This window comes from Podarcis raffonei, chromosome 3, assembly GCF_027172205.1.
Source record: "Podarcis raffonei isolate rPodRaf1 chromosome 3, rPodRaf1.pri, whole genome shotgun sequence".
NCBI lineage: Eukaryota > Metazoa > Chordata > Lepidosauria > Squamata > Lacertidae > Podarcis > Podarcis raffonei.
Genome location: NC_070604.1, coordinates 116224371 through 116291903, shown reverse-complemented (window position 1 = coordinate 116291903; position 67533 = coordinate 116224371). Strand labels below are relative to the sequence as shown.

The 67533-nt window shown below is 47.2% G+C and overlaps 1 protein-coding gene across 1 annotated transcript; it reads right to left on the bottom strand.

The window, feature by feature from the left end:
* Positions 1 to 15013: 15013 nt before the first annotated feature.
* On the bottom strand, positions 15014 to 66289 carry REL (REL proto-oncogene, NF-kB subunit). Its single transcript, XM_053383700.1, has 10 exons — positions 66054 to 66289; positions 53698 to 53840; positions 49763 to 49911; positions 38975 to 39066; positions 26025 to 26165; positions 22905 to 23009; positions 20738 to 20950; positions 19484 to 19552; positions 18079 to 18147; positions 15014 to 16456 (listed from the first exon to the last, which is right to left on the bottom strand). The coding sequence occupies exons 1-10, from the start codon at positions 66058 to 66060 to the stop codon at positions 15654 to 15656; spliced, it is 1791 nt and encodes a 596-aa protein (XP_053239675.1). The 5' UTR covers positions 66061 to 66289; the 3' UTR covers positions 15014 to 15653.
* Between the last annotated feature and the right edge of the window lie 1244 nt (positions 66290 to 67533).

Below are 67533 nucleotides of genomic sequence, written 5' to 3'. Positions count from 1 at the left end.
TTGATCCCTACTTACGACCGTTTGGGATTTTTAAGCCTTTCAAACTGATTTCAAAAAAATTCTAAGGGCGAACAGAATCACATTAATTCTTTTTCGGAACATCTCATTATTAAACAACACCAGTTCTAGCGTACAAAGGGTAGAACTGTATCTTGCAATAGCTCATTATATAATTTTATTATTCTGCAGTATCAAAAGGCTGTTACCTAAAAATGCTTACTGTCCCCTTCAGTCTCTTTATATAATGCCTTATTGGATTGCAAGCTGTTGACTTGAGTGCTTTGCTAAGAAGGGGGCATTACATGTAATAGAAGCCCAGAGTTCTGTGGCTTTGTTGAAATTTGCAGCTGTTTCCAAAACTGGTGGTAAATTTTGCCTCTCTATTCTGGTATGTGAGCAAGGATCACTTTGCCTCTCAGATGGACGCCTCTGGCAGAACTCATCATTTCTGCCTCACACTTGGTGTTTCACAAACACCAATGAAGTATCAGTTTCGCTCAAATTTTGGGCAATGTGGCAGTAAGCCGGATGCGGACTTTCGGTTGACATCTGAAATGGTTTCTCCTCTGACGAAGAGCCATTTTGTCTTCTGAAAGTACCCCAAGAATAAATCTTTCCAGTGTTGGAGAAGCCACTCTCTTAGACCTTAGATAAAGTGGTACCTCAGGTTAAGAACTTAATTCGTTCTGGAGGTCCGTTCTTAACCTGAAACTGTTCTTAACCTGAGGTACCACTTTAGCTAATGGGGCCTGCCGCTGTGCCGCCACACAATTTCTGTTCTCATCCTGAAGCAAAGTTCTTAACCCAAGGTACTATTTCTGAGTTAGCGGAGTCTGTAACCTGAAGCGTCTGTAACGCGAGGTACCACTGTATTTCCTCACACCAAAGCAAAATGGTAGCATGGCTAGCTTCAAAATGGCCGAAATATGTGTGTTGGGCAACAGTCTCACATGATGAAAGGTTCCTCTTCCACATAGAAAAAAGGAACATTGGGATCTGCCTTATCTGTCTACTTAGTATTGCCTACATTGACTGGCAGCGCACTCTCGGGTTGCCGAGAGGGAAGATGGAGCAAGCTTGTTTTCTCTTGCTCCAGAGGTTAGGGCCTAAACCAATGGCTTCAACTTACAAGGAAGAAGATTCTGACTAAACATCAGGAAGAACTTTCTAACAGTAAGAGCTGTTCAACAGTGGAATGGACTCCCTCAGGAGGTGGTGGACTCTCCTTCCTTGGAGGTTTATAAGCAGAAGTTGGATGGTCATCTGTCCAGGATGCTTTAGTTGAGATTCCTACATTGCAGGGGTTGGACCAGAGCACCCTTGGGTTCTTTCCAGCTCTACAGTGCTATGATGTAGAGATGTAGAGAGCTGAATTTAAGACAGGGGTAAAAATCAGGAACACAGAAACCAAAACTGACAGTTTCACCCATCCATAGCTCTGGCGCACAAAGATGATCAAGGGGCTGAGGAGGAACTGCCCCTGCTGCCCCTTGCTTTGCCGAATGGTAGGGTCAACTCTGAACAACACCTCATCTTTGCCAGTAAATCACATTCACCCAGTGCTATACCAGCTGCACTGGTTCCCAGTGGAGTACAGGATCAGGTTTAAGGTGCTGGTTTTAACCTTTAAAGCCCTATATGGCCTAGGACCTACGGGACCGCCTCTCCTGGTATGTCCCACGGAGGACCTTACGGTCTTCAAAGAAAAACATCTTGGAGATCCTGGGCCACAGGGAGGTTAGGCTGGCCTCAACCAGAGCCAGGGCTTATTTGGCTGTGGCTCCAATCTAGTGGAACGTTCTGTCACAAGAGACTAGGGCCCTGCGGGACTTGACATCTTTCTGCAGCGCCTACAAGACAGAGCTGTTCCACCAGGCCTTTGGCCAAGACACAGACTGACCCCCTCCTTTGGTAATCCTCACAGAACTCTAGCCCAATGGTTGCCATGAATTTGATTTGAACTGATTTTATAATGGATTGATTGTAGAATGCTGTATTATTTTACTGTTGTTAGCTGCTCTGAGCCCGGCTTCGGCTGGGGAGGGCGGGATATAAATAAAATTTTATTATTTTTTATTATTAAAGCAATGCCAGAGTTAGACTGCAAGTCATGTCGTTGCATGGTTGGCTGTAGATTGCGTCAGATCAGGAGGCCTGCAGATGTCACTGCTGAGCTGTTATCTGATGCAAGTGCCTAGCTTTGGACATCAGTTTTGCTGCAGCTTCTCCGTGTGTGGTGCTCAAGCAGATTGTGAATTGGCGCACATCAGATCAGCACTGCTGAGCATCTGCTGAAGTCCAATTCCCAGTAGTGGATCCTCTTGGAAACCCCCTGGCCCTGTACCTTGTGATAGGAATTTTATGGTCTTAGATCTATGGTAATGTTCATAAGTGTACCAACCAAGCACATACATAGATCAGCACAGGAAGGCCAAGCTGGAACCATTTTGATTCCTAAACTGACCAAACGTTTTCTCTGCAAGGTCAAAGTGGGAAACCTCCCCATTGTCTCTTTCCTCACAAATCGTTTCTTAAGGACACATTTAAGATATGAATAGGGTGTGAGCCTGTGACCTGGCCCAGGAACTAAGTATTTATCACTACAATAGAATGGCCAGGCTCCCCAGGCAATCCAATCAAGTAACCTGCCAGACAGGAGATAAACAACAACAGGAGAAAAACAATATTCAAATTTCTGTTTTAGACTGCCTTTTCTGTGATGTAAGTGTGATGTATCTGAGGGGTGGTCTTAGGTTACACCCCTTCTGTGATGTATGTATGATCTTTCTGGGGGTGGTCTTGATCTACAGGGTGGCAATTTCAAAAGTCTTTATAAGGCCTTGCATGCCATTTTTCTGGGTCCCTCCTCTCTCCTGCGGGTGAGGGGAGCACCCTGTTGCAACAGATCAATAAAGATCAAGCTTACTAGCTGCTTTGCTTCTCAATATTCTCTGGTTGGCCTCTGTTATTCTCTCCTACCAATAGGGAACCTATGTAAGGACTCTATATGGGCTCTTGGATACACAATAAGGGAAAAGGGCAATTTTTGTTTACAACAACCTCACCTCCTCTCACCCAAGCAAGTGAGCAATAATTCGACCAAGAAGAAAGAATAGCAGCCCCTACTTGCCTTGCCTTCTCCAGCTGGCCAGCAGCGTGGGTTGGGCTCACCATTGTTACCGGAAAAATCCGAGGGCTCCCTTGGACAAAAAGTAAAGACACCAACCAGGATAACTTGGAGCAAAACAGCAGCCTGTAGGCTTGGCCTTTATTGAACTGTTGCAACAGGGTGTTCCCCTCACTTGCAAGAGAGAGGAAAGACCCAGAAAAATAGTGTGCAAGGTCTTATAAAAACTTTTTGAAATTTCCCTCCTCTAGGTCAAGCCCACCCCCAGAAACATCATGCATACATTACAGAAAGGAGGGGTTGAGGGAGGAGTTGGTGGTAACCTGAGTGTCTTGTCACCTGGCTGGTTCCTCCTTTCCCCCCTCCCCATGAGTCACTTCCAGGAGACAAAGGGGAGTTTGCAGTTTCCTGCCCCCAGAGGGAAGATCTGATCATTGTCCTTTGTTCCAGTCCATGCTGAATCCACTCCCATATGCAAGTTCTTTGTGATCTTGATTGTCTTCTGTCTGGGATCATCAGGGTTGGCATAGCAACTGGGCAGGGCTCCTGTGGATGTGCTGAGACGGTGAAGGGATTATGGCTGACCAGGACCAAGCCACCCCCCTTTGATAGTTCTTGTCATATGGAGTAAAATAAAATGGAACAGTGCAAATCCGATGTATGGTTGATTTTCTATGAATTTATAACAGAAATGTGGCGTATGTAGTGTGTGTGTGTGTGTGTGTGTGTGTGAAGTTTGTACAAACAGAATGATTGGGGTGGGGGTGGGGGTCCTACTACACCATCTCACTGCAAGGCTTTTGGCCAGGACCAAGAAGAGCCCCAATGTAAGGTAATTAATAAATTTTGGGAAATGATATACAACGAATTGAAGAAAATGTCCCATTTAACATTTGTTTAAAAAACCTGAAGCATTTTTATTAGGGATTGTAGGGAAAGATCTGCCAAAAAAGCTGAAAAACATCTTCATGTATGCGACAATGGCCGCGAGAGTTTTAATAGCACAAGGATGGAAGACTGAAGAAACCCCAACTAAAGAATCATGGCAAGAAAAATTGATGGACTATGCAGAACTGGCAAAACTGACATACAAGCTACCGGACAAGGATAACTGTGACTTTAAAGATGAATGGGAACCCTTTACAAAGTATTTGAAGACACAGGAAAGTGAACTGGACTCCTTGGCTGGTTTTGAATAAACATCCACAAACTTTTTATTGATAATAATCAGCTAAATAGTTTGAGGATCTATACAACTGTGTAACATGCAGAAAACAGCATTTTTAGAGAAATCAAAGACTGGAACTGAGGGAAGTCGGGGGGTGGGGTGGGTGGGTTCTGTGGGGGGAGGGAGGAAAAATGGGGGGGAATAAGGATGATATATTTCTGGGATATATGTTTTGTTTTAATTTTGAACAAAAATTTTTGGTTTTTTTTTAAAAAGAAGAGGAGCCCTACTGGATCAAGCCAGAACCCCATCTAGCCCAACTTCCTGTTCTCACAGTGGCCAACCAGAACCCGAGAACAACAGGGCATCTCGCCCCATTGGTGGCTCCTGCCAGCCCACCATTGTTTTAAATATTTGTGACTGTCAGCGCTGCCCGAGGTCCCAGCTCACAGAAGACCAACGCTGCTTCGTTCTTTAGTATAAAAGTCTTTATTGAAGTTCAGTTTCACTTCCACACGCGCAGCGTGCAACGCTACGTCTCTAACCTTAGACCGCCGAAGCTCCGTCTGAATCTCCTCCCCCCTGACACCAGTTTAAGACTCTAGCCTTACTCCACCTCTTCCTCTGTTCCTTCCTCCTCTGGGTCCGCCTGCTCGTCGGGGTCTCACCCTTCCTAGACTCTTCTGACGCTGAGTCCCCTGACTCTTCCCCCTCCCTCCTTCGGGCTTTAGGACCTGGCTCCCAATCTGGGTTTTCTGCTGTCCCGCGCTCCTGCACATTTGAACTTGGCGCGCGCGCGCAGCCTCCCACTTTCCTTCTGACCGTTACACTTGTGTCACTGCTCCCTCCTTCGGGGAGGCTAGCTGGACCTGACCTCCCCTCCGTTTCCCCACTTTCCGATGGGGGCGTGGTCAGCCCTGACTCATCTTCTCTCCCCGCTGGAGGAGAGGCTGGTCCTGACTCATGTGACTCTTCCCCCCCACTGCGCTCTGGTGGGGGAGCTGGTCCTGATCCCCCGCTGCTGCCTTGGGAGTCCCCGCTGGCCCCTTGCTTCTGGTGCGTCCCCCCTGGGACCCCCCTTGCCCTTACCATAGGCGCCCCCTTCTGGGAATCTTCTGATTCGCTGGAGAAGCTCATGGAATCTCTCGGGTCACTGTCATACTCCCCTACGCTCCCCTCGGATTCCTCTCCTTCGCTCTCTATTTGCTCTCTCCCCTGTGCTTCTGCTCCTGAGCCTCTGACATCCATCCCCCCCTCGAAGCCCCCCCTTCCCCCCTCCCCCTCTTCGGGTGTGGGTTTCGGGTGCTCCCGTGCTGTGGGTGTGAGTGCGGGATGCCGTTCTCTCCTCCTGGTGTGCAACCGTCCAGCGGGATCAGGCCCACCCGCAATGGGCTCGTCGATGTCGATTTCCTCTGCTTCCATTTCTCTGCTGTCGTGCTCAAATCCAGGATCCTCCCCCAACACGTCCATGTCCTCCCCTCCTCCTGGACCCTTGGGTGAGGCTGTGTGTAGGGGCCCCCTCAGCAGTTCCCTGCTCCACCCCACCTCTGGTTGAGTGTCCCACCAATAGGAGCGGTCTGTGACAAACCCCGAGAGTGACCCCTCCGGGGAGCTTGTTTCTGGCGTCGGCTCCTCTGCTGATGAGAAACCCTGGAACGTGCTGGCTGACAGTGTGGGTGTGAGAAGCCAGTCGTCAAAATACTCCGCCGGCATGGGCCTGTGTGGGAAGATCGAATGGAACTCGTCTTTGAGGTAATGCTCCTCCACGGTATAGCACGGTACCCACTCGTTGGCGCTGGCCGGGGTACCTTCCCTGGCGAGGAGATATTCAACTCCCTCTTCCCCCCATCTCGAGTCCAAAATCTCCGTGACCTCGTTGAGTGGCGTCGCCCTCTGTGATCCCTCCCCTGTTGGCGATTTGCTACGTGGGGCTGGTGTGTCCCCCGGCGCCTGAAACCTGTGAGGTGCCTTGTAGGGTGTGAGCACTGACCTATGAAAGACTGGGTGCATTCTGGAACCCTCCGGGAGTGTCAACCGGAAGGCCACTGGATTGATTTGTGCCGCGACCTGATAAGGTCCCAGCTGCTTGTGCCCGAGCTTCTTCTTAGCTAACGTTCTGGCCGGCACTGCCTGGGCTGCTAACCAGACCCAGTCCCCCACCTGGATGTCTTCCCCGACCCTCCTGTGCCTGTCTGCCTGCATCTTGTAGGCGTGTTTCGCGAGTTCCAAGTGCCTTCGGAGTTGCTCGTGGACCTCCTGTAACTCTGCTGCTAAGTGCTCTGCCCCCCGTGGCTCCCCCTCCCCCTTGGTCTCTAACCCCGGGAAGGTTCTGGGATGCCGCCCATTGTTGGCGAAGAACGGTGTCACCCCTGTAGACCCGTGCTTCGTGTTGTTGTAGGCAAACTCGGCCAGCGGTAGGTAGTCCACCCAGGTCGAGGGCTGTTGATTAGCGTAGCATCGCAGGTACTGCTGCATGATGGCGTTGACTCTCTCCGCTTGTCCGTTGCTCTGCGGGTGTCGTGCCGACGCTAAGGTGATCTTGACGTTCAGGATGCCCAGCAGCTTCTGCCAGAAGCTCGAGATGAATTGGCGGCCCCGGTCGGACAGGATGGACCGCGGCAAGCCGTGAGCTTTGAACACGTGGTCTATGAACAGCTTGGCGGTCTGTTCCGCTGTGGCCACCTTCGCGCACGGAATGAAGTGCGCCATCTTGGTGAACAGGTCTACGACCACGAGTACCGCTGTTTTGCCTCGCGAGCTGGGCAGATCTGTAACAAAGTCCAGGGCCACTTTCTCCCACGGTTCCAGCGGCGTCTGCAGCGGTTCCAGCAGACCCGCCGGCTTCCTGTGTACTGGTTTGGCCCTTTGGCAGGTGTCACACCTGGAAACGTAATCCGCGACTTCTCCCCTCACCTTGGGCCACCAAAAGTCCCTGGTGACTAATTCCGCCGTCTTGTCCTTGCCGAAGTGCCCAGCGCTGGGCGCGTCGTGTAGCTGCTGCAGGACTTTCGCGCGGAGGTCGTCTCCCGGTACGTAGAGAGCCCCTTTGCGGAGGAGTAGTCCGTCGCGTATCTGGAACTCGTCGTCCTTCGCTGTGCCGTTTCGCACCTCCTCCATCTTGGATTGTGCAAACGAATCCGCCTGCAGCGCGCGACGCACTGCGTCCAGGTCCACGGCGGCTGAAGCGCACGCCCACGCTTTTGGTGCGAAAATGTGTTTGGCCGCTGCCGGTGCCGCTTCCTCGAGATACTGCGGCTTCCTGGATAGCGCATCCGCCATGACGTTGTTGTCTCCCGGGATGTATTCTATCCGGAAATCGAAATCCGCAAAGAACTCCGCCCAGCGGATGTGTCTCTGGTTCAGGAACCTCGCCGTGCGCCAGTACTCCAGGTTCTTATGGTCCGTGCGGACCTGCACTGTGTGCCTGGCTCTGACAAGGAAGTGCCGCCACGCCTTGAAGGCTGCATGAATGGCCAGCAACTCCCTGTCCCAGATGGTGTAGTTCTGCTCCGACTTGCTGAGCTTCCTGGAGTAGAATGCGCACGGTCTCCAGTCCCCTTGCGGATCTTGCTGCAACAGGACCGCCCCCACCGCTCTGTCCGAGGCGTCCGTTTCAACCCTTATTGGTTTGCTGGGGTTTACGTGTAGCAGCTGTTCTTCGGACGCGAAGAGACGCTTGAGCCTCCGAAAGGACTGCTCCGCCTGGTCCGTCCAGGTGAACTTCTTCTTCTTGGAGCTGAGGGTGTCCGTGATGGCCGCCGTCTCCTTCGCGAACCCCTTGATGAACTTGCGATAAAAGTTGGCGAAACCGACGAACTTCTGGACCTCCTTCCGATTGCGCGGGCTCTTCCAGTCCAACACCGAGCGGACCTTGGCGCTGTCCATGGCGAGTCCCTTGTCGGACAGCTTGTAGCCCAGGAAATCCACCTCCGTCATGTCGAACTGGCACTTCTCCAGCTTGGCGTAAAGTCTGTGCTCCCGTAGTCTCTGCAGGACCTCCTTGACGTCCTCCTCGTGAGTCTCCTGCGATTCCGAGAAGATCAGGATGTCATCTAAGAAGCAGACGCACTTCTTGTAGTGGAGTCCCGCTAACACGTGGTGCATGAAGGCTTGGAAACAATGGGAGCCATTTTGCAGACCAAACGGCATGACTCGGTATTCATAGGTGCCTAAAGGCGTAAACATGGCTGTCTTCCACTCATCGCCCTCCCGCATGCGTATAAGGTTGTACACCCCTCGTAGATCCAACTTGGTGAAGATCCGTCCCTTCCTCACCGTCGCGAGCAGGTCGTCAATCTTGGGCATGGGGAATGCCGTGGGCTTTGTCCTGGAATTGATGATCCGATAATCCACTATGAGCCTCCGTTCGGGCGTGTCCTTCTTCTTCACGAAAAACACGGGACTGCCCCCCACTGCTTTGGATTCCCGGATGAATCCCCGCTTCAAGTTGTGATCTATGAACTCCCTGAGTTCTTGCATTTCATCTTCAGACCTGGAATACAGTTTCCCAGTCGGCAGCGTCGCCCCCGGCAGGAGGTCAATCTTGCAGTCGTAGGGCCTGTGGGGAGGCAGCTTGTCCGCTTCCTTCTCGCAGAAGACCTCCAAAAAGGCCTTGTACTTGTTGGGTACCGCTTGTACCATGCCTAGGTGTAGCTGCGGTTCATCCCCTTGCCCCTCTTCTTCCTGGCAGGTTTGGACGCAGTGTTCTGCGCAGTAGGAAGAGCAGAAGGTCAATTGCCGCTGGTACCATGCTAATGCCGGGCTGTGCCTATCCAGCCAACTCATGCCCAACACTATGGGCGTGTCCGACAGGTGGGTGACGTTGAAGCTGATGACTTCGCGGTGGTTTCCAATTTGCATCACCAGAGGCTGTGTTTGCTGTACCACCTCTCCTCCCAGTATCTTCCTGCCATCTACCGTGACGACATTTAGGGGCATCGTGGCTGGCAGGAGTGCTATGCGATGCTGCTTGACGAAGTCCACTCCTACAAAGTCTGCATTGCTACCAGAGTCAATGGTAATAGGGACCTCCAGGGTGAGCCCATCGGGCAGCTGGAGCGATGCGGTGAGTTGCACCACTGGTTTGGGTGGGAGGGGGTCTGTGGGCTGCAAAATCTCTGGGGACTGCTTCACTGACTTGCCTGGTTGAGCCCCAGTGCTTCTGTTTCCAACCAGGCTCCTTCGTTTCCCTGCAGCTGTTCCCCTTGCTGAATTGCTCCTTTTACAGTTGCTGAGGCTGCAGTGTGCTTCTGGATCCTCTGGGGACACTCTTTGGCCATGTGCAGTGCACTGTCGCAGATGTAACACTTCCTGCTCCCTCTAGGAGCCTTCGCCTTGACTGCTCCTGGTGTTTGGGCTCTGCTTGCTGTCTGAGCCCTGGCACCACCTATCTCCATTGGCTCTTCTCCCCTCCCCAGCGGGGGTGTGGAGTGCGCGCGCTCTGTCTCTCTGGGTAGGAAGGGAGTTGTTCTGGCTGGTGTGTTTGCCCTACGTCCCTCCTCCCTGCTCCAAGGGTGGTCTTCTAGGCGCACTCCTATTGCGAGCGCTCTTTGGACTACTTCTGTAGTGCTTTTGGGTCTCTCTCCCCTTGCCAGCTCATCTTTCACGGCCCCATTCAGCCCCTCCCAGAACAGATCCCTGACGGCAGCGGAGTCCTTCTGCCAGCCCAGCACATTTACTAACGCAAAAAAGCGGGAGTGATATTGTCGCACCGTTGCTTTCCCTTGCCTCAGCCCATGCATTTCCCTTCTGGCCACATCCACATCTACCGTTGATTTAAAACAAGCGTCCATAGCTTCAATAAAAGCGCTTGAATCTTTGAGGGCGGGATCATTCTCACGCAATAAGGTCCGCAGCCACGATTTAGCTTCCCCATGCAGATGAGTTATTATGAATCCCACTTTCTCCTCCTCATCTCTAAAGTCTTTCCGAAGCAAATTGAGCGCGAAAACTATGTCTGCTCTGAAGTTAGGATACTGCTGCAGGTTCCCATCGAAGTGGGCTACTATGCTGCCCCCCCGTTTCCCGAGGCCAACTCCCTCCGGCTTGGCTCCTGGCAGCCCCTCCTTGTCCCAACGCTCCCACCTGGCTTGCAGATCCCGGTAGAGCGCTGCTGTTTCTTCTTCTCTTTTCTTTGATGCTGCTAATTCTGCGTAAAGCGTTGAGACTGCATCCTGCAGTTGTGCCACCTTCTCCTCTGTAGTCATCTTTGCCTATCTTCGTGAGCTTGCAAAACACCAAGTTTTGCCCCTCGCTGCGCCAACTCACGCTGCGAGGGTTGAATACTTTTTTGAGACGGAGCTTACTGTCAGCGCTGCCCGAGGTCCCAGCTCACAGAAGACCAACGCTGCTTCGTTCTTTAGTATAAAAGTCTTTATTGAAGTTCAGTTTCACTTCCACACGCGCAGCGTGCAACGCTACGTCTCTAACCTTAGACCGCCGAAGCTCCGTCTGAATCTCCTCCCCCCTGACACCAGTTTAAGACTCTAGCCTTACTCCACCTCTTCCTCTGTTCCTTCCTCCTCTGGGTCCGCCTGCTCGTCGGGGTCTCACCCTTCCTAGACTCTTCTGACGCTGAGTCTCCTGACTCTTCCCCCTCCCTCCTTCGGGCTTTAGGACCTGGCTCCCAATCTGGGTTTTCTGCTGTCCCGCGCTCCTGCACATTTGAACTTGGCGCGCGCGCGCAGCCTCCCACTTTCCTTCTGACCGTTACACTTGTGTCACTGCTCCCTCCTTCGGGGAGGCTAGCTGGACCTGACCTCCCCTCCGTTTCCCCACTTTCCGATGGGGGCGTGGTCAGCCCTGACTCATCTTCTCTCCCCGCTGGAGGAGAGGCTGGTCCTGACTCATGTGACTCTTCCCCCCCACTGCGCTCTGGTGGGGGAGCTGGTCCTGATCCCCCGCTGCTGCCTTGGGAGTCCCCGCTGGCCCCTTGCTTCTGGTGCGTCCCCCCTGGGACCCCCCTTGCCCTTACCATAGGCGCCCCCTTCTGGGAATCTTCTGATTCGCTGGAGAAGCTCATGGAATCTCTCGGGTCACTGTCATACTCCCCTACGCTCCCCTCGGATTCCTCTCCTTCGCTCTCTATTTGCTCTCTCCCCTGTGCTTCTGCTCCTGAGCCTCTGACAGTGACATTATTTGATTTTTATCTTACGCTTTTAATGGGAATTTTATTATACGATTTTCTAGCTTACACTCACTGTGTATTTAGAAAGAACAATGTGGGAGGGTTAATGATGACGCCGACAATGTACACTTGAACACGTTTTGCCAAAAAAAGGTTTATTTACGCACACACAACCAGTTAAGAAAATGCAAAATAAAAATGTCATACCACAGTCACAGCAAGTTAGAACCTGAGAACTTTTACGTTTCGAACTACATAAAGCTTTTTCATGTTGACGTGCTCATTGAGCTGCCAGAAATTCTTGCGCCAAATATTGCTACTGGCTAGAAGGAATACTCTTTCCCCCTCCCATTTCATACTTTTGAGTATTACAAAAATAGAATTTATTATATTGACATCATAAAATTTATAAACCACTTGTTCATAAAAAACACCCCAACCTTCAGAGGTTTTACTAACACTTTAGCTGCTTTGGAAGCACCACTAAAAATGGAGGGGGGGTATAGTAGCCTAAGAAGTTGAGGATCAGACTAACATCCCTCCACCCTTATAATCTATTCACAAGGACACAAAAAACAAAACCTTTTCACAGTGCAAGGAAAACCCAAAGGGAGTGTTAAAACATTTTCGTCACCGTATTTTTTGAATACTGACTGCACTCATTTAGAAACCAAGCAGAAACGAAAAAGGAAAAGCAACAACAACAGCATCCTCATGTCTGTGCAAGAGTGGTCTCCTCAATGTGAGAATTCTGGAAGTTTCAGTTAAAGATATATATATCTATACGCCAACACGTTTCAAAGGCATCTTTTGATTTTTTTTTCCCAAAAAAGAATTCACAATGACACAGTCATTACTATCATCTAAATGTAGATTTGCCTAAATGCAAACAAACAAAAATATCAGTGCTCAATGTCAATCTCAAGAACAGCAGGGAGCTGAAAAGGAACAGGAAGAGCTAATATTGAGTAAATTAAGGGTAGCTATTTTGAGTCAGAGACAGTTCACAAAAAGAGTGACCAATTTCTTTCAATAGTCACGTGGTTACATGTAGGGTTGTCAGCTAATTAAGTAAATCCTGGCCAATTAATTAACCAAGTTAACTCCGAAATCTTATTCATGCCTACAGTGGTACCTCGGGTTAAGAACTTAATTCGTTCTGGAGGTCCCTTCTTAACCTGAAACTGTTCTTAACCTGAGGTACCACTTTAGCTAATGGGGCCTCCCGCTGCCGCCATGCCGCCAGCATGCAATTTATGTTCTCATCCTTAGGTAAAGTTCTTAACCTGAGGTACCACTTCCGGGTTAGCGGAGTCTGTAACCTGAAGTGTCTGTAACCCGAGGTACCACTGTATTTTTAAGGACGTCCCAGTGAATTAAAAGTGCCTTGCTCCAAACTAAGTGTGCAGAGGAGCGAGCGCAGCCTAAATGTCCAACCCCATAAGATTGCAATATCAGTTAACAGCCCTTACATGGTAAAAGCACATTACCCTGCCTTGGAATTGAGCTAGGAATTGAGAGTATTTGAAAGTTCAGTTGCCTGCAATTCTTATCAAATGGGAGTCCTTCCTTTCGTAAAACCTGCCTATCCGGTGATTTGACGATGGAAGAAATACCAGTGCAGATGGGATAAAGTGGCTGGACCCATAAGGCAGAAGTACCCGTAGCACAAGTAGCGTATCTGCATTGCAGATGGGTTGCTGGGGTTTCAATACACAGTCTAGCTTGGCACCTATTCATGACCCGTGGTAAATGGCATGCTGGGGCTGCACCGCTTACCTGGCTGCCCTCTGGCAGAGTTGGGCTACATATCGTGATGGAGAGGGGGAGTGGCAAGGTGTTGTAAGGTCAGTACAGTGCAAACCTGCCATTGAGCCAATTCAGTGCTCCCGCGGCCGCATTTGCAGAATGCTTACCTCCAGGACTTGGAAATAACTGATTTTCAACATCACGATAAATCACCAGCTAAACATTGTGATATATCGATATAGCACTCTGTCTGAAATAAGGCTGGAAGTATGTAGAGGTGAACAGTAGAGCTGGGCGATATCTGGTTTTCAACATCGCAGTATATCACCAGCTAAACATTGCGATATACCAATATATCACCATGTCTGAAATAAGGATTGAGGCCATTGGCTGGCTTCATGGTATTCCCCATACAGTGGTACCTCAGGTTAAGAACTTAATTCTTAACCTGAAACTGTTCTTAACTTGAGGTACCACTTTAGCTAATGAGGCCTCCCGCTGCCGCCGCACCGCCGGAGCACGATTTCTGTTCTCATCCTGAAGCAAAGTTCTTAAACTGAGGTACTATTTTTGGGTTAGCGGAGTCTGTAACCTGAAGCGTCTGTAACCTGAAGCGTCTGTAACCCGAGGTACCACTGTATCATGATTTCTGCATAGCGCGTACACACGCACACACACAATTTGCAATATATTGCCAGGTCAAAAATTATGAAACTGATATCACGATATGGACTTCAAACTGATTTGGGATGATATACCGATCGATATATCACCCAGCCCAACTGACCTCACTCCTCCCCTTTGCTACTGCTCAGAATACGTTTCTCCCCATCCCACAATAACTTTGGAACTGAAGGCTTTGTCATATGGGACACTGGACCATCTTATTAAAAAAATAGTTGTGTTCTATCACAAGTATGGGTGCACAGGTCCAAGTTTAAATTTGTTCAGGTGCAGAGGTGGCCTCAGTGAAAGGGAAGGAAGAGTCCCATCTTTCCTGCGTTGCTTCCATGTAGGTCCTAATTGGCCACTGGCCCTGGCTGCAGTTGATGAGATTCCAGCTACATGGCAGAGTAACATAGCTAGCACATCTAACAGCCCCAGGTTTCTCTCTTCCAGTGGCTTAGTTGCTATTGGGCCAGAGATGAATCCTTGGAGAGCTTAGTCAAAGTACCTTTGCCAACACAATGGCTTTTGAATGAAGAGACCATATGGGCAGCAAGTCAGGAAGACGTTGATTTCAGCAGTAACCTTCGAAAGGGTTGTGGAAACAAGATTTTCAGGCGGCATGCTTCTCGTCCGAAAAAGAACTCTGCATCGCTCCAGAGCGCTAGTTTTTCCACAAAACGAAACGCAAGCCCCTCTTTTTTCAGAAAACACACAGGTCCAAGTTGTATTAAAAAGAGAGGGGGAAAGGAACATCAAATGTTCCTTCTTAACAAATGAAAGCATTGCATTTCCAATCCCAGGAACGAGAGGCAAGGCAGAGCTTGGCTGTTTCTTCCTCAAATGTCAGTACACAGGAGCATTGTTCAGCTGCTTGTGTGTAGGCCAAAGGGTGCCGCCCAAATTCTGCAATGGAGATCTGAGCGCAGAAGGCCTCTTCAAACCAAGCCGAGACAGGTGGAAACTCGCATCTGCACGCAGATTGTTTTAGATGCATCTTTGTTGGGGGTGTGGTTCATTCCTCTTGGGTGTCTATAGTTGTGTGCAACTACAGCTGAATTGGGAGCCATAAGATCACATGAAGCTGCGTTATAGTAACTCAGAGCAATGGTCCATCTTGCTTTGCATGGCCTACACAGTAGCTCTGGTTTCAGCCTGGGAGTGTTCCCATGCTATGGGAGGCATTGGGCAAAGGCTCTCTACTCAACTATTCTCTGAAGAAATGAAACAAAAATAGTGCAGTTTCATCTCTACCTGCGAAGCTACCAACACTGGCATAGTCAATGTTGCATTAAAGCTTTTTTCTTTTTTTAACATTTTAAAAGAATTGCTGGAAAACTTAATACATCAGTGCCCAGTCAACCAACAATGTGACTGTACCCTGTACAGCACCCCTAGATAAGACCCGTCAAGGCCAGAATACAAAAATAAGGGGTTGGGAGTTGCAGAACTCTTTGGTTCAGCTGAACACGGTTTAACCAAGAGCCTGGCTACAACAAATGCACCAAAATATAATTTAAAAAAATTAAATAAACCCTCTCAATCAACTTTTTTCAGCAGCACAAGAATATAACCACAGAGTGCTTTGTACAAAGCAAAGTAAAAACAACAAAACAAAACTATCAAACCTCGCCTGATTGCCCCTCCATCACTAATTCTAAAATTGCCGTGGCATTGTTTAAATTCCAGCATATACTAGTGCATTGAAAAGGAAGATTACTTTCCCGCAAAAGTCATGTAAAATCTAATTATCCTGTTGAGAGAAACCATTGCCTGTCTACCGGAGCAACAACTTGATCTGATCGCTATTCAGAGCTTTAAATAATGGCATCAAAATTGCCCCCAAAATTGCTAAGGAACTCTTCGTCTTGGGTGCTGTATGGAAAGTACTGGTTATTGGATAAATTCATGGGATTCTGCACGGCAAGGTTGCTGGGCTGTCTTGATTCATTGAGGCTATCCAGGTAAGCGAAGGGCATCGTCTCAAAGGCGCTGGAGATGGTACTGGAAGATGAGCTATCTGAAACTGCTACTGACATGCCAGGATGGTGGACTTGCCGCCTCCTGTGATCACTCGGATTCAAAACCTGGGTGAAGGATGCCTTCTCCAGCATTACGCTTGAGCACCGGGCGTCATCCATCTCCATGCCGTTGCCATTGGGCGTTGCAACATTTACAGGGTGAAGAGGCTGGTTGCCGGAAGCGCTGGAGACACTCAACATGTCTTGCTGATACATGGATGATGCTGATGACGTTTGGCCATTCGTGGCTCCAAAGAAGGCTCTGTAGAGGCTCCCATCCTTTTCGTTGGCCCAGTGCAGGCTGCCATCCTGTCCCAGCGATGGAGAACCGCCATTCTGCGTGCCGGTGTGCTGCGCTTCTCCTGAAAAGTTGCCTTGCTGCAGGAAAGAGCTGAGAGATGAACCGGAGGAACGCCAGCATGGCAGAGGAGCTCCGTCCTGCTTAACGGGCCCTGCCATCTGCAGAGATGGGTCAGCGCATCCATTGGAACTGTGGTTGCTCATCGGAGGGGAATAATAGGACTGCATTGGAAAGGTCTGCGCAGGTGTTCTCTGCGGAGGGAGGAGGACATCCCCTGGAGAGTGATACATATTCAGTTCTGTGAGAAAGAATCAACACAGGTGAAATGGTGCAAGTCATGTATAACCATAGATAATAGTAGTAGTAGTAGTAGTAGTAGTAGTAATAATAATAATAATAATAATAATAATATAATATAATAATAATAATAATAATAATAATAATAATAATAATAATTTTTATTTATACACTGCCTTCACTGGCCAGAGCTGGGCTCAAGGCGGCTAACACCAGTAAAATTACAGTAAAAACATAATAGGGGAAAAAACCAATTTAAAATACAGGTTAAAATGCAATTTAAAATGCAGCCTCATTTTATAAGTAGCCCATAAGGGGAGGAAAACAAAAGGGTCAGACTGAGTCCAAACCAAAGGCCAGGCGGAACAGCTCTGCCTTGCAGGCCCTGAAGAAAGATGTCAAGTCCCGCAGGGCACTAGTCTCTTGTGACAGAGCGTTCCACCAAGTCGGGGCCAGTACTGAAAAGGCCCCGGCCCTAGTTGAGACCAATCTAATCACTTTGCGACCTGGGACCTCCAAAATGTTGTCATCTGTGGACCTTAAGGTCCTCCATGGGGCATACTAGGAGAGGCAGCAATTCTTGAATTCGATAGTGTTTGTTGGCATGTGGAATGGACTTCCACTCCTCAACTCAACTTCTCTTTCCTCTCCTCGCCCACCTGCAGCGTCCTGTGAACCCCCAGTCCTTTGCTCAGAAGAGCCGGTGCCCCCTTAGGCATGTCAGTTCATAAACATCTTGGTTTGTCCCATTATTCCAATGATGCTCCCAGGATTCCCCTGAACTCAGCTGCGGAACTTAATCCATAATGGAATCTCAATGCATTCTTGCTGCCTGCCTCAAGATGATGTCATTGCCATAGCTGTCAACTTACAGATTTGAAAATAAGGGATCGGCAGCCAAAATAAGGGATTTTCCAAGCACAGGTATGTTCAACTTCTGAGCCCCTCCAAGCCAAAGGCAGAAAGCCCAGCCAGCAGCCAAACGAAGCCTCAAGCGGTGGTTCCCGCAGCGCAGCAACCCGGCAAAGGGGATGCAGCAAGGAAAACCACCGTCACCTCTCCGCTGGGAAGCGCTGAGCAAAGGCGAGTCCCCAGGCAACGCGGCCGATTTGATCGGCACAAGGCATGCAAGCTCCACCCCCCAGTCGTTCTTAGACTCCTTACTGGGTGAACAACGCAGCCAAGCAACACAGTTGGAGCCTCCCTCCTCCCTGGCTGGCAGGGAGGGAGGGAGAGGAGCTGCTTCCTTTGAAACCCGGGAAATTTAAGGGACATCATCAATAAGGGACAGCAGCGGGACACAGTGCTGGGATAAGGGACTTTCCCGCCAAATAAGGGATGGTTGACAGCTATGGTCACTGCCCATATATGGGAAGAGAAGGGGTGAGATGAATGCTGTTCCGTACCTCCTCACTGCGAGAGGCATAGTGTGGCAGATGCCCTCATTGCGATCTACTATATCCTCAGACAATGTTCATGGTCATGGTAGAGATTATGTTGTGAGCCACCCTGAGATCTACGGTTGAAGGGCGGCATGCAAATTTAGCAAACAAATTAAATAAATAAAAACAGATATGGGAAGGAAGAGAGACAAAGGAAAAAAATGCGGTAAGCAGAACCAACCTTTCTTAATTATCTTTGCCTCACCAGCAGTATTCTGGAACACAGAAGGTTTAGGCCTCTCGTATGGACCTGCCAGGGGGAAAAGGTGGTTAGGCTGTGCATTTTCTTCTAAAAAATAATAATCGTATATCAGCCCTCTTAGGTGGTGAGTGCTGCCAAAAGCAGATTCAAGGTGGAAGACAGTGAAGAAGGGGGTCTTGAGGGCAAAATGAAACTTCATCAGAGGCCCTTCTCTGTGTGCCTCATACTGAGGGAGTTATGGAGGCTGGCTGCACAATAACAGGCCTTTTCGGAGGTGGGTCCTTATTTGTGGAATGATCTCCCCGAGGAAGCACACCTGGCAGCACCTGCGTCCGTTTTTAGGCACCAGGCCAAGGTATTCTATTTACCCAGGCCTTTGGTAATTAAGTTAGGCTCCATTGTGGTGCTAATCTTTTGGCAGAGTTGGGGGTCGACCTAATCCATCCATTGTGTTTTGGACAATCATTTTAGGAACTCTCCACTGAACATTCTTGGTTAAAATAAAGTATAAGCCAAACATGTATCTGTTTGTATTTCATTTCGTTAAGTCGTTTTGAGACTTTTCTTCTGCAGAAAGCAAGTAGCAAAAGTAAATTAATAATAATAATAATAATAATAATAATAATAATAATAATAATAATAATAATAGTTGATGACTGGGATCATCAGGGACATTTGAAAAAACCTTCAGGTGCTGCCCCAGTGGAGTCTGGCACCTTTCTGCATCTCCCTACAAAAGTGAGTGGATGGCATTTATTCGTCTGCAGGAAAAATACGACATAACACCTAGAGGCACTTGTTTGTGCTGAAGGCAAAACCTGACCCCCTTTGCCCGTGGTATTGTCTGTGTAACCTGACTCTCACTGGTAGGGACCCTAATGGGTGGGGGGGTAGGATGCAATGCCACAGAGGCATTTAGAGTGCACAGGGCCCCCCTCCCAACACAGCCCATCCATCAAAATGATAAGCATATTGTGATGGAAGCCTAAAAAAACATTTTGGCTGTTATTGCAGTCAAATTAGACTATGGGGTGTGGCACTCATTTCCGGTTTCAGGCCGAGGAGGCCAGCGTTTGTCCACAGACCATTTTCCGGGTCATGTGGCCAGCAGGACTAAACTGCTTCTGGTGCAACGGGACACCGTGACGGAAACCAGAGCACATGGAAACGTTGTTTACCTTCCTGCCACAGTGGTACCTATTTATCTACCTGCACTGGTGTGCTTTCAAACTACTAGGTTGGCAGGAGCTGGGACAGAGCAACGGGAGCTCACCCCATTCCAGGATTTGAACTGCCAACCTTCTGATCGGCAAGCCCAAGAGGTTCCGTGGTTTAGACCACAGCGCCACCCACATCCCTGGGGGGTGGGGGGGAGTATCCTTACCACAGTCTTGCATTAGCTTCTGCAAAGCAATTGGTGATCTCTGTTTTTTTGCCTTATGACCGTAAGGATCTAAAAGTGGAGGAGAAAATGGGATTGCAGTTAGCGATGCTTCCAGAGGAAGAGAGGCCCAGTTTTGAGTTCTGTTCAAATTTTCAGTGGAATATCGGAAATTGTCATATATGGGAGAATTGGGCTATTTGGTCTTGCAGGCCATTAACTTGACCTAGGCATATTTCTTTCCCATCATTTGCTGCTTGACCCCCCGCCCTATATATAAGCTGGAGATGTCAGGGATTGAACCTGGGACCTTCTGCATGCCAAGCAAGTGTTCTACCACTCCTTCCTATTTACACTTAAATAGGGAGGGCAGGGGTCAGAACATTCCTGCAAGACTAAATACAAGACTCTGTTCCGAAAGGACTTTCATGTGTTGAGTTTTAAAGGTTGTGGCTCCTCCTCCTCTTCCTTTGAGAGAGTAACTTTTTATTAGGGCAGAAGAGGAAGCTGCCCAGCATTAAAAGTTAAGCAGTCTTTGACTTCAGTCTTAAAATATCTCACTGGCGGCAGCAATGCTGTAGTGGAAACGGAAGAGGAAGTGGTTCTGAAAATAGGTTCTTGTAAGCTCAGTGACCAATCTGGTTCCTGTGCAATTTCTTCCGAGATTTGATTCAGCAGCACTAGCAAATGTGTTATCCAATGTGTGCGAGATGAGTCCTCTTCAGACTTACACATTTAACACTGTCTAAGTACATGAAGGTCAGGTGAGGACATACAAAATGGCTTGCTACTTCCACTACCCCATCAACCTTCTCGTCGTTCTATAACTCATGGAGGGTGACTGAATCGGAGAGTTTTGGGGCCCTGCATGTCTTAAAATTCTGGAAAATTAGTGTTGTGAAACATGCTGATACAATCGTGAATACAGAAGGCTCCTTGGCCAGTTGCCCCCCGTGAAGGATAGGATGGTGAGAATGATGACATGGGGAGCATAACTTGCCTCCCATCATGTATTTCATTAACACAGAGCTTTCCAAACTGAGTGATGTGAAATGTTAGTGTGTCGGCTGCAGTGTGTCAGTGTGTCGTGCGAACGCTCCTCAAGCGACTGGAAAGGGGTTTGTTTAACCTCTGGCTTGCTAGTAAAACTGAATTACTGTGCCACGAAATGATTCATGTCTAAAAAGTGTGTTCACCAGCATGAAAAGTTTGGAAAGCTCTGCTATTAACCCCAAGGGGGCTTGCTTCCTCCAGTACCTTTCTCCTCCGGCAGGTATCTGAAGTCCATGGGGTCGCTGACCTCTTGATCCGAAGGCCTGCGCAACTGCATCTTCACAGTCACGGGCTCGGCGATGTCTTTGTAAAAGGGAGGTGTCCTAAAGACAATGGCCACTTGCCGATGCACGTCGGCTTGTGAGAAAATCCCCTTGGCTTCCCATTCGTTCATGACGAATCGGACCTCGATGTCATCTGGTTGCCAGAAAAACAACAAAGCGTTGGAGTTAGCGCAACAATTTGAAGAAGAGGAAGAGAGTCAAGCACTTCTTAGCATTGCCGCCCAAGTTCTGCTTTCTGCTCTTGCCGTTTATCTTACGGCAACCCTATGAGGTTAACTTAGGTCACGCAAAATTGGCTTTGCTCGAGGCTGTCCAGCGAACTCTGTGATGGAGCAGGGACCTGCCATGCCTAAACCAAAACTCAATTCGTGGCATCACACTATTATCAGTTTTGAATGATTAGGTAAGCAAAGGAGAGTAGCCTTTTGCAGGCTCAGGTCAGAAGGTCCATTAAGCTCAGCATCCTTCTTCACACAGTGGCCAACCAGATGCCTCTAGGATGTCAACCACAAGGCAGGAGGCAATGGCCCTTGTATCCGGGGTACTGCCTATCAAGGTTCCACTTAGCCATCAACTTGTGGCCACCAGGCAATGGCTTTTCCCACCTGCCTTGCCCCACCTTCCAGCCCTAGAAGCCTTTCCCAGGCCATGACTCTGAAGAAGAAGAGAAGATTTTGGATTTGATATCCTGCTTTATCACTACCCGAAGGAGTCTCAAAGTGGCTAACATTCTCCTTTCCCTTCCTCCCCCACAACAAACACTCTGTGAGGTGAGTGGGGCTGAGAGACTTCAAAGAAGTGTGACTGGCCCAAGGTCACCCAGCAGCTGCATGTGGAGGAGCGGAGACGCGAACCCGGTTCCCCAGATTACGAGTCCACCGCTCTTAACCACTACACCACACTGGCTCTCTGAGAACAGCAGACGCAGCTGGGAAGAGAGAAGAGGAGTTCAGGGATATTTTAAAAAAATGATTTTATAGGTTGTGTGTCCTTGTTTCTCACTTTGATCCTTTTACATGGTTTTGTTTGTTTTCTGGTATTTTACGCATTGTGCTGTGCCATTATTTTTTATTGATTATACAGTGGATGCTCGGGTTGCGAACGTGATCCGTGCGGGATGCATGTTTGCAACCTGCAGTGTTCGCAACCCGCAGCGGCGCGTCTGCACATGCGCGGGTTGCGATTTAGCGCTCCTGCACATGCGCGACCGCCGAAACCCAGAAGTAACCCATTGCAGTACTTCTGGGTTTTGGCAGTCCGTAACCTGAAAAAACGCAACCTGAAGCGTCTGTAACCTGAGGTATGACTGTAGTTTAGTAATTCTTTATTGTAACTGATAAGTGTAAGCTGCTTAATTATTATTTGCTGATATTTAATTTTACCGATTACTATTATATTCTAACGGATCGCCGAATATTGCTTTATTTGATATAAGTTGTTTATTTTAAAGTTATTGTGACTTATCTATACTGGATCAGATTGCTATTATGTGTGTGGCCTTTGTTGTCTATTTTGTTGTTTCTTCAGCTTGTCCATCGCCTTCTGCATAGCAATATAGAAAGGCAGTATACTAATTAAAAGTGAAATGAAATCATGGCCAACAGATGTTGATTAGACCTCCCCTCCATGAATTGGTCTATACCTCTTTGAAAGGCATCTAAGACGGCAGCCAACCAGCAAATTTAATAAATTAATGATGCAGTGTGTGTGGAAAAAGGCATTCTTTTGCCAGCCCTGAATCACCTGCTGCCCCTGTACGCCGAACCCTAACACTGCTATTGCTGATCTGTAAAGGGAAGTTGTCATGTTAGAAGCTGCCCTGAAGATCAGGTGATTCCAAGCAAGAAAACAACTCCAGCTCTTGCCAAATTTCTTCTGCTTCTGAGCCTCCAGAAGAGGCTCTCAGGTCAGATGCTGATCAGGAGATCACACTGAGGTTGTCCAACAACCTTTTCCAGTGGTTTGCCTGTTGTTTCATGCCTGACTCTGGATCCTAGCTCCAGAAGACCCAATTTACGGACCATAAGACTCTTGCACATTTCCCTTTCTCTGCAGACACAGGAGGAAGTCTGGAGGAAGCCAGTTACCTTTCTGAACTTTGTCGCACAGTAGGAAGATTTCGTCCCCTCCTTTCACACTTCCGCAATTTTTGTTCACACGACAGATTCTCAGTTCTGCTGAATTGGGAGCCCCTAAGCAGAAAAAAGGAAACAATGATTAGAGGAGAGAAGGAGAGTCGGTGAGGATGTTTACGGTAACTCGCGCTTAAAAATAGAGGGGTGGAAAAGGAAGCTCTGCAGGCAAGCGTGTTGTTCGGTAATCAACTATCTGCCACAAGACTCTGCCGTAGTACTGTGCTGAAATACAGTTGGGAGGAAAAACTTAAGACTCCTCTGGAGTAATAGAGCTCCAGGGCAGTTTGCAAACAAACCAAGTGCATATTCACCAAATGTCCCTCTTAGCCATGTAAAGTCACAGGTCACTTCCAGATCACCTGTTTATTGAGCATCCAACCCGATTTGCTTGAACAATATTTGTGCCGAGGTTACACAACATTTGCTATTTATGGAGCACTCTTTCTGACTGATATGTAGGGAAGTTAGATGATGTTATGTGAAGCAATTGTCATCCCATACTTTTCAGTGTGTTTTCCTATCTTCCTTGCTGCAAAAAGTTTATTATTATTATTATATTTTTTATTATTATTGTAATTATTGTTCTTGTTGTTGTTGTTGTTGTTGTTGTTGTTGTTGTTGTTATTATTATATTTTAGTGTTCTGTTGGAAGCCGCCCAGAGTGGCTGGGGAAACCCAGCCAGATGGGCGGGGTAGAAATAATAAATTATTATTATTATTATTATTATTATTATTATTATTATTATTATTACTACTACTACTACTACTACTACTAGTTTGTTGCACAAATGTGCCAAACTCACTTTAATTGCATAACATGACTGCAAGTATGGAGCTGAATCCCACCCTCAAAATCAAAGACATCTTGGCAGCAAATTCCAAGAAAATATGGATAGAAACCAACTGCTTCAATAAGGCGTGCACTTTTTGTGTTAATCCTATGGATGGCAACCATGACACCTACCTTGTGGGTTGACCAGCTACTCTGGGTCCACCTACTGCGAACTGCTCAGTCATCTGCCCCACCCATTCTGCTGGACAGCTGCCATCACTGACTAAGCCACCACTCAGCTTAACAGCCTGCAGTTCCTAACTCTACATATTTGTAACCAGGAAGAAGCCCCAGTGAGCTAACATGGCCCTGCAGATGTTTCCTCAGAAGCATCTTAAAGGTCAAGTGACACATGCATGGACATCTAAAGGGTAGAAATTTCAGACCTAAATTAGATATTCTAAAGAAGACAAAAGAAGAATGAAACACAATGACAGATCCTGCTCCAGACTCACTGGAATATCTAATTTTCTATTACTAGACAACTGCCACTCAAATAATGCTGATGAATGCACTTAATAAATACTGTATTATGTTCTATTTATAGATTTCATCTCATGCAATCTCTTTGCTTTCTTCTTTAGTCAACACCTGATTCTTAATAGTTATAATATTAAGATGTCTCAGAAATGTTTATTACTGGTTTTTGTATTCCATAGATTCAAGAGTGTACAGTCGTACCTTGGTTGACAAACGCCTTGCCAGTTGAACGCTTTGGCTCCTGAACGCTGTAATCCCAGAAATGAGCATTCCGGTTTGCGAAACTGAACATCCGTGGAGGCTTCCGCAGAACCTGAACATCTGTCGCAGCTTCCGCGGCTTCCAATTGGCTGCAGGAGCTTCCGGCAGCCAATCGGAAGCCGCACCTTGGTTCTGAACTTTTTGGAAGTCAAATGGACTTCCAGGACAGATTCCGTTTGACTTCCGAGGTACGACTGTATAAATGTTCTACACTGTTAAGACTGTGATAATGTTAAAATTGAATAAAAAGTATAGTATAGTGTGTGTGTGTGTGTAAAATGATAGATGATCTCCAATCCACTCGTAGCAGAAAGGTCTATTGCCAAACATTGAAGAAGAAGAGTTTGGATTTGATGTGAATGACATCCTTGGGAAGAAGAAGAAGAAGAAGAAGAAGAAGAAGAAGAAGAAGAAGAAGAGGAGGAGGAGTTTGGATTTGATATCCCGCTTTATCACTATCCGAAGGAGTCTTGTGATTTCATCCTCAGATACTGAGGGAGAAGAGGGTATCTTCACACTCTTTCAATCTATCAAAATGGCACTGACAACATTAGAACACGTCGTTTGTCAGAACTGGCTATATCAACCTATTCAGCTGAAATTTACCTAGTACTTCCTGTCACTAGTCTATTGTTTGAACATGTCTTGGTCACGTATAAGCGTATTCCATTTTTAACCAAGATCTGCAAATATTGATTTTTGTCTGGTACGTGACACATTAAGCAAATGTGGTAGTATCCCTGGACTGGTTGAAAGAAAAAAGGCAGACAGGTAGAGACTGGCCAAAAACATGCTCAGGTTGGTGAGAGTGGGCCTCATTCACCCTAATGCACCAGCCCCCTCCTGGTTGTGTTCCTTCATTTTCAACCTCCCTCTCCATTGGGGCTGTGCTGGATAATTACAGGATATTGTGGTAAGCGGGCTTCTGGAGGAGATGGGGAATGAGGAAATGGTTGAATGTGTGACCCAATCATGAGAGATGTTGAGCAATGTACGTGTGGATCAGTCCTAACCCGGAGAGAATGGCTTGGGCCAAGGGGTCATCAGTGTTACGATATAGTTCCATTCCACCTTAAAAGGGTACAGGCATGATTGTTGTGTTTCACACGCCTGTTTACTTCCAGCACAGTCTGCTGGGAACTTCCGTTTGTATATAGCTTTTGTGTTACTGATGTTTTGCTGGAGACGAAGGGAAGCAGACATGTTTTCCTCTGTTCCTGAACTATGCTGAATAAAATGCTGTACATTATGCTTACACAATTCTCTGCCTGCCTCTTCTGCTGTGAGAAGATTTATACAATCTGCTGACAGAGTGTGCGCGGGTCTCTAAACGTATCTGAGGCTCGTGTCGCTGATAGATGCTGTTTCCAAGGGAGACCCAGCTGGGGGCCTGCCTGATGCCTCCGTCTCCCCGGCAGTATCCCAACAATCAGGCAGGGAGCCCAGCAGCAAAAAGAGAGACAGAGAGATGAGTCGCAATCTGATTCGCAGGTACTTACGGTTGTCATAAATCGGGTTGGAGATGACAGGGGCAAGGGGTAGTGTGCAGTTGCCGTGTTCGTCAGGGAGGAAAGCTTGGAAGCAGAGCCTCACCACGTTGAGGTTGTACTCTTCAATGGCCATCAGCTCCTCTTCAGATACTGTGGAAACAAAGGCAGTCCAGAAGTGAGGACAGGGCTGTAGGACAATTGCATCACAGCGGCACCTGCTGAGGTCCAGGGGTCTGGGTGAGCTGGCTCATCCTGTTTCACATCGCAGTCCATACATTCTAGCCTATCATCTGCAGATCTTAATTCTAATAAGTTCACATCACCTATTTTCACGTCGATTTTACAGTCCTCTATGCAAGGCTGCATTTAACTTATATGCAGAATTCATCATGCAAAAGGCTGGGCTAGATGATCCCAGGCTGGAATCAAGATAGTCTGTGAGCACCTAGAAAGGAATGCTGTGATCACCAATAGTCAGCATGGATTTCTGAAAAATAAATCATGTCAGACTAACCTGATCTCATTTTTTGACAGAATTACAACCCTGGTAGATGAAGGGAATGCAGTGGATGTAGCCTACCTTGATTTCAGCAAGGCATTTGACAAGGTGCCCCATGATATTCTTGTAAAGAAGCTGGTAAAATGTGGTCTTGACTATGCTACCACTCAGTGGATTTGTAACTGGCTGACTGACCGAACCCAAAGGGTGCTCATCAATGGTTCCTCTTCATCCTGGAGAAGAGTGACTAGTGGGGTGCCACAGGGTTCTGTCTTGGGCCCGGTCTTATTCAACATCTTTATCAACGACTTGGATGATGGACTCAAGGGCATCCTGATCAAATCTGCAGATGACACCAAACTGGGAGGGGTGGCTAACACCCCAGAGGACAGGATCACACTTCAAAACGACCTTGACAGATTAGAGAACTGGGCCAAAACAAACAAGATGAATTTTAACAGGGAGAAATGTAAAGTATTGCACTTGGGCAAAAAAAATGAGAGGCACAAATACAAGATGGGTGACACCTGGCTTGAGAGCACTACATGTGAAAAGGATCTAGGAGTCTTGGTTGACCACAAACTTGACATGAGCCAACAGTGTGACGCGGCAGCTAAAAAAGCCAATGCAATTCTGGGCTGCATCAATAGGAGTATAGCATCTAGATCAAGGGAAGTAATAGTGCCACTGTATTCTGCTCTGGTCAGACCTCACCTGGAGTACTGTGTTCAGTTCTGGGCACCACAGTTCAAGAAGGACACTGACAAACTGGAACGTGTCCAGAGGAGGGCAACCAAAATGGTCAAAGGCCTGGAAACGATGCCTTATGAGGAACGGCTAAGGGAGCTGGGCATGTTTAGCCTGGAGAAGAGGAGGTTAAGGGGTGATATGATAGCCATGTTCAAATATATAAAAGGATGTCACATAGAGGAGGGAGAAAGGTTGTTTTCTGCTGCTCCAGAGAAGCGGACACGGAGCAATGGAGCCAAACTACAAGAAAGAAGATTCCACCTAAACATTAGGAAGAACTTCCTGACAGTAAGAGCTGTTTGACAGTGGAATTTGCTGCCAAGGAGTGTGGTGGAGTCTCCTTCTTTGGAGGTCTTTAAGCAGAGGCTTGACAACCATATGTCAGGAGTGCTCTGATGGTGTTTCCTGCTTGGCAGGGGGTTGGACTCGATGGCCCTTGTGGTCTCTTCCAACTCTATGATTCTATGAATCTATGATTCTAAGATTGCCGGAAGAAATATCAACAACCTCAGATATGCAGATGACACAACCTTGGTGGCAGAAAGTGAGGAGGAATTAAAGAACCTTTTAATGAGGGTGAAAGAGAGCGCAAAATATGAAGCTCAGCATCAAAAAAACTAAGACTATGGCCACTGGGCCCATCACCTCCTGGCAAATAGAAGGATAAGAAATGGAGGCAGTGAGAGATTTTACTTTTTTGGGCTCCATGATCACTGCAGATGGTGACAGCAGTCACGAAATTAAAAGACGCCTGCTTCTTGGGAGAAAAGCAATGACAAACCTAGACAGCATCTTAAAAAGCAGAGACATCACCTTGCCGACAAAGGTCTGTATAGTTAAAGCTATGGTTTTCCCAGCAGTAATGTATGGAAGTGAGAGCTGGACCATAAAGAAGGCTGACCGTCGAAGAATTGATGCTTGTGAATTATGGTGCTGGAGGAGACTCTTGAGAGTCCCATGGACTGCAAGAAGATCAAACCCATCCATTCTGAAGGAAATCAGCCCTGAGTGCTCACTGGAAGGACAGATCGTGAAGCTGAGGCTCCAATACTTTGGCCACCTCATGAGAAGAGAAGACTCCCTGGAAAAGACCCTGATGTTGGGAAAGATGGAGGGCAGAAGGAGAAGAGGACGACAGAGGACGAGATGGTTGGACAGTGTTCTCGAAGCTACTAACATGAGTTTGACCAAACTGCGGGAGGCAGTGGAAGACAGGAGTGCCTGGTGTGCTCTGGTCCATGGGGTCATGAAGAGTCGGACATGACTAAACGACTAAACAACAACAACAACACCATAAATCTATGATTGCTACTCATCACATCCTCATGATTATTACTTTTTCTTTTGCCTTTCTCTAATTTGCAGCTGAGAAAAAGAGGAAGAAGGTTTCTCTTGGGCTATTTTTAAATTCTACTTCCTACTGCAAGAATGAAAGAGAGCATGGTAAACACTCGTGTGTCCCACACACACCCCTTAAAGGTACTATGATAACAATACCTAGTGTTCATGCAGAACTTTTGCTGAAGCACTATATGTGCATGATCTCAGTAATCTGTACAAGAACCAGTAACATAGGCCAGTCTTATCACTGCCATGGTGCAAACAGGGATATCTGTGTGCGTGGACAAGGCGTGTGGCTGGTTTAAGGCCCCCTCAGTGAGCTGTGAAGTAAAGAGGAACGGAAGCCTGTCCCAAACCGCCCAATGTGTTTCCACACAATGTCTTCCTCAGGGGTGATAGTTGCACTTTCACCTGCCTTTAAAAGGTGCTTCCTCCAAAGGTGAGACTTGAAGCAGGTGTTTCCGGAGCCTCAGCTCACACTTCTTAACCACTAAACTGCAACATCATCTTTTTCAACACTACAGCAGTTCCTGTACTGCCACCTCCACCAGAAAATTCTACCCTGGAACAAGAAAGGGCCAGCCCAACCTATGGGCAAGTGAAGCAGTTGGCCATCAGCAGAAAGTAGCAGAGGACCAGATTCTGAGCATGTGGGCACTGCAAGGAATCGCCATGGATGTGCAGGCGAAGCATGCTCTCAGAGAATGACCAATGACCTTCACAAACCAGTCTTACTGTTATGAATTAACCTTCGACAACAACAACCTCTCCGTTTCCAGCAACTATCACTCAGTGAATATTTTGTGGAATTTGCTGGTTGCCAGCATTAACAGTAGGGCTGACCATAGGGAGGTGACGTTTGAACAGCAAATTGTCTGGCCCAGAGTCACAGCCACTATGCTACACTGGGTTCTCAGGAGGGACAGGGTCATCTCATCTGTCAAGAGATACTCTGCAGGAGAGAAGTATTTACATCGCCTACTGCTCACAGACATGGGTGGCGCTGTGGGTTAAACCACAGAGCCTAGGACTTGCTGATCAGAAGCCTGGCAGTTCGAATCCCTGCGACGGGGTGAGCTCCCGTTGCTCGGTCCCTGCTCCTGCCCACCTAGCAGTTCAAAAGCACGTCAAAGTGCAAGTAGATAAATAGGTACCGCTCCGGCGGGAAGGTAAACGACGTTTCCGTGCGCCGCTCTGGTTCACCAGAAGCAGCTTTGTCATGCTGGCCACATGACCCGGAAGCTGTACGCCGGCTCCCTCGGCCAATAAAGCAAGATGAGCGCCGCAACTCCAGAGTCGGTCACGACTGGACCTAATGGTCAGGGGTCCCCTTTACCCTTTACCTAATGCACATAGTCATAGTCAAAGGGACCCAAGTTACTCAATGAATCAGTATGACACGATATATATATATATATATATATATATATATATATATATATGGTGGCGTTTAGCACAGGCACCCTAGCAAAACGTCATCAACCACAAATCTGAACAGAAGTGCCTTGAAAGCAATAGTCCTCTATTGTACATTTCAACCACTCCCATATATAAATGGTACTTGGTGGCAGCCAGCAACCTAAACTGCACGTCTAGTGTTACCGTGTGAAATTTCTAAATGGTGCAGTGAAGAAAATAACAGTGGAATGAGGATCTCCTTCCCGCCCCCAAAACGTGTGCAGCATGTGATATTCATTTGCATGCGGTATATCTGATGTGCAAAGAACTTTGCATATTTACAACAACTCTCACAAGATATGAGGCAACGTGTCTCTCTGAGCAATTCCACACCTCCTACCCAGAGGTTAGGGCGATTTAAAAGTACTCCCACCACAACTAACAACCTGGCCCTAGCAGTTCAAAAGCATGTCAAAGTGCAAGTAGATAAATAGGTACCACTCCAGCGGGAAGGTAAACGGCGTTTCCGTGTGCTGCTCTGGTTTGCCTGAAGTGGCTTAGGCATGCTGGCCACATGACCCGGAAGCTGTACGCCGGCTCCCTCAGCCAATAAAGCGAGATGAGCGCCGCAACCCCAGAGTCTTCCGCGACTGGACCTAATGGTTAGGGGTCCCTTTACCTTACCGCTCACAGAAGAGGGCAAGCTTCTGTTTGTTGGCTGTACATACTCTGTGTTTGTCAATGGCCCAACCACTCCTGCGTCTAAGGAGGTCAACGAGATGCAACACAAGGTCACTCTCATTACTCTAGTAAAAACTTCTGTCTGCTGTGGCCAAGGCGCTCTCTCTCTCTCTCTCTCTCTCTCTCTCTCTCTCTCTCTCACACACACACACACACACACACACACACATTATTAGTCTTTTTCTGAAAACATCCTGGCAACAGGTGGAAGGGAAAATTGTAAAATTCAGGCATACAAGAGATCTGAGAGAATGTTTTATTATTTGTTACGTCGTTTCCCCCTATAAAAATTGCATTTTGGCCCTGGGGCTGCTAATATTCTCCCTAGCTCCAGTGTGCTTTTCAAAGCAGCCTTGAGAGGAGGAAATCTGCAGCTGCTGTTTGTGCTGATTGTGCACGGTGAACGACTTCTTCCCTAGCTGATTTCAACAGATGATATAGCTGTTAAAGGTACAGGAGTGAGCAGACCAGGTTACACAATGAAGCAAGGCATAGAGGCAAACAAGTGTGAACTTTTTTTTTTATATACATTGAGATCATGTGCTTTGACAGAGAATGACTCCAGGGCTTGATTACAAAGAAGAGAAGAAGAGTTTGGATTTGATATCCCGCTTTATCACTACCTGAAGGAGTCTCAAAGCGGCTCACAATCTCCTTTCCCTTCCTCCCCCACAACAAACACTCTGTGAGGTGAGTGGGGCTGAGAGACTTCAGAGAAGTGTGACTAACCCAAGGTTACCCAGCAGCTGCATGTGGAGGAGCGGGGAATCGAACCCAGTTCACCAGATTACAAGTCCACCGCTCTTAACCACTACACCACACTGGCTCAAACACACACCTATTTGAAAATGCAAAGGCCATTTAGAACTTCACGGTGAGTTTTGTGATTTTTCGGAAAAGGGGAGCTGGCAAAAATAAACTGGCACTAAAAATAAAAGGCCAGAGATGCTAAAAATAAAGGAAACGAGAAGCTAACCATGAAATAAGAAAGATGTGGCAAGGACCATTGGCATCTGCGGCGGGGGTCAGAAAATGACTAGGCACTGAGTCCTATGACAGCTGGCAGGTCGAGATCCTACTCATAGCTAAGTCTCATGACCCTGTGAACACTCTCATCCCCCATAGCCCTAGGCACTAGCCCCAAACCATTCAATGCACACATTTCCAGCACCACCTACACCCACTCAAGCCCCCTCCCCAAACACCAGACACCTTCACCTACTAGTACATTATGGTCACAAAATACCAGCTTTTGCCCACTCAACCCACAAGTCCATGACTCACTCACCCACCCACCCACAGGCAAACTCCCCCTTGCGTGTTTGGGCCCAGACTGCCACACCTCCCCCCCCCATCCACCCACATTTATTTGTGGGCATTGCAGACATTGATAGCTGCCAGGCTGCATAAAGAGTTCTAAGAAACACGCTCCTTATTTACTGTCCTGTATTAAGCACGCCCCGTCTGACTGCTCCTTCCCCACAGCCTCTCTGGCTGCAGCAGAGTCCTCACTGCTTCCTCTAATGCAGAGGTTCCCTGAAGGAGCATCTCCACCCCATCATTCTGCCTGGACACAGGTCCAGCGCCGAGGCCCTACGAGAAGGGAGCCAGGCAGAGGGCCTTCTCGGTAGTAGCACCCACCCTGTGGAACACCCTCCCACCAGATGTCAAAGAGAAAAACAACTACCAGACTTTTAGAAGGAGTGCTCTGATGGTGTTTCCTGCTTGGCAGGGGGTTGGACTCGATGGCCCTTGTGGTCTCTTCCAACTCTATGATTCTATGATTCTAAGACATCTGAAGGCAGCCCTGTTTAGGGAAGCTTTTAATATTTAATAGGTTATTGCATTTTAATATTTTGTTGGAAGCCCCCCAGAGTGGCTGGGGAAACCCAACCAGATGGGCGGGGTATAAATATTATTATTATTATTATTATTATTATTATTATTATTATTATTATTATATCGCCCACTTTGGGAAACACTGTTCTAATGAAATTATATCACTCCCCATATATGTACACACTGCATTGGAAGAACATTTCCCCACATCCCACCAGGACCCTGGGAACTCATCCAACACAGAGCTACAATTCCCAGCACCCTTAATGAACTACAGTTCCCAGGATTCTTGTTGGGGGGAGCTTTAAATGTATAGTATGTATACAGGGAGAGTGATTGCTTCTCTGTCTTCCAGTGAGATGTTTCCAGCCCACAACCAAAGCATGAAAGCAGGTAGCCCTAATCTGTTATTCAATTTCCACCCTCAGCCACAAGTGCCATTCAAAGTGGAATCGGACCGGGAGACTCCTTCCAATATCTCTGCTGACAGCTGTCCTCCTTACACCCACCGGCTTAATCTCTGTTTCTACCGGCATCCCACTGAAAGCTTGTGCTTTGCTAGCGAGCTCATTAACCACGGCCAATCCCACAGAGAGAGGTGCTTCCTCATGAGCGCAGCCTCCCCGTGACGTGTCAGTTTCGGTGGAACGATTGCAGTGAACTGTAGGAGGGCCGGAGAGTGTGATAGATAGGGGAGCTTTCGCGGAGAGCTGGCGCAGGCCTGCGTGACGCCCTGATGTGAGTTGCGCAAAGCAAAGCGAAACCCACAACTCCTCCCTCCTCTGCCGAACTTCAAGCAATCCCACCTGTTCGGCGAACGCTTTGCTCAGGCCTTGCTGCGTTTCAAAGCTGCAACTCTGTACAGTGGTACCTCGGGTTAAGAACTTAATTCGTTCCGGAGGTCCGTTCTTAACCTGAAACTGTTCTTAACCTGAAGCACCACTTTAGCTAATGGGGCCTCCCGCTGCCGCCCGGCCGCCAGAGCACGATTTCTGTTCTCATCCTGAAGCAAAGTTCTTAACCCGAGGTACTATTTCTGGGTTAGCGGAGTCTGTAACCTGAAGCGTCTGTAACCTGAGGTACCACTGTATGTAGTTTACAAAAACTCATTAACAACAATGCACAGTCAAACTTCGCTCGTCGAACGTAATCCGTTCTGGAAGGCTGTTCATCTTCCAAAACGTTCGACAACTGAAAACGGAAAGCAAAAGCCTCAATACAATAGGGAAACTCAAAACAGAAGCCGCGTAGCACGTTCGGCTTCCGGAAATTGTCCCAAAACCGGAGCAGGTTTACTTCCAGGTTTTCGTCGTTCAGGAGCCGAAATGTTCCAAAACGGAGGGGTTCAGGAACCGAGGTTTGACTGTACAGCATTTCAACTATTTGTAATACATGAAACATTAAATAATATATACAGTGCCAAAATAATAATGACATGCGCAGCTCAATAGCTCAGAGCCAAGCAGTCAACATATTCCTTAAATACGTCCCTGAGAGCAACTCTCTATATTGTGTACTTGTTCTGGTGCGATCCCAACGGAACTCCGACAATGGCATTGAATATATTAATTAAGATTTTGTATACTGGAAGTTGTTGAAATGCCATACATTATTGTTAATGAATTTTTGTAAACTACATACTCAACCGTAGGAAAAGTAAAATCTGAAATGTAACAAAAATTGAGACAGAAACTCCTTAAAATCCCAATGTGTTCTGAGTCTGAGTAGGCGGGTTATGTCACATTTAAGGGAAACTATGGACTTCCTTCAGCATTCTCAAAAAAAGAAAGAAAGAAAGAAACCATTTACTCATCTATTTATTGCAACTAACTAACCAGATTTTGGTTTGGGTTTTTTTAAAAACCAAAAACAAAAACACAGATTGCTAAATGAACCTCAACGTTTCATTGATTTATAAGATTTCTTAAATTTTTAAATGCAAAGGGAGTCAACGACGTGTACAAGATAATGAAATACACACTTTTGTATCCCCACAGCAAATGGATGGAATCAGCGGCTCAACTGAGACAGCAGGCTAAACCATGGATTGCCCCAAACACAATTTTGATCCAAACCATGACTTGGTTCAGTCATAAGGTAAGGAAAAGGAGGGCTGCGCCACCAATCGGGGGGGAAAGAATGTTGAAAACCACGCATGCGCAGAAATTATATTTTAATGATCTCTGGCATAGATAGTGCAAGAAAATACAGAATGAGGTGTAGTCTAAATTGCCGAACAATATGTAATCATCCCAATGTCAAGTGTTAGGCCAGGCTTCTTCAACCTCAGCCCTCCAGATGTTTTTGGCCTACAACTCCCATGATCCCTAGCTAGCAGGACCAGTGGTCAGGGATGATGGGAATTGTAGTCTCAAAACATCTGGAGGGCCGAGGTTAGGAAGCCTGCGTTAGGCACTTAAACAACCAACCAAACAGCTAGCCTTGAACCACCTTGCTGAAAAATAGGTAAGTCTCCCACAATTGTATATTTTGCTCCCTCCTCCTCAGCGCCCCCCAATATTCTCCTCCTCCACTCACACACTGTTCAAGGGACACTGGTGGTCCTGCAGATGGGAGCATGGAGGGGGAGAATTATGCTCAGCACTACAAAAAACAAACAAACCAAAACAGTCCAGTAAGTACCGTATTTTTCGCCCTATAGGACGCACTTTTTCCCCTCCAAAAATGAAGGGGAAATGTGTGTGCGTCCTATGGGGAGAATGCAGGCTTTTGCTGAAGCCTGGAGAGCGAGAGGGGTCGGTGCGCACCGACCCCTCTCGCTCTCCAGGCTTCAGGAGAGCCCCACCGCCAGCCCCGCAAGCTTGGGGGACAGCGGGGAGGCGCAGCGCGCCATCCCGCTGTCTCCCAACGTGGTTTCAAGGCTGGCCGTCGCCATCCCTGCAAGCTCGGGGGACAGCGGGGAGGCACAGCGCGCCTTCCCGCTGTCCCCCGACATTGTTTCAAGGCCCCGCATGCTCCCAGAGCGGGCTTCGCGCAGCTCTCCGCAAGCTGTGGGAGCCCGGCGTGACTTCGCGCTGGGCTCCCACGGCTTGCGGAGAGCTGCCTGTTCTGGGGGCTGGGGTCGGGGGAAGCTCGGGCTTGCCCCAGCCCCGCGCCTGGGGGGGAAAATAAATTTTTCCCCTTTATTCCCCCCCCCAAATCTAGGTGCGTCCTATGGGCCGGTGCGTCCTATAGGGCGAAAAATACGGTATGTTCATTGGTCACAGGGTGTAGGATATAGGGGAATGGGGAACTGGTGAGGGAGAAGTGAAGGAATGGAGTGGCTTTGAAGAGGGAGTGGCTGGATGGCAGCCTGGAGCACTGAACTGAAGTTCTCCTCCTTATTGCAATATTAATAATACTGACCTATCTAAAGTGAATTGGGACGCAGGTGGCACTGTGGGTTTAACCACAGAGCCTAGGACTTGCCGATCAGAAGGTCGGCGGTTCGAATCCCCGTGACGGGGTGAGCTCCCGTTTCTCGGTCCCTGCTCCTGCCAACCTAGCAGTTCGAAAGCACATCAAAGTGCAAGTAGATAAATAGGTAAACAGTGGGAAGGTAAACAGTGTTTCCATGTGCTGCTCTGGTTCACCATAAGCGGCTTAGTCATGTTGGCCACATGACCCGGAAGCTGTACGCCGGCTCCCTCAGCCAGTAAAGCGAGATGAGCGCCGCAACCCCAGAGCCGGCCACGACTGGACCTAATGGTCACGGGTCCCTTGACCTTATCTAAAGTGAATACTGGAAGGCACGACTAGGGAACCTTTTCAGCCCAGTGGACCAGATATTTGACCTCCAAGACCCCAGCAGGTGAACTTAGACAGGTGGGCAGCCCGATAAGCAGGTGATCGTCAATGATTTGGAAAGGGCCGCAGAAGGCGCTTTGAAGGCACTGGTGATTGGTGGTGCCTTCAAAGCCCCTTTTAGCCAAGCCTCACCTTTCCCCGGCCAGCGCTGGATGTTAGGAACATAAAAAGACAAAGCCTGCAAAGCACTTGAACGCTTAAAAGCACCATCCAAATCCAAAGGAATAACAACACATTGGGAATAAAGGAGAATTTGCACAGCCCACTTTACAGAGCCTCTGGTTTTCCTTTTCGACCTCTTTCCTTTTTCCTTCCCCACCCACACCAGATAAGAGACTGGACATTGCCAAAAGGAAACATATCTCTGCAAGTATGAGTCAATGGCAGAGGGCTGGTGGCATGACTAAAGCCTTGGCAACTCGACACACGGCAAGTGGGTGGGAAGTTGTCCCACCAGCCTCTCTGCCTTGTGGGTGGCAAAGTGGCCGTCGTATGATGAGTTCAGCCTTTCAGTTCAGCATCATGTGGTAAGAGAAGCAATTCTGTGATGTACTTCATGATCCCCTTTAGGTAACGACTGTGTCTGAGGACCTACTTAGTGTGCAGAAGGTCCGAGGCTCAATTGCCAGCATCTCCTGCTAAAAAGGCTCAGGTAGCAGGTGATGATACAGGTCTCTGTCTGAGAGCCACTGCTACTCAGAGTAAGGTAAAAAATGGGGAAAGGACCCCTGGACAGTTAAGTCCAGTCAAAGGCGAGTATGGGGTTGCAGCGCTCATCTCGCTTTCAGGCCGAGGGAGCCAGCGTTTGTCCACAAACAGTTTTCCGGGTCATGTGGCCAGCATGACTAAACTGCTACTGGTGCACGGAGGACCATGACAAGTGCCAAAGCACATCGAAGAGCCGTTTACCTCCCCGCCACAGTGGTACCTATTTATCTACTTGCACTGGCGTGCTTTCGAACTGCTAGGTTGGCAGGAGCAGGGACTGAGCAACAGGAGCTCACCCTGTTGCGGGGATTCGAACCGCTGACCTTCTGATTGGCTACCCCCAGAGGTTCAGTGGTTTAGACCACAGTGCCACCCGCATCCCTTCAGAGTAAGAAGATACTGAACTAGATGGACACATAGTTTGACCTGGTACAAGGCAACTTCCTATGCTTCACTGTGCCTCGCTGCAACCATCTATTTTCTTCAATGGCATGTTGTACAATTCACAATTAGGCAATAGTGTGTCACACAAGCGAGACAGAACCCTGTCACTCCAAGTTCTTTGACTTCAATTTGCCTGTTCAGAGCTCTCTTTTTCTGATTGTGCTTGTGTAACCCAGGGGTCCCCAATCTTTCTCAGCCCAGGGACACTTTTAGAAAATGGAGAGAGTGTTGTGGGAAGCACAAAATGCCCGTTTCACAGCAAGGAAAACTAATGATGTTCAGAAAAGAACTCCCTAAAAAAGGGGGGGGGAATTCCAGGTACACAGTAAAGATTACATTTTTAGATGTTCCCTTAAAATAACTTCAGAGAATGCCTATACTATGAAGTGTTGGAGTAACCCTGGCTCTGACCTCCAATTTCAGGTTGTCCTCCCTAATACTTCATTCCCATGAGACCAGGGGTACGGAGTGTTTTCCAGCATGAGGACCTGGTTTCCTTCTGGGCAACTTTCTGAGGTTCGCACGCCCATGGTGGGTGGGGCCAGAGGCAAAGGTGGGAGGAGCAATTAATGCAAATGTTACCTTTGTAAAGCAGGCTAGTTTCGACACACTCAAACACCCTTCCCTAGCCTTCATCGAGCTACTGGTCAAAGCTCATTCAGATGACAGGGGTGGCTGGTGCCTGTTGGGTCTGGGAAGGTGGAAGGGCTGGGAGGGCAACAGAAGGTGGAGCCAGAGCGAATTACAGGTGGAGTCCACTATTTATAGTTTTGTCCCCCATCCTCCTCCCTGCCAAGCTCTGTGAAGGCGAAACTGTGCCCCGTTCACCCTGTTGGGAATAGCCTCCGCTGGCAAACAAGATGCATTCTATCAGAGCCAAGGACAAATTCCAGCTTGGCAAAAACCACTAAACAAGGGTGTGAAGAAGAAGAGTTTGGATTTGATATCCTGCTTTATCCCCCACAACAAACACTCTGTGAGGTAAATGAGGCTGAGAGACTTCATAGAAGTGTGACTGGCCCAAGGTCACCCAGCAGCTGCATGTGGAGGAGCGGAGACTCGAACCCGGTTCACCAGATTACGAGTCTATCGCTCTTAACCACTACACCAAGCTGGCTCTCCGCTGAAGCAAGGCCAGTGGACGATATGGACTCAGGAAAGAGGGTGTGGCTGCGGGGTGTGTGTGTGTCCAAAACAGGCCTGATATTCCCTAGCCCTGGCATACTATTTGTTGCATTATTTCAAGCAACATCTTCAGCAGCAAATGCATGAATTACTTGAGCTAAGCATCTCATGGGATGGGAGTTCCACAGACACATAGCTACTCCAGCCTGCCCCTTGACATGGCTTGGCACATTCTGAGAAAACAAGCATCCCATGAATGAATCCATTGAATAAAATGTTGGCAAAGTAAATTGCCACGGTTACTTACCACTGAAGGGGTTGATTTGCTTTGTGATCCGGGAAACGATAGATTCCTTGAGCTCTCTCTTCTTCACGCACTGTATGCCCAAATTCTGAAAACTGGAACACGCACAGTCAACAATTAGAAGATTTTAAAAAAAAAAACGAAGAAGCAACAGCAACACAATATTGGCTTGAAATGACTTATTGTGGAAATTCTGATTCTGACAAATTCCACTGCAACTCAATGAAGAGAACAAAAAGGAACATAGACTTTGGCAAAAACCAAAAAAGGGGGGAAAGCAACCTGTAAGGTATGCTAAAAGAGAATCTGAGGAGTGCGTTGCTAAAAACAAGTTCCTTAAGGACATTTGTAGCAGGAGACCTTCTAAGACAAGGGCTGGCAACCTAAGGCCCATGGGCCACAAGCGGCCCATGGGGGTCATTTAACTGGCCCATGAACCCCCACTGCCCACTCAGGGACCCCTGCCACCTGCTCAGTTGTTTCCTGTGCGCCGCGCTAAACCAGTGCAGAGCAGAGCGGGAACCGCCTTCAGCTATGCTGGCCGGATTCCCATTGGTTGCAGGAAGCTCCTGCAGCCAATGGGAAGCTGCGCATTCCTCCTCCGCGTTGGAAGAAGAAGAAGAGTTTGGATTTGATATCCCGCTTTATCACTACCCGAAGGAGTCACAAAGCGGCTAACAATCTCCTTTCCCTTCCTCCCCCACAACAAACACTCGGGGAGGTGAGTGAGGCTGAGAGACTTCAGAGAAGTGTGACTAACCCAAGGTCACCCAGCAGCTGCATGTGGAGGAGCGGAGACGTGAACCCGGTTCACCAGATTACGAGTCCATTGCTCTTAGCGCCAGAAATAGTATTTGCGCATGCTGTCAGGATCTCCGCTCGGCCAAGCTGATAAAACTCGTTTTCCTCCGGCCGAGCCTTCAGTATCACCTCTGACAACAATTAATGACCTGAGCCTCTGATAAGGCCTCAGGCACATTCCCATCCAGCAGAGTTTCCAGCACAGGGAAGTGATGAGATTTATGGCTACATGGCTAAAGAGTTTTATTTCTCGCTACGCAGACAGCAAAGAAAAATACATCCTCTTCTCTATGAAAGCAGAGAGCAACTGAAACAAAGGAACAGGAAACCAGTAACGTCACATCCGTCTCTCGTCTCCCGTGAGACTTCCAACAGTATGCAATGTGTCTGGAATGTAAACAGAGTCCTGTGACTCTAAGCAGCTGCTCAGTGACAAACAGAAACTAACACATGCATCCATGCACACACACATACTCCGGCCCACCGCGGCGTCTGCAGAACCATGAACCGGCCCAAGCTACAAAAACTTTGCCAACCCTTGTTCTAAGGAGGCAACTGGGCCCTTAGATGGCAAGGGAGTCAAAGATTTGATAAAGAAGGATAAGAAGACTATAAAGAAGCTAAATGAATTTTTTACATCTGTCTTCACAACAGAAGACAAATCCCAGTGAATGAACTAAGTTTTTCAGGAAGGGAGCCTGAGATATAATAATAATAATAATAATAATAATAATAATAATAAAATTTTTATTTATACGCCGCCCTCCCCAGCCAAGACCGGGCTCAGGGTGGCTAACACCAGATATAAAACAATTGATTAAAATACAACTTAAAAAACAAGATTAAAATACAACATTAAAATGCAGCCTCATTTCAGGAGAAACTAAAAAAAAAAAAATCGGGGATGAAAACGTCAAGTCTTCACCAAGGCTAACTATCCAGACTGGTCCTACGTGGGTCAGAAAAAAGCCAGGGAAGTCCCCAAGTAGAAGTTCCATCACAGAAGGAAAAAGGGAAAAAGAAAGAGGGGAGGGGATTAAGAAACTGAGACAGATAGTGGTAGCAAGGGATGAAGTTCTAGGCCTAACAGACAAAATTAAAACTGGCAAATTGGCGAGTGCAAATTACACCCACCTGAGAGTTCTTAAAGAACTCAAATGTGAAATTACCAAACTGGCAACAAAAATCTGTAGCTTGTCCCTCATTTCAGCCTCCATACTTGAGGACTGGAAAACAGCCGAGGCAATGCCAATTTTTTATTTATTTTTTAAAAAAGGATTCAGGGATATCCTGGAAATTACAGGCTGGTTAGTTTAACTTCTGTCCCAGGAAAACTGGTGGAAAGATAAAGATAAAGATAAAGATAAAAGATAAAATAGCCAAGCACCTAGAAGAACAAGCCCTACTGAAGGAGAATCAGCATGGCTTCTGCAAGGATAAGTCCTGCCTTTTAAAGAGTTCTTTGAGAGTGTCAACAAGCTTATAGCTAGAGATGATGCAGTTGACAAAGTGTACTTGGACCTCCAAAAAACTTTCCAAAAGGTACTTCACCAAAAGCTCCTGAATAAGCTTAGCAGTCATGGAACAAGAGGAGAGGTCCTCTTGCGGATCTGAAATTGGTTAAGTATCAGGAAGCGGAGAGTGGGAATAAATGGACTGCTCATTGAATGGAAATGTTGAAAGTCCCCCAAAGATCGATATTGAAACCTGTGCCTTTTAATTTGTTCATGAACAAACTAGAGCTAGGTGTGAGCAGCGAGGTGGCCAAGTTTGCTGATGGCATTGAATAGTTCAAGATTGTTAAAACACAAAAGGATTGCGAAGAGCTCCAAAAGGACCTCTCCAAACTGAGTGAATGGGCAGTAAAATGGCAAATGTGACCCAATGATTTTATGCTGGGGCAAACAATTTTAAGGTCCGTATAGTTAAAGCTATGGTTTTCCCAGCAGTGATGTATGGAAGTGAGAGCTGGACCATAAAGAAGTCTGATCGCCGAAGAATTGATGCTTTTGAATTATGGTGTTGGAGGAGACTCTTGAGAGTTCCACGGACTGCAAGAAGATCAAACCTCTCCTTTCTGAAGGAAATCAGCCCTGAGTGCTCGCTGGAAGGACAGATCCTGAAGCTGAGACTCCAATACTTTGGCCACCTCATGAGAAGAGAAGATTCCCTGGAAAATACCCTGATGTTGGGAAAGATGGAGGGCACAAGGAGAAGGGGACAACAGAGGACGAAATGGTTGGACAGTGTTCTCGAAGCTACCAGCATGAGTCTGACCAAACTGCGGGAGGCAGTGGAAAACAGGAGTGCCTGGCACGCTCTGGTCCATGGGGTCATGAAGAGTCGGACACGACTAAACAACAACAAACAATTTTTAATTTCACATATATTCCCATGGGGTCTGAGCTTGATCAGGAACAAGACATTGAGCTCATTGAGCTATCGCTTGTCCCTTGCCCAGAAACCATGGGTCTGATTAGGTTTTCTGCTCATCTTGTGTTTTCTAGGCACGATCCCTAGTGGTTTTCTGTGTGTGCCACTTCTTCCCCCAGGAAAACCTGCTCTTTACTGCTGAACTGGAGCAAACGTCAAGCCACGGAAAACCCGATCAGCATTTGCTCCGATTCAGGGGTAAATAGCGGGTTTCCCCAGGGAGAAGTTGTGAGTCAAGGAGATGTGTGGAGGAGCACTCAGTGTGCGGCAGCTGTGAGAAAGACAAATTCCATGGATCATTAGGAAAGGAATTGAAATCGAAACTGTTGATATCGTAAAGTCGCTATGCAAATCGACAGTGGAATACTGTGTCACCTCCAAAGGAAACTGTAGAGTTAGAAAAAGGAAAGCAACACGATGAAGGGGGTGGAGCAACACTTGGGACTTTTCAGTTTTGGAGGAAAGGTGAATAAGAGATGTCACAATAGAAGTTTATAGAATTGTGTGAGGCATAGAGAAAGTGGGGAGAGATAAGCTGTTTCTCCCTCTCTCACAACACTAATAATAATAATCATCATCATCATAATCATAATAATAATAAATTTATTATTTATACCCCGCCCATCTGGCTGGGTTTTCCCAGCCACTCTGAGTGGCTTCCAACAGAATATTTAAATACTATAGTCTACAAAGCTCCCCCCCCCCCAAGAATCCTGGGACCTGTAGTTCATTAAGAGTGCGGGGAGTTGTAGCTCTGTGTTAGATGAATCACAATTCCCAGGGTCTTGGTGGGATGCGGGGAAATGTGCTTCCAATGCAATGTGTACATATATGGGGAGTGATATAATTTCATTAGAACAGTGTTTCCCAAAGTGGGTGATTACCGTATTTTTCGCCCCATAGGATGCACCGCCCTATAGGACGCACCTAGGTTTTTTTTTTGGGGGGGGAATAAAGAAAAAAAATTATTTCCCCCCCAGGCACGGGGCTGGCGCGGGGGAAGCCCGAGCTTCCCCCGACCCCAGCCCCCAGAACAGTCTGCTATCCGCAAGCCTAGGGAGCTGCGCCAGTCTCCCCAGGCTTGCGGACAGCTGTGCGAAGCCCGGGAGCGCTCTTCAGCGCGCCCGAGGCTTCGGAATGCAGAGATGTGCAGACCCTGGGAGGGCAGGCAGCTCTGCGCGACCTTCTGGAGGCCGGCGTGGCTTCGCACCGGGCTCCGGAGGGTTGCGCAGAGCTTCTTGAAGCCTGGAGAACGAGAGCCTCTCGCTCTCCAGGCTTCAGCAAAAGCCTGTATTCGCCCCATAGGACGCACCCACATTTCCCCTTCATTTTTGGAGGGGGAAAAGTGTGTCCTATAGGGTGAAAAATATGGTAATAATAATAATAATTTATTTATACCCCGCCCATCTGGCTGGGTTTCCCAGCCACTCTGGGCGGCTTCCAACAAAATATTAAAATGCAGTAACCTATTAAACATTAAAAGCTTCCCTAAACAGGGCTGCCTTCAGATGTCTTCTAAAAGTCTGGTAGTTGTTGTTCTCTTTGACATCTGGTGGGAGGGTGTTCCACAGGGCGGGCGCCACTACCGAGAAGGCCCTCTGCCTGGTTCCCTGTAGCTGTGCTTCTCGCAGCGGGGGAACCGCCAGTAATTATTACAGCTTCAGTTGGATTAGAGGGCAAATCCAAGGGGGCGAGAGAGTTTAGAGCCTATAATTTCTTGGGCTGTTTTTCTGCATTAGTGTGTTATCATAGCAAATGATGAAATACTGAAGAAGAATGACTTCTTTTAAGAAGGACTACTTTACTTTGTTGACTAAACTCTAAGATTCCTTTGATTTGTCAAATAGGCACTGAGCTTTGTGTGAACTAGGCTTTGTTTATCTTGCTTTCAGTTCTGTATTTTGTTACACACACACACACATATACACACACACACACTGTGATTTTATGGTGTGAACCACCCTGAGTTTACAGATGTAGGGCGGTACAAAAATTAATAATAATAATAATAATAATCAGTGTTACTCCAAATTAACTGATAAGCCACTTCGAAAATTTTGAGAAGTGCAAATTTCAAAGGATAGCTGTGCTTTGGTTAGTGTCTTGCCTCGGAAAGCCTTTTAATGCAAACTGAAACCAGTTCCTCCCACCATCCCTACAATGAGGTTTGACCTGATACGGAAGAGTTAGGCACAGCCCCCAGCCATTCAGACAACCCTGCGGTGACTGTGCCTCAATCAGCATACGGATTTCTTACAAAATGGCAGGCCTAGGTGGACTGGGTTGAACATCTGATCAGCCTTTTTTCTTTTTATGGCAAACATCAGTGAGTCCATACCAGTATTTACCAAGCCAGCTGTTTTTCGACTACAGTTCCCATAATCCCTGACACTGGTCCTGCTAGCTAGGGATTATGGGACTTGTAGTCCAAAAACAGACAGAGACCCAAGTTTTGGAAACACTGGTATAGACCATGGGTAGGCAAACTAAGGCCCGGGGGCCGAATCCGGCCCAATCACCTTCTAAATCTGGCCTGTGGACGGGCTGGGAATCAGCATGCTTTTACATGAGTAGAATGTGTCCTTTTATTTAAAATGCATCTCTGGGTTATTTGTGGGGCATAGGAATTCATTTATTTCCCCCTCCCCAAAAAATATGGTTCAGCCCCCTGCTGAAAAAGTTTGCTGACCCCTGGTATAGACAAACAACATGACAGTATAAGACAATACAGTTTAACCCTCACAATTCCCAGCACCCTTAACAAACTACAATTCCCAGCACCCTTAACAAACTACAGTTCCCAGCATTCTTGTGGGGAAGGAGCCAGGGTGATTTAAATGTACGATGTAGGTGTGATCCTTCACCATAAAAAAACCCCCTGAATATGCATTCTTGATATGGTGGCACACAGGAATTTGGAGCAAGGAACTGGCAGTGTTAAACACTTCCCACAGACTTTTAGAAGACATCCTGTTTAGGGAAGCTTTTAATGTTTAATAGACTATTGTATTTTAATATTCTGTTGAAAGCCGCCCAGAGTGGCTGGGGAAACCCAGCCAGATGCGCGGAGTATAAATATATTATTATTATTATTATTATTATTATTATTATTATTATTACCCAGGCCAAGAAAATCCTGCTGCCACTGGCAAATCCAGGTGTGATCTAAGACAATGGGAGTCCCTGCACCTACCAGATATCAGGGTAGAGTGTAGAATTGGGGCAGGTGTCCTTTCTTGGGACAAGGGTAACTGTACTCCACATCTGGAGACAGGACCGGCCTGCCCATGAGACAGACTGAAGCAGATACCTCAGGCGGCGGAATCCCGTGGGACGGTGGTGTCCCATGTGGATCATGCAGCTGCTTCCAGCGAGAGCTCGTAGAATTCTCATGAGATCTCGCCAGAAGCCGATGTAGCTATAACCTCAGGCACACAACCCCAGAAATCAAAGCTTCGGCAGGGACGACACCTTCCCGTTTCACCTCAGGTGGTAAAACGGGCCGGGATGCCCCCTGTGTGGAGAGACCTCCTGGGTCTACCCTCCCAGCACAATCATTTGTGGGTCTGCCATTCCCTCAGCTGCCAAACCAATGCCCCCTGTGTGGAGAGACCTCCTGGGTCTACCCTCCCAGCACAATCATTTGTGGGTCTGCCATTCCCTCAGCTGCCAAACCAATGCCCCCTGTGTGGAGAGACCTCCTGGGTCTACCCTCCCGGCACAATCATTTGTGGGTCTGCCATTCCCTCAGCTGCCAAACCAATGCCCCCTGTGTGGAGAGACCTCCTGGGTCTACCCTCCCAGCACAATCATTTGTGGGTCTGCCATTCCCTCAGCTGCCAAACCAATGCCCCCTGTGTGGAGAGACCTCCTGGGTCTACCCTCCCGGCACAATCATTTGTGGGTCTGCCATTCCCTCAGCTGCCAAACCAATGGCCCAACGGCTACGGCTGCGTCGATGACTAGGATGTTTTGTCAACATCCAGGTGCTTTGCAAGACCCAGCGGTGTGCACCCATCTCCTTCGTGAGTCACAGGAAGGACGGTGACTTCCTTTCAGAACTGGATGTTCTGCTCTGATATGAAGCGCTGCAGTTCAAAAGCAAAACCGCTGTCGCTCTGTTTTTGCCTCTTTCACAGGGAGATGAAAGCGTGTGTTTCTCTTCCACTACCTCTTTGGCCCAGTAGTGATGTATGGAAGTGAGAGCTGGACCATAAAGAAGGCTGATCGCCAAAGAATTGATGCTTTTGAATTATGGTGCTGGAGGAGACTCTTGAGAGTCCCATGGACTGCAAGAAGATCAAACCTCTCCATTCTGAAGGAAATCAGCCCTGAGTGCTCACTGGAAGGACAGATCGTGAAGCTGAGGCTCCAGTACTTTGGCTACCTCATGAGAAGAGAAGACTCCCTGGAAAAGACCCTGATGTTGGGAAAGATGGAGGGCACAAGGAGAGGGGGACGACAGAGAACGAGATGGTTGGACAGTGTTCTCGAAGCTACCAGCATGAGTCTGACCAAACTGCGGGAGGCAGTGGAAGACAGAAATGCCTGGCGTGCTCTGGTCCATGGGGTCGCGAAGAGTCGGACACGACTAAACAACTAAACAACAACTCTTTGGCAGAAAGTCCAAGTGGCAGGGATCTGTGGTGTAGTAGAGGAGATGCACAAGGTCCAGAGCGGGAACAATGATACGACCTGCCAGAATGCCCAGGGTCTCCTCAGCTCTGGCTAGTGAATGCAGTGATAATGAGGCTTTCAAGTTCATTTGAGACAGATTGGCATAGAGCAGGCATCGGCAATTTTGGCCCTCCAGATGTTTTGGGACTACAGTTCCCATCATCCCTGACCATTTGTCCTGTTAGCTAGGGATGATAGGAGTTGTAGTCCCAAAACATCTGGAGGGCCGAGTTTGCCTATGTCTGGCCTAGAGGTAGTGTGGCTATTTTTAAATACAGCTTTATCCAGGAAATCTATGCCATAACCAGGACCTTCAAAATAGCCCATTCCCTTGAAATGTACCAATGTGTACATTTACGGTACAAGTCATCTAACTCAGAAGTAATTGAGTTCAGGGGTGCTGCTCTCAAGGAAGCAGGTATAGGATTGTAGCCTTACAGTACAAATTTGGAATCCTAGAACTGTAGAGTTGGAAGGACTACAATTCCCATCATCACTAGCTAACAGGACCAGTGGTCAGCGGTGGTGGGAATTGTAGTCCCAAACATCTGGAGGGCCAGAGTTTGCCTATGCCTGACCTAGTCCAACCCCCTGAGAAGTAATGTCTACTGAGAAGTAAGTCCTATTGAATTCAGTGGAAAGCAGGTTTGGATTACTGCAGTCATAATCCCGCTTACCTGGGAGTAAGCTCCACTGAGGTCAGAAGGACTTGTTTGCAAGTAGACATGATTGGGATCACACTGTGAGGCTCGAATTCTAAGCCTACTTACACGGGAGTAAATCCCATTTAATTCAGTGGGATAGTAGATTACGGCTTGCGCCGTAAATGCACATTGAATGGAAATTACTCTGAAGTTTACTCGATGCCTTCAGACTTCTCTTTTATGAACGTGAGCAGGTTAAATGGAATAGCTCTGAAAGGGGGCCTACACTCCCACGCAGAGAAAGATCCCCCCCTTTAAACTGTCAGCAGAGGACGTGAGCGTCCATTTAGCAGTAGGTATTGTGGTTTTGTGTTTAAAAAGCATTCACACGGGAAATAGTGCAAATTGGTCAGGTTGGCATTAGTGTTTCCACAAAAAACAGGGTAATGTCAAACCATGTGATCAAGGAAAAAATGGTAATATATTGCCTATACACAGATAGATGGCAAATAAATAGATACGCAGAGAGAGAGAGACAGAGAGAAAGAGAGCCAGTTTTCTGATCTCATTTGAATAGGTGCTAATGCAGCTTCCTAATTTGCATGTGATGGTATCAGGTCACAGGACAGCATTAAGGGACTCTCCCCACCTACATCCAGAAACCTGATTCTTTCCCACATGGAAAACCCATGACATCACCCCACCCCTGGGAGGATGCAAAATAGGAAGTTGAAAGCCAGATAATACTGTGCAATATCAGAAATCAGAGCAAATTGCAAAAGAGGCATCTCATGCTAACCAGCCAGTATCTCCCTATCCCTGGGTCTTCCTGACCCCATTATATGCCTGGTGAGATGAACACTAAACAAAAACTTGAATGTAGCGTGGCTTATGCTTTTTGGAATGACTGCTCTAGCAGGAGAATGAAAACAACAGAGGGGCTTTTGTAGCACTTTAAATCCTAACTGATATGCAGAATGAGCCTATGCCTGTTTACTTGCAATGCTGTGCTCAATGGGGATTTCTCTTTAGTAAGTGTGTTTATCATTTGCTGCCTTATCGAGGCACAAGGGACACGGGTGGCACTGTGGTCTAAATCACAGAGCCTCTTGGGCTTGCCGATCAGAAGGTCGGCGGTTCGAATCCCCATGACGGGGTGAGCTCCTGTTGCTCTGTCCCAGCTCCTGCCAACCTAGCAGTTTGAAAGCATGCCAGTGCAAGTAGATAAATAGGTACCGCTGTGGCGGGAAGGTCAACGGCATTTCTGTGTGCTCTGGCTTCCTTCACGGTGTCCCGTTGCACCAGAAGCAGTTTAGTTATGCTGGCCACATGATCTGGAAAGCTGTCTGCAGACAAATGCCGGCTCCCTCAGCCTGAAAGCGAGATGAGCGCCACAACCCCATAGTCACCTTTGACTGGACTTATCCGTCCAGGGGTCCTTTACCTACCTAGATTTATCTAGCTTTAAAGAGCAGGTCTATATTTTTTTGGGGGGGGATGAATGAATTCCTATACCCCAATTACCCAGAGATGCATTTCAAATAAAAGGACACATTCTACTCATGTAAAAACACCAGGCAGGCCCCACAAATAACCCAGAGATGCATTTTAAATAAAAGGGCACATTCTACTCATGTAAAAACACGCTGATTCCCGGACTGTCCGCGGGCCAGATTTAGAAGGCAATTGGGCCGGATCCGTCCCCCGGGACTTAGTTTGCCTACCCAGGCCCTAAAGGTATCAAATCAAAGATGCTGGTAAGTTTTAGGTTGGGAATGTTGCACTGGAATCTCCCTTTGAAGTGTGTGTGTGTGTGAACTTTTAGGGAAGCAGCACACTGATGGGAGCTGTCTCCCGTTCACAAGAGCTTATTCTGCAACAAGCCTGTTAATCTTTAAACTTCAAAGGTCACTCACTTTCCTACCTGGAGATACCGGGGTTTGAACCGGGGACCTTCCTGCTTGCAAGGCAAACACTCTACCACTGAGCTATGGCTCTGGATAGGACTATAAGGTTGGAGCCAGCCTTTATCTTGCTGCCATGTTCTTCTGAATGTTCAAGTTGAGAAGGAGCTCTTGAAGCATGTCTGGAGAGCTCACCCCCTTTCTATATTAACCATCCTGTCTGGTTATCCTCTCTAAGAGGAGGATGTTGGACCCGATGGGTCTCTGATCCAGCAAGGATCTTCATACATTAGTCCTGTCTTTGGCCACACATAACAACAGCTGCTACTTACATCAGAACTCTGCGCTCCGGGCCAAATTCAGCTTCATAGAAACCATTTTCGCAGTCTTTTCCAACCAGCCGATGGGGGTGAGGTCTGTATGGCTCATTCTTGGTCACCAGCGTTATTCTGATTTTTATTTTCCCGAAGTAGTTGAACACCTGCAAAGGTGGAGAGGAATTGTCACGTTCAAGGCGTAACCAGCTGCCCTGATTAAAAGAACCGCCTCCAGGTTCTATTTCAATATGCTGGTTTTAACCTTTAAAGTCCTTCACGACCTCAGGCAGCAAGGAAACGCTGACTCAGCAACAAGGAAATGCTGGAAGCAGGGCCTTCGCAACTGTGGCCCCTGAAATCTTTTGTTCCCAAGGAACTATAATAGAACCATAAAATTGCAGAATTGGAAGGAATCCTGAGAATCATCTAGTCCAACCCCCTTGAATGCACGAATATGCAGCTGCCCCATACAGGGATCGAACCTGCAGCCTTGGTGTTATCATCACCACACTCTTATGGGATTCAAAAGGGATTGTCAAACCTGGTAGCTAGTCTTCTTGCTATGACTTTTTTTAAAAAAATAATCTAATTAGTCATTTGTCTTTATTGTTTCATCTGGTTTTCACCATTAAAGCCCCATGTGGCCTAGGACCCACGTGCCTATGGGACCGCCTCTCCTGGTCTGCCCCATGGAGGACAACATTTTGGAGGTCCCAGAATGCAAGGTGGTTAGATTGGTCTCAACCAGGGCCAAGGCCTTTTCAGTGCTGGCCCCGACTTGGTGGAACGCTCTGTCACAAGAGACTAAGGCCCTGCGGGACTTGACATCTTTCCGCAGGGCCTGCAAGACAGAGCTGTTCAGCCTGGCCTTTGGTTTGGACTCAGTCTGACCCTTATGTTTCCCTCCCCTTATGGTTTGGATCTATGGGCTACTTTTAAAATGAGGCTGCATTTTAAATTGGATTTTAACCTGTATTTTAAATTGGGGTTTTTTCGCTATTATGTTTTTACTGTAATTTTACTGGTGTTAGCCGCCCTGAGGCCGGCTCTGGGTGGGGTATAAATAAAATTTATTATTATTATTATTATTATTATTATTATTATTATTAATTATTATTATTATTATTATTATTATTATCATCACTGCTTAGGGCAAGCATCTTATAAACAGCTAAAACATATGAACAAATAAACAGCAGTACACAAGCAACTGAAGAGGCCAAACTACAGGTGCCACTGAATATGTGGTTAAATATCACGTGTATTTTCTTCCAACAAACAGGAGAGCTGCCATTTCTGCTGGGTCCGCTTTTATGCTCTCACTTTCCTGCCTGTTGCAGTCCTGCAGTTTGGCCATCTTAAATGCAGGACAAATAGAAGCAGAGCCGGAAGGGACCCCAAGGGTCATCTAGTCCAACCCCCCCCCCCTGGGCTCGAACCACCAGCCTTCTGGCTAACAGCCAGAGGCGACAGTGAGTGGAGAAATGAATGTGAATTTTGAATGTTCCACAAACATCTACAGTACAGACTCTTTTCGAGCTTCTATCCAGGCAAGCAAGACCCATGACGAGAGTTCAAGGACACATTCCAGCCAGGCAAAAACACTAATGGAGCATGAAGGATGTGGCCTGGGAAGAGAGCATGTGTCCAGGGAGGAGGAATGGCCAAATTAGAGTCCTGGGGTCCAGATGGAGCAGCATGGAGGGCTGTCTTCGGCCCCCTGACTGAGCTTGCCCACCTGTGTCCTAGAGATCAACTTGGGGCACTTCCAATCACATACCGGTGACTTTAGAGTGTCCGAGTATAGTTGATTAGGAGGCGCTGTGTCAAGAAGCCCGCTTCCCCCCTAAAGATCAGAGTTCTTAAGATAACGAAAGTGACAGGAAAATGCACTGGGAAGTTGAGATAGCACTTGCTTTGAGACAGCATCATCTAACCTTCCCATAAACAAATCAGAATGAAGGTTCAATAAGCAGGTGGTCTGGAAGGGCCCTTCTCCTGCAGTGCTATACCTAACAGCTGTTTGACAGTGGAGCAGACTTCCTCAGGAGGCTGTGGACTCCCCTGGAGGTTTTTTAAGCAGAGGTTGGATGGTCACCTGTCGTGTATGATCTAGTTAAGATTCCTGCATTGTAGGGTGTTGGACCCTCGGAGTTCCATCCAACTCAATAATTCCATGATTCTATTATTCTACTTCAGGCACAGGCACACTCAGCCCTGTTTTGGGACTACAACTCCCATCAACCCTAGCTATCAGGACCAGTAGTCAGGGATGATGGGTAGTCCCAAAATATCTGGAGGGCCAAGTTTGCCTATGCCTGTTCTATTTACTTACTGAATTCAATGGCCCTTACTTCCAAGTAGACATGCATATAATTTGGCTGTTTGTGGCCTTTAGAGCCTGTGGGATTGCCTTACTCCCACGTGCCCACTCAACCACTTTGATTGGCAGAACTGGCAGGTGCCACATAATATCTGTTCTGCATTTGTAAGCATTCGATCACATAGTGTGGCATCACCGATTCCTACACTTTGGGACCTTCGTCTGTTGATATCAGGCAAGTCCCTTCATTGCAATATTTTCAGCGCCTGCTAAAATATTCTTGTTTAGACAAGCCTACTCAGATGCTTAGGAAGTTGAGGTAATTTTAATCTGTTTTACTATTTTAGCTTTTTTATGTTTTAAAGTGTTGTTGCACACCCCTTGATTTTATTGCGTTATCTATTTTGTAAAACAATTTGAGGGTTGTTTCTTTCTTTCTTTGTTTTACAATCAAGCGAAATATGAAATAAGTAAGTAAGTAAGTAAGTACTGTATTTTTCACGCTAAAGGACGCACTTTCCCCCCTCCAAAAATGAAGGGGAAATGTGTGTGCGTCCTATGGGGCGAATGCAGGCTTTCGCTGAAGCCTGGAGAGCAAGAGGGGTAGGTGCGCACCGACCCCTCTCGCTCTCCAGGCTTCAGGAAGCTACCCGCAAGCCTTGGGAGCCTGCGGGAGTTCCCGCCGGGCTCCCACAGCTTGCGGAGAGCTGCCTGCAGCCCGAAGCCTGGGGAGCGCAGTGGAGCGCACCCCGGGCTTCAGGCAGCTCTCCACAAGCCGTAGGAGCCCGGCGCGACTTCCCCAGGCTTTGGGCAGCTCTCCACAAGCCGTGGGAACCCGGCACGACTTCCCTGGGCTTTGGGCAGCTCTCCGCAAGCCGTAGGAGCCCGGCGCGACTTCCCTGGGTTTTGGGCAGCTCTCCGCAAGCCGTGGGAGCCCGGCGCGACTTCCCCGGGCTTTGGGCAGCTCTCCACAAGCCGTGGGAACCCGGCACGACTTCCCTGGGCTTTGGGCAGCTCTCCGCAAGCCGTAGGAGCCCGGCGCGACTTCCCTGGGTTTTGGGCAGCTCTCCGCAAGCCGTGGGAGCCCAGCGCGACTTCCCCGGGCTTTGGGCAGCTCTCCACAAGCCGTGGGAACCCGGCACGACTTCCCTGGGCTTTAGGCAGCTCTCCGCAAGCCATAGGAGCCCGGCGCGACTTCCCTGGGCTTTGGGCAGCTCTCCGCAAGCCGTGGGAGCCCGGCGCGACTTCCCTGGGCTTTGGGCAGCTCTCCGCAAGCCGTGGGAGCCCGGCGCGACTTCCCCGGGCTTTGGGCAGCTCTCCGCAAGCCATAGGAGCCCGGCGCGACTTTCTGCTGGGCTCCCTAGGCTTGCGGATAGCAACCTGTTCTGGGGGCTGGGGTCAGGGGAAGCTCGGGCTTCCCCCGCCCCAGCCCCGCACCTGGGGGGGAAATAATTTTTTTTTCTTTATTCCCCCCCAAAAAAAAACTAGGTGCGCCCTATGGGGCGAAAAATACGGTAAGTAAGTAAGTAAGTAAATGAAACAATAAGCATTTGCCTCTTGGGCAAAACAACTCTGGTTCCTTTTTAAAATAAGAGAAAGACAAAAACACAATAACGAAGAGGAATACCTGTAGAGCCGGGAAAGTCCGATTCATATCGCTGCTGTGTTCTCCCGGAATGCTGCCTGCTGATCTCCCCTCACATTTGTACCGGAAGCGCATCCCTCTCTGTCTAGGCTGCTCACATATTTCAATGTATGGTTCATGACCATCTTTGGAAAGAAAGAAAACAGTGCAACATGTTATTTTTTTTAAAAAAGGTAAAGTATTCCCTTACAGCAGGCAGAAAAGTCTAAAAACAGGGGATGTAGGAATCAGGTTTCTCTCCCGATGCAAATTCTGCAATACGCATTTTCATACACCTATTTATACCTGTAGAGCAGTGTTTCTCAAACTTGGGTCCTCAGACTACAATTCCCATCATCCCTGGCCATTGGTCCCACTAGCTAGGGATGATGGGAGTTGTAGTCTAACAATAGCCCAATACAGAGAAAAACGTATCCTTTTGCTTTATACTGGGTAAAGCTACTGGTCCCTATAGCTCAGTGTTGTTCACATTGACTTGCAGAAGCACCCCAGGGCTTCAGGAAGGGGTCCTCTCACAGTCCTACTTGGAGATGCCAAGGGGTTGAACCTGGAAACGTCAGTACTCTGCCACAGTTATCACAGCCCTTCGCTTAGTTGCGGATAAGCCACAAAACTCCTCTGGTCTTAGAAATTGGGACTGATAGGATTAATTAAGACTGTCTGAACAGGTGCTTCTCTCAACTTTGGAACTATGGTTTAAATAAGGATGATTTGGGAGCATGTGATAAATACCGTATTTTTCGCTCTATAAGATGCACCAGACCAGAAGACGCACCTAGTTTTTGGAGGAGGAAAACAAGAAAAAATATATTCTGAATCTCAGAAGCCAGAACAGCAAGAGGAATCGCTGCACAGCGATCCCTCTTACCGTTCTGGCTTCTGGGATAGCTGCGCAGCCTGCATTCGCTCCATAAGACGCACACACATTTCCCCTTACTTTTTAGGAGGGAAAAAGTGAGTCTTATAGAGCAAAAAATACGGTATTTCTCTGTGTTGTTGTTTTTGCTAAGGGCAGCTATGCTAGCTAAGAGTATCTGCGAGTCACTGTTCTCCGAACGGATTGCTGTTTCCAGCAGCCTCACGTGTCATATTGATGTGTAGCCTGAAAGTGGATTTGTGAAGCAAAGTACAAGCGCATGTCAGAAATATTTACGGGAAAGTGTGCCTTGTCTCTTCTGAACCAGAAGCGATGGGAAACACTGCCTGTCCATTGTCCCTACTGAGAAACCAGCTCCTTCTCTTTCTGAACTGTTTCTTGCGCTAGCTATTCTATATCAGAGCAGCTACGCAAAATTAACAATCGGTAGCTAAGTTTGCTTGTTTTCCTCTTCTCTCCTCATCCCTTTATCATTTTATGCTGTGTCTTTTAAATTGTAAATTTGAGGACAGGGATTGTCTTGTTTTTACTGATCTTATGTAAGCCACTGGAAGCCTTTTCATCTAAATAGTGGTGTGTGTTGTTGTTGTTCTTTTAAATGCTTTAAACCACAGCGAGTCACACACATATTTCTGCTCATCTTTTGAATATGCAACTTTATTTGTTAGATTATTATTATTATCATGTGCGTTTATCATATCATGGATTAATTTTATGTTGTTCTGCTTGAGGGAAAACCAGTCTTCTTTAAAAAAAATATGTTAAAACCAAAAGCCAGTTGTCTCATTAGGAAGGAATGGCTTGATTGAGGCTAGCTGGATTAATGAAATTCAAAAATCAGCTTTTATTATACAGCCACAGACCTGATACAAGCAAATCAAAATCGTTAATAAAATTGTCTCAACCAGCTGCTGCATTGCTGCTTAAAAATTCTGTCTTTTTGGCCTAAAATCAAGAGGCAGAGAGAGAGAGAGAGAGAGAGAGAGAGAGAGAGAGAGAGAAAGTTATTTGGTTTCTTATCCTGATGATGACATCACCTGCACTTCACTAAGTCAAGAACCAGCTTCTTTCCAACCACTTGATCTGTGGTTGGAAATTAATATCACCAACAGTGTGTATTATGTGGAAAAGCAGAACTCAGTGTTCAAAGACACAGTCCAAAGGAATAGCTCAGTTGGTAGAGATTGAGACTCTTAATTTCAGGGTTGTGGGTTTGAGTCTCACGTTGGGCAAAAGGTTCCTGCATCGCAAGGGTTTGACCCCTTCCAACTCTATAATTCTATGTTCAAATTCATATTTACTTTGAAAAAAGAAATCTGTGCTTTCCCCATGTTCTTCAGGACACGGTCACCAACAGAGCAACTAGCAGAGCCCCATGCATGCAGCCTGTTAAGGCCAAATTTATACATTTCAGCAGAATCCAGTGATAAGGTACTGTACTACACCACTTAGGCTGCAGATCTAGGAAAGCAAGCCATCAGGGAGGGGCAGAAGTTTTAAGGGCTGGGGTAGCTTCTGTTCGAATAGGCAAATCTATCTAATTCACATTTTCTGAAACAGTAATGGACCCCTGACCATTAGGTCCAGTCATGGCCGACTCTGGGGTTGTGGCGCTCATCTTGCTTTACAGGCTGAGGGAGCCGGCGTTTGTCCGCAGACAGTTTTTCTGGGTCATGTGGCCAGCATGACTAAGCCACTTCTGGCAAAACCAGAGCAGTGCACGGAAACGCCGTTTACCTTCCCGCTGGAGCGGTACCTATTTATCTACTTGCACTTTGATGTGCTTTCGAACTGCTATGCAAAATGAACAACATCTGCATTTTTTCGTGTTTTGCAGTGCAGTCCCCCAACCAAGTAAGGTGTACACAAAATGCACCATGGTAGGGCAAGGAGACCATCAATCGACAGGCATATATTGGTGAAAATAACATACAGAAACACATTCTATCTGGGGAAGTTGATTTGCAGAAACGTGAAAATCAGACGAAACCTCACACATACTGTATATGTAAATTGGGAGAACTTCCCACCAAATTTCAGAGGAAAAAGAAAATCACAAACTAATGTGGAGATGAGGAATTTAATACTGGATCAATGAAAAATGGAGAAGCTTTTTAACGTGGCTTTTTTCTATTGCACAACCCTAGTGCTGAACGCTTGGAATTCACATGTCTGAAGCAAAGAGAGCTTTACTTCAGAGTATTTTGGAAACTTCCCCTTCTTTATCAATGTAACCATTACAAAGGGGCAATTAGCTAGAAACATATGGCTTTACTAGGAAGTTAGAAACTTCCCTTGTTATTTGAAAGGAGGGGGGACACCCTCCCATAACAGGCCGCTAACCAGCTTAAAATATATTGTCTGCAGTTGGAGATACACATCTTAATAGCGCCCATTCATTTGTCACTCTTCCAAAAATCCTGAAATCTGGTAGCTCTTTACTTGAATAAGCAGATTATACATGCACCCGGAACAAGTTCAATACAGGTTTGGTTACATTTTTGGAGTTCCTTTGTAACTGACTGCTAATTAGTGCCAGGAATACTGAAATGAACCTTTATGCAATCAACCTTTATGCAAGTCCTCTGAGGCACAGATTCTCAACCAAAGTTGCTTGAAGATACAAATTTTGATGCTAAAGTTTCTACATGCAAAAATCAACCTTTGAATAAATAAATGTGACATTTTCCCCAAAATGTGTTCATTAGCATTTTTTGTTTTTTAGAGGTTTTATTGTAAGGTGCTTAAACTGAGATACTTATTTAATGTGTGGATATTTGTGAACTATGCTGGTCTATGACCGTAATAAAGATTTGGATTGGATTGGATATTTGGGAAGAGGTTTAAGGGGGGCGGGGAATTAGTATCCACCCTATATAAATACGTCAATCTTCCTAAAATAAAAATGTCCTAAGGCACTGAATTGTACCTCCAACTGTTACTGGCTTTCCAGACCATGATGAGGAAATGGAAAAACAAGGTCAAAGCAACAGCTCAAAGTACCAAAACATCAGCAGAAACAATGAACGGCTTCAGGCAAACAAATTTGTACGGCAAAGGCTGTAGCTCAGCGGCAGAGCTCATGTACCTGTACTCAGAAGGCCACAGGTTTGATCCCTGGCGTTTCCAGCTCAAAGGACCAGGCGCAAAGGTGATGGGAAAGGTGATGCCTGAGATCCTGGAGAGATGCTGAGTAGACAATACTGAGCTAGAAAGACAACAGTCTAAACATTTAAGGCAGCCTCCCATGGTATCTAGTCAACTGAATTGCTCAGTATTGTCTACACTGACTGGCAGCAGTTCTCCAGGATGTCTGATGGTGGGCTTCTCCCAGTCCTACCTGGAGATGCTGGGGATTGAACCTGAGACCTTCTGTATGCAAAGCAGATGTTCTACCACTCAGCTATGGAGCATAGCTGTCAACTTACAGATTTGAAAATAAGGGACCAACAGCCTCGAAAATAAGGGACCAGCAGCCTCGAAAATAAGGGATCAGCAGCCAAAATAAGGGATTTTTCAGCCACAGGTATGTTCAGCTTCTGAGCCCCTCCGAGTCAAAGGCAGAAAGCCCAGCCAGCAGCCAAATGAAGCCTCAAGCGGTGGTTCCCACAGAGCAGCAACATGGCAAAGGGGATGCAGCAAGGGAAACCACCGTCACCTCTCCGCTGGGAAGCGCTGAGCAAAGGCGAGTCCCCAGGCAACGCGGCCGATTTGATCGGCACAAGGCATGCAAGCTCCACCCCCCCAGTCATTCTTAGACTCCTTATTGGGTGAGCAATACAGCCAAGCAACACAGTTGGAGCCTCCCTGGCTGGCAGGGAGGGAGGGAGGGAGAGGAGCTGATTCCTTTGAAACCTGGAAATTTAAGGGACATCATCAATAAGGGACAGCAGCGGGACACAGCGCTGGCATAAGGGACTTTCCCGCCAAATAAGGGACGGTTGACAGCTATGCTATGGAGAGAGTGGTGGTGCTCAGAACAATGAAGAGATGCAAAAAGGGACAGCAGTGCCCCTGATGCAGCAATGTTTACACTTGAGTGGAGTCATTTACAATCTATCCTGTAATGCAGCAAGGGGTTTAACGGTGTGGTGGCGACGACAAAGCTTCTGGCTGTGATTGGCTAAACCAACCTTCTGTCGAGGAAGCTGGGGGCTGGACATGCTAGGCTGAACTGATTTGGTTCTTAAGATCTAGCTCTGCTTTTTGACCTCTGTCTGCCACTGGGCTGCCTCCTGGAGTTCCTCTATTCCTAGCTAGCAGGATGGTGGAAGCTGTAGTCCAAAAACAGCTGAAGACCCAGGTTTGGGAAACCCTGCTCTAGGTTGAACAGAGAGTGGCAGGTGTAAAATGGGGAGTGTTGCAAGCTAGCCTTGCTGTCAATGTATCTCCACACTTAGGTCCTACAGGATTGTTGGAAGGCAGTAGGCCTCAAAATACCAGCTGTGGGGAGATCAGTGTTGCACTCAGGCTTCTTGTGCATGTCTGGTTGCCTACCATAAGAACAAGGTCTTTGGCCTGATCCCTTCTTACCTTCTTAGGAGGCAGGACAGGCAAGAAGGGAGAACTTCCGAAAAGAGAAGGAAGAGGCCAATGGCCAACCCCCCCCCCCAATTTTACAGTATCTTATTTAATGGAGTCACCACCCTTTTGCCTCCTAGGAAGGACATGATGGCAAAACATGATGGAGTCCAGGCTGGTTCCATTTTTTGGCCACAGCAGGAGCAACTGCAGGGAGCTTGAGTCCCTTATTCCCTGCCATGAAGGACCCTCTGCTCCAGCTGCTAGTTGCTCTGGAGATTGTCTGCAGAGATTATGGGAAGCATACTCAGGCCTCCACCTCTGGCCAGGAGACCAAGGGCTGCTGAGAGGCTGCACCCTCCAGCTCCTAGGAAGACCATCATGCCAAAGGGGAGACCAGCCTGGCAACACCTGCTGAGCAGAGATGGTGCAACTGCTCTAAGGCTTGCTTTGCTCTTCTCTTCCCATTCCTCCTTTCGTATTGCATCTGTTGGTGAGCACAGCGCCACCTGCGTCCCCCCATGTAGCAGAGCGTAGTTGAAATGTGGTTTATTCTCTAGTAGTCACATCTACATATCAGTCCTGGAGTCTCTGGGGAAACTGTTGTACATAGGAATCCCCGGAACTGAGTGATGATAACTAGGTTCCAAAGAACCAGGTGGAGGTATCAAAAGAAACTCATAAGAAGCTCAGAGAGATCAGTGATCCTTCTAGGCCAATATTGTCTACACTGGCTAGAAGCAGCTCTCCAGGGGCCCAGTCTCTCCCAGCTGGAGGCTGAGATTTTGTATTGCTGGCAGAGAAGAAGAATAGACATAATTGGGGGCAAATATTGCACATAGTAAGGGACGCGGGTGGCGCTGTGGGTTAAACCACAGAGCCTAGGACTTGTCGATCAGAAGGTCGGTGGTTCGAATCCCCACGACGAGGTGAGCTCCCGTTGCTCGGTCCCTGCTCCTGCCCACCTAGCAGTTCAAAAGCACGTCAAAGTGCAAGTAGATAAATAGGTACCGCTCTGGCGGGAAGGTAAACGGCGTTTCCGTGCGCCGCTCTGGTTCACCAGAAGCAGCTTAGTCATGCTGGCCACATGACCCGGAAGCTGTACGCCGGCTCCCTTGGCCAATAAAGCAAGATGAGCGCCGCAACTCCAGAGTCGGTCACGACTGGACCTAATGGTCAGGGGTCCCCTTTACCCTTTACCTAATGCACATAGTCATAGTCAAAGGGACCCAAGTTACTCAATGAATCAGTATGACACGATATATATATATATATATATATATATATATATATATATATATATATGGTGGCGTTTAGCACAGGCACCCTAGCAAAACGTCATCAACCACAAATCTGAACAGAAGTGCCTTGAAAGCAATAGTCCTCTATTGTACATTTCAACCACTCCCATATATAAATGGTACTTGGTGGCAGCCAGCAACCTAAACTGCACGTCTAGTGTTACCGTGTGAAATTTCTAAATGGTGCAGTGAAGAAAATAACAGTGGAATGAGGATCTCCTTCCCGCCCCCAAAACGTGTGCAGCATGTGATATTCATTTGCATGCGGTATATCTGATGTGCAAAGAACTTTGCATGCTTACAACAACTCTCACAAGATATGAGGCAACGTGTCTCTCTGAGCAATTCCACACCTCCTACCCAGAGGTTAGGGCGATTTAAAAGTACTCCCACCACAACTAACAACCTGGCCCTGTCATAATTTGAGGCGTTTTGCTCATCGGAGTGATGGCGATGATGCACAGCAGGCTTGAGTTCTAACCCCCACCCACAACATGTGAGGAAGTTAGCATTGTAGTTTGTGACAAGGGTTAGGCTGAAAGGCTAGATATTTTTTAATGCCAAGAGGTAAAAGCAGTGCATCTCTGTTTCAGAAAACTGTCCTTGTTTTTCCTAGCAAACTTTAGAAAGAGGGGTGGATACAAGCCTGGTGAATATGGAGTGTCGTTTTTTTCCAGAAGCTGGGGACAACCCTTTAGAAACAGAACAAAACACAGTTATGAAGTGCAGTAACCTTATTCCTGTTTGAAAGAAGGAAGCAGTGCTATTAATACACTCATTCAAACACTAATTCTCAGAGCAAACAGCTGACATGCTGCTAACGAAGGCTGTGGATATAAGACTGCATGGCCCTTTGGTGTTGCAATTTGCACGATGCGTTTAATGCGCTTTGCTCATTGTGAGCCTGTGTGCGATAACCTGCTGCATCTTACGGATAGAAGAGGCAAGACAAAAGCACTTTTTAATAGTTTTCATCATCGAAAAATGAGAGGCGCCATGGCTCAGGTAGGGTGCCCAGGTCTCAGGTGTTAGACCATATGTTAACCTTGCAGGCTCCTTTAAAGGATGGAGCAAAATCTCAGGATGAGGGGCTAAGACTGAGGATTGGCTTAAAAGCATAAGAGCATAAGAAGCACCCTGCTGGATTGAACCAAAGGCCCACCTAGTCCATCACAGCTCAGTTGGTCACAGAGCTGTTAGCGCCAAGGTTGCAGGTTCGATCCCTGTATGGGACAGCCACATATTCCTGCATTGCGGGGGGTTGGACTAGATGATCCTCAGGGTCCCTTCCATTAATTCTATTATTTTCTTCCCCAACCAGATGGGAACACCCACAAACAGGACATAAAGCGCAGCAACACCCTTCTGTTTATCATCCCCAGGAACTGGAATTCGGAGGCATATTGATGCTAATACTGTGGGTAAGATATTGGCTTCATAAGTGCAGCAACAATGGATTGACTTATGCTAAACTCCCTGACCCGCCAGTTGCCATCTTATGCCTCTACAACTAGGTTTCATCCTTATGAATATAGCTAAATATATTTCTGGAACTTATGTTTTTACCTGTGTGTTGTTGCTTTGTTTTGTTTTTTGCTTGTTTTAAACACCGTATTACTTGACTGATAAATTGTTTTGTTGATTGTTTTGTAAACTGCTTTGTGACCATCTATGGTGAAAAGCAGTCTATAAATACTGGAAAGAAATAACAGATAATAATAATATTAAAAAAAACAACCCACCCTTCACTAAGCTCCTTTCCTAATTTGCTGGGCATCACCCATCATCTCCCAAACTCCTTCCCCTTAGATTCTCAAGGTCTGAAGCTCCAGGAAACCTGGACAGGGCTTAAAACTACTTGGAAGTAATTCACTCTGACGCCTAAATGCTAAACTTTTCTTATATTCCCAGAAGTGGAAGAGACGGCTGGGATTGCTCAACGGCGGGGGCCAAGCCCTCTGCTCACATCTACCAAGGGCTGAGCCTCAGATTTTTTTGGGGGGGGGAACGGGACACAAAAAACCAAAAGCCTTGCTTCAAGCTAAATCCTGAAGTCACTTTTTACCTCAGTCATTCCGGAGGGCTTGACAGTACAGCCACACCCTTCCTGTAAGGCGGGGGGAATAATACACTGATGCATAACCAAAACAAAACCATAAAGTTAAAGCAGCCGTCCTCCACCGCTCTGAGATTCAGCTACTTCCTTCTTGAGGCTCAGTTACTTCCTCCAAGGTGTTTCGCCTCTTCCTCTGTGACACTGGTTCCCTCACCTTTTTTTGGTTCAGAGCTGTTGCATCAAGCGGCAGGCAGGGTGAGGCTGGCGGGGACGACACCCTCTCCTAATCCTCTCCTGCATTAAACCACTGCCTTCCTTATTTCTCTCACAGCAGGCAAGTGGACTGGCAGGAGGCAAATCTCCCACATAAGGCAACTGGACTGGACAGCGTTAGCAGAGAAAGGACACTCTGTTATCTTCTGACTTGGTTTTCATGAATTGGTGACAGTCATCAAGTTGTTTTGCTTCTATCCAAGCTGGAAGCCCATCCACGGGGTTTATTTATTTACTAAATTTGTATACCGCCCTGCAGTTCACAACACAAAACTACAATAATAAAAAAAATTAAATACATAATAAAAACAAAAACAAGGAAAACCCAATAATCTCCTGTCCCCAACACATTTAAAATGGCATCAGATGCCACTCAGCCAAAGAGGAACGCTTTCACCTGGTGCCTAAAGGTATATAATAAAGATGTATAATTTAAAAACCGGAGGAAGGGAGAGACAGCGTTTATCTCCTGCACTCCAGAGCATCAGATGTGCACAAATTTCTTGCAAAATTAAATTAAAAATTATGGGGTTTTTCCCCCTCTTGATCATTATCACCTAGCATTTGCCACAAGACATCTGGTCTGTGTGATGAATACCAAGTCAAATGAGTGAATCCTACCCAGACAGAGTCTGGTGACGTGAACTGTGATGCCTCATAACTTCATGAATTTCTCTAAAAGTCAGAAAGCATATTTTCCCAAAGGTTCATAAGCAGGCTGTTTGTATCCTCATTCCCAAAGACTTGAGATGAGTTGTTGTTGTTGTTGTTGTTGTTGTGCCAGTTACAGAGAAGGGAAGCCCTCCCAGCTCATCAATTGTTGGCTTATTGATACTTTTCATTTGGTGTCCTTACAATGTAGTATAAGACATTTAAAGTCCACAACTTTCCCAAATGGCTCCTGGGAACTGCAGATTGGTTTCTAGGAAATGTATGTCCTCAATCTTGAGAATGGTATTTAGGCAGAAGGTCAAGAGGAGAGCTTTACTTGGAATGCAGATGAGGAAGTATTAAGGTTTCAGTGCTGATTGATCTGTTGTTGGCTTGACAATTACTGCCTTATCCTGCTATGAACCTGAGATTGCATAGCCAATTATGGCTTTATATTTTCTAATGTCGCTCTCTTCATATTTTCTCTTTTGCATTCAAAATAATAAAAATTAGTAATGAAAACATTACGTGGGTAAAGTTGCGGCTTGGATTGAATTATTTCAAACTGTGTTGTTGGTTTTTTTAAATCAACCACACGGACACGTAAAGGCTGCCTTTCCAAGTATGTATATACGGAAGTAAATTCCCTTGAAGTTAGTGGCAATTCAATGTAAGTAAATGTGCCTCTCCACACACCACAGTGAGGGGAAATCCTAGTTGATCCCTTTTCTCTCTGTGGTATGTAAATATATGTCATTAAGTAAAAGCCAAGTGATGGGAAGAAGAGATTTAGCACAGCAATAGCTGAAGTCAGGCAGTAACCACAGAATGCCAGCACTGCCTGGGGAGACTATCTCAACATAGGAGGGAGAAAATATATTTTAAAGTGGGTGGGATACAACATGCTCCAAAGGCTTGCTGTTGCACATGGACAAGGTTCTAAAGAACATTTGTTGTACGAATTGACAAGCAGCAAAAGCAACAGCAACAAAACTACCAGCAAAGCATCTCTCACGGGGCTTATCAGCGTCCATCTCTTTTAAAATAATTTATGCCCCATTAATTCATTGTTAGGGACGCGGGTGGCGCTGTGGGTTAAACCACAGAGCCTAGGACTTGCCGATCAGAAGGTCGGCAGCTCGAATCCCCGCAACGGGGTGAGCTCCCGTTGCTCGGTCCCTGCTCCTGCCAACCTAGCAGTTCGAAAGCACGTCAAAGTGCAAGTAGATAAATAGGTACCGCTCCGGCGGGAAGGTAAACGGCGTTTCTGTGCGCTGCTCTGGTTCGCCAGAAGCGGCTTAGTCCTGCTGGCCACATGACCCGGAAACTGTACGCCGGCTCCCTCGGCCAGTAAAGCGAGATGAACGCCGCAACCCCAGAGTCGGTCACGACTGGACCTAATGGTCAGGGGTCCCTTTACCTTTTCATTGTTATAGTTTTTCATTGTTATAGTTGTCATTCAGTGGGGGTTGGACTTGAGGGAGCTGGTGGCCACACACGTCTCAGAGCTGGTTGTTACAGCACAGCGGCAAAAAGAGCTTATTCTACACTTAAAATCCCTGCTTCAGTTCAGGAGGTGGCCTGTCCGCACAAACCCCTTAACTGCAATGAGGCTGTGATGTGCTGAGTCTGACCCGCCTTACAGGTAAGGATTACGGAGATAATGCATGCAAACCACTTCCAGGTATCTAAAGCATTGCCTAAATGCTGCAACAGCAAGGAGCCTGGAGGGCTGGAGTTGACACATCCCTGCCTTAAGGAAAACCTTCACAACAGCCTCCTGGATCAGGCCACTGGTCCATTCAGCATCCTGTTCTTCTCACAGTTGCCAGTCAGATGCCTGTGGAAAGCCTGAAAGAATACTCTAGGGGCCGACAGCACTTGCAGTTCTCAGCTACTGGTATTCAGAGACATACTGTCTTGACTTTTGAGGTAGAGCCCAGCCGCCACAGCAAACAGCCACAACAGACGGTGGCACCATTTTTAAGGCTGTGACAAGAGGCCACAAGCCAAATTTCATCTCCAACCACTTCATCTCCAGAACTTGAGAAGCTACAGGTGCTTAACGCTATGAACCACCCTGAAATCTACAGGTGAATTATTATTATTATTATCAGCCCCCTGCTTTGCCTCTGGCTCTTGTGTTCTTCCACAGAGCAAGCCAAACACCTCAGCCAGTAGAGTAGGAGACTCCTAACCTCAGGGTCCTGGGTTCGAGTTCCACCCTTGGGCCAAAGATACCTGCATGGCAGGAGCTTGGACTAGGTGAGCCTTGCGGTCCCTTCCAGCTGTGCAGTTCTGTGATGTGGCAACATGAACCGCTGCATCTCACAGACTGCTTATCGCCCTCCAAAGAGCTTTGCTTCTTTCTCTGTCTCAGACTGAGGTGGGGAAAGTGTGTTTGCGCGTATGTCTGCTAACATGCCAAAAAAAAAAAAAAAGGTCTGAGTCATACCACCTTCTTAGAATTTATTTTCATTATTACTCCAGCTCAGGTCTCTGGCAGAGAGAGAGAGAGAAAGAGAGAAAGAGAGAAAGAGAGAGGTCTTTCCCAGCCGGGACATTCTGCGCGCAAAATTTGGGCTCCTGCCCCGCGGAGATGCGCCAAAAAGATCACTTCCAGTGAGCACTCAGGGTTGATTTCCTTCAGATCACTTACCAGCCATGGCGCTGCTCCCTCCCGCTGGCGTTCTCTGCCCGACCGGGGATTGCTTTTTGCAAAGCTGTCCGTCTCGCAGGCTGCAGCTTGTGCCTCCCGATCTTTCTGTTTCTGGTCTGGGCTGCTCTCGCCGGACTCCAGCTGCTACTACTATCCCTCCACCCCCCTACCCACCCCGCGCAGGGCTGGGAATTTCCCCCGAGTGATGACGAGCATTTTGGGAGGCTGGCCCCGAGGTGACGTACTTGCCCGCCTCCTTCTCCAAAAAGCGCTTTAGACAGCCCAGAAACCTCAACACCTCCTTGCTGTCTTCTCACTTTGCGGGCCGGTGAGGTCAGAGCCCCACAGCCCAGCCCATAACCTTTCTTTTCTGAATGTCAAGTTAGGGGAGCCCCCCCTTTGTGATCCTCCCCCCCCATCAGCTTTTAAGCAAATATGCTAAAACTCTGGTGTCATCATGAATGCTTAAAATGAGAGCAAGCCTTTTTTTTCTTTTTCTTTTTAAATAATTTTTATTAAATTTTCCATTTTAACAATCCAATCAAATCACATTAAGTATTCCAAATTATACAAATACATATCATATACCGTATTTTTCGCTCTATAACACGCACTCGACCATAACACGCACGTAGTTTTTAGAGGAGGAAAATCCGTAGGCATGCCACCCGTAGGCATTCCCTCCATAACACGCACAGACATTTCCCCTTACTTTTTAGGAGGAAAAAAGTGAGTGTTATGGTGCAAAAAATACGGTAGTCCAAATATTCTGCCAAAAGCAACCCTTTTTTTTCACCTAGTGGGGACAGAAATCCATTTCTGCTTATGTGGGGGACAGTTGAGCCAGGAAAAAGGAAAGGGTGGCTATTTTATTTAATTGTGTTTTTATTCATTTATTGTTCACCAACTGTAAAGGAGATGAATTTATTTGACCCTATCTACATCAAGCTATATACTTATCACCAAACTCCGAATATAATTGTACATTGTATTAATTAACATTATTTTTTTAATATATTAGTGGCCATGTGATAATTTCAGCTTGTAAAATTTATTGTTTAATGTCTTAACTTGTATATTAAGGTACTTTTGTAGCTTTTATAAATGTTTTAAGTTTTTTGTATCCATCCAGTATATTTTCTTTTAATTGTTGAATGATTCTGTGTACATTGCAGCAGCCTTTTGCTATGTGCAATAAAACTGACTGAGGATTTATATTCATTTATCCCACCCTCCAGAATTTCTCCTCCCAGGGCAGTTCACATATTGCATTTGACACATTCAAATGATTAAAAATACAAATTAAAATAGTAGCACCAATAAAATGCAACAGCAGCAGGAGAGTACATTTTGCAGCTTGCATTGCATCCTTCAGCAGCTGGACGGCAGAGTTATTTTGGACGGCTGGGAGGTTACTGATTCCCAGTGTGGAGGGAGACATTTGGAGTGATCTTGCCTCCACACTTGTTGCAGCTCCAGT

What these genes read in the sequence shown, in the direction of transcription:
- REL (XM_053383700.1), bottom strand. An exon ending in GCAAATCAACCCCTTCAGTG is followed by an intron (nt 26,166 to 38,974) that starts GTAAGTAACCGT and finishes TTGTTTCCACAG; the next exon opens with TATCTGAAGAGGAGCTGATG. An exon ending in CAACCCGATTTATGACAACC is followed by an intron (nt 23,010 to 26,024) that starts GTAAGTACCTGC and finishes TTTTCTGCTTAG; the next exon opens with GGGCTCCCAATTCAGCAGAA.